Raw genomic sequence first — 60,948 nt, 5'->3', positions numbered from 1 at the left:
GAGACTGAGTGAATCACTTGAGGAACTTGGTTTTCATTTTCAAAATCATTTGAAAACTTCCGGAACAAAAGTTGAATAAAGATCGGGTGATTGGTGCTCTAATTGCTGTTCTGTCTTTCAACAGCCCAAGGCAAGGAGAAGCAGTGTCTCGTGGGAATCAGGGGTAAGGGTAAGCCATCGTGCCAAAGATTATTTAATCTGAGAGAGAGTACATATACCTTTGTTAACGACCAAATTTGGTAATTCAAGGATCGGATGTAAAGGAGGAATCGAGATGGAAATCGAGATAGAGATTGTCCCGGAAATAGAGTGAAGATCGGCTAAAGTCCCAATCGGCTATGACTAAGATCGGTAGAGTTCGAGTCGGACAGGGTTAGCCGATTGAGCCGAGTCCGACAATATGACATGGCATATGTTGTCGGGTTAGGTTGACGTGCTTCATGATGATTGCCACGCATGGATAGAGTCCTGAGAAGGCAACTGTATCTATTAATTAGGATATTTTATGTAATTTCCTTAGAGATATGTTTGGGCAAAAGTCTGCCGCAAAGACTTATGGTATCTTATAGTTTGTTAGAAATAATAGTCGTGTCCGATATGGACATATATTGTAATTCTCGGGTATAAATAGACCCGAGCCCCATGTAAACAAACTAACACATGTTCAATACAATCTCGGCGCATCGCCACCCTTTCTACTTTTGTTTTGTTTCGACGAGTTCTTGCTTTCGGGTTGAGCTGCATCGGTTTCGATCTTCAACAAGAGGTAAAACTTGTTATGGCAGCTTGTGTTCTCGGGATTAGTGCTTCCATTTTTATGACACTCTAATCTTGTTTATGTAATTCATCGAGTTATCATATATCTTACATAATCTCTGGCAATATCGCTATCTAACCCACAAGTGCCTGTGGCTCTCGTAGATCAACCTCTTCTTATTTTCTCCCGGTGGCACATGCCCCGCGACCATGAAGCTCACAATGGTTGCATACCACGGGTCAGAGTATGTTACTTTCAGCAGCATGTCATCTCGCAGATAGTCATTTATCGGTAGCTCCTGCATGTTAGTGATTTGCATACGCGACAAATGATCTGCAACAGAATTCTCTACTCCTTTTTTATCCTTAATTTCAATGTCAAATTCTTGGAGTAAAAGAATCCACCTAATTAGCCAAGATTTTGCATCTTTTTTAGTGAGCAGGTATTTTAGTGCAGCATGATCAGTGTAAACAATTACCTTAGCTCCCACTAAATAAGATCTGAATTTATCAATGGCAAACACTATGGCTAGGAGCTCTTTTTCAGTTGTGGCATAATTAAGCTGAGCTCCAGTCAACGTTTTACTAGCATATGCGATAGCATGGTGTTTCCTATCCTTAGTTTGCCCAAGAACAGCTCCCACAGCAAAATCACTTGCATCGTACATGATTTCAAACGGCAACGACCAATCAAGGGGTTGGTACTGAGATGAGTGATTCCTTAAGAATTTTAAAGGACTACATACACTCATCATCAAAGTCAAATGGAACATCCTTAGCTAGCAAAGTAGTTAGGGGTCTAGCGATTTTGGAGAAATCTTTTATGAAGCGCCTGTAGAACCCCCCATGACCCAAGAAGCCACGGACTCCCTTGAAATTGACAGGAAGTGGAAGCTGTTGAATTACTTTGATTTTTGCTCTGTCCACCTCAACTCCCCTTTCGGAGATTTGATGTCCTATGACTATTCCTTCACGAACCATGAAGTGACACTTTTCCCAATTAAGTACCAAGTCCTTTTCTTGACATCTTTGTAAGACCATGTCTAAGTTCTCCAGACATTGATCAAAAGTTTTACCATAGACTGAAAAATCGTCCATGAAGACTTCCATGATATCCTCGATCATGTCAGAGAAAATAGACATCATGCATCTTTGAAATGACGCGGGTGCATTGCACAACCCGAACGACATTCTTCGATATGCATACGTTTCGTATAGGCACGTGAACGTGGTCTTACTTTCATCGTCGGGATGGATGGGATTTGGTGATAACCAGAATACCCATCAAGGAAACAAAAGAAGGAATGGTTCGCCAACCGCTCAAGCATTTTTATCAATGAAAGGTAGTGGAAAGTGATCCTTCTTCGTAGCCTTGTTGAGTTTCCTATAGTCAACACACATCCTCCATCCCATGACGGTTCGTTGTGGGATTAACTCATTGTTCAAGTTTTCAATGACCGTCATGCCTCCCTTCTTAGGCACTACTTGGACAGGACTAACCCACTCGCTATATGTCATGGGATAGAGAGCACGGACCAATTTCCCTCCAATGAGACACGTAACGGTTGAGGAGGGGCATCGGATCTGAATTGCTTCTCATGAGAGCTCTCCTCCCCTCAACCATTTGTTACTCATGATGGTGGTCAACTTCTTCACCGTCTCTTTAAGCATAGCTTTATCGAGAGGATCATTAGAATTGACCTTGGTCGGTGGTCTCTTGTCGTAGGAATAATTCGAGGTGTTCCAACAATCATCAAAAAGATCCTCCTCGAATTGAATGGATTTTCCGGAGGATGAATTTCTTTTTCCTCCGGCTCCTGCGACTGGGATGAGGATTCAGCAGTAGAGTCGGATTCCGACTCGACGTGCAGAGGTTCCTCATGGATAATCTCGACCTCTGGGATTGCTTCGCTTCAGCCGAAAGAATCGTTCTCTAAGATCATATCTAAGAGTTCTCTTCCTTCAGTAGTTGTCTTGTGTGCGAATGATCCTCCGGCGGAAATATCGAGATTTTCAGCAGACTCCTTGTCTAATCAGTACCGAAAATGTTGTAACAACACATGGTCGGGTAAAGACAAGTCTGGGCCAGACTGAGTTAACAGTGAGAACCTGGCCCAGGCAGCACCGAGAGATTCCTTCTCATTCTATCGGAAAGAGAGGATGTCTAATCGAAGATTAATTACACGGGTTAGTGGAAAGAAAGTAAGGCAGAAATTGCTTCGCTTAAGCTCCTCCCATTCACCGTGGAATTTCTTGACAGACAGATTGTACCATTGCTTCGCTTCATCTCTAAGAGAAAAAGGAAACAATTTCCACTTAAAAGTTTCATGTGTCATGCCTACGACATGGATAGGCAAGAACACACTAGCTCAAAGTCCCGAAGATGGAGGTATGGGTTTTCACCGATACTACCAGAGAAGGTTTTCTCTCGAACCTTGCTATAAAGCCAGGACTGATTTCGTAGCCATCGGATAGGATTGGTTGTGAAGAACAGGATGGCTCAAAAAGATCAACCCGAGGAGCAGAAAGGTTTTGAATTGTGGGTTGCTCCATCATGGAAAGGAATAAAAGAAGAAGAAATAAAAAAAAAGATACAAGGATGACCTAGACTTGGATAAATTAACAACTAATGGGGTGACCCCAAAAGGATATCGAACTCAGGGAACGTGTGAAATCTATCTAAGGCTAAGACTATCCAAGGACAAAAACTAAAGGTAGGCAGGCTAGAGAGGACTTTCTATGTGTTTTAATTATCTAAGATAAGCAAAGATAATTTCCTATCTATTGCTTCAGGCACCGACCCCTGCTGGTCTGCCAGCGTGGTTCTGGCTATAGCTCTATGATGTATCCGAACGTGGAGGATTACCGGGACGGAATTCAGGCTGTCACCACCTATCGCCTACCTCTGACAAATCCGTGGGATACACAACAAACAAAGGTAGTCCCTAACCTAGACACCACGCCTAAGTTATTAATTACTACTCTAATACTTGCGTAGGAACCTCTTTCTCTATCCAGAGTCCTAGTTCTAGAGCACTTAGTACGAATACTAAACAATGAACCCGCAAATATGGAAATATATCTTACTCAGACTAAATAATTAAATAACAAAATAAAGGAACACAAATGCTTACTTAAAAGAAGAAGTTCTCCGAACCCGGCGCAGAGTGTACCGACAGCTCCGGTACTCCTCCAGAATTCCTCCTAGGAAGCTACACTCGTCGAGGTAGAAGTCGGATTAGCACCAAACTTCCGGGCACTCCTCCAGAGCTTCCCCTCACTCTCTACCTTATTCTAATGTACAAAAGATACAATAGAGCCTCTCGTAATTCAACTCAAAGTTGTGTGTGTTCGAATGTGAGTAAGCTCCTCCTTATATAGGCTCCAAAGGACGGTTAGGGGCATGGGAATTGTCCAAAACACCCTGCAACCACCTCTGGGAAGGAATCCAAGCTGTCCACATGGAAGCAGATGGCGAACAGCCGCAGAACAGGTTCGGCCAAACTGGTTGGTTCGGCCGAACCCAAAAAGTGTCCTCCCGGCCTCTCCTTTGGCCGGTAGGTTGCTTAATGGGCCCCCAATAACCTGGGCTATGTTTTGGCCCAATTCTAAATGGTTTTTATTGACTTATTGGGCCTCTAAACCGTGTAAATGCGTCCTGAATGCGCAGAGGTGCATTTTGTCACACGACGGATATATTTTCTCCTCAAATTACCTGCATACACATATTTCACCAACACTAGTGGAAATGATTAGTAATAATACCTACAACTAAGTTGGATACTATGTTTTATTTCATTATATCCCGGTATTGACGGTCAGATATTATGATTTAAGGACCATCAACAGCCCCAAATTTTCAGACTATTCTGTGTATTAAACCCCTGTCCAAGACCAGCCATGATACACAAAACGATAAGTAATACACAGTTCCAAATGTAAATAAAGCGTAAATACTTACAGAAGAGGCACTTAGTCCTCACATCGAAAAGAAAGCAGCAGCATCGGAAAAGGCGATCATAGCGGGGCTTCAGCTCCACTCCACAGGCAAAACTCAACTGGGTCTGAGCCTTGGTCCTCTAACTTCGTCTTCAGCTCAGAAGCACTACACTTTTGGAAAAGGGGGAATAATAGCAAGGCTGAGTACAACCACCGTACTCAGCAAGCCACACAAACGATGCAGACGTGCAAGGGATTCAAGAATGGCTTGTGGCTATTTGCATAAAGGCGGTTGTAAAACATTTTATTGAGTAAAACAGTAAAACAGTTGATTAATTAAGGTAACATTATATCTCCACTGAACAATGCTACACCACGCTGAACAGGCCCAACCAACCTACCTGAATTACAGTGTATTGAGTCGATTTGTTAGGGGTGAGACTAATCATGGTGATTCTGGTCGATCGCCCATAACCGCAGGCACGGCTATTCAAATAGTTTTACTCTGGCCATAGATGCACCACTGTACCCACAAGACACAATCCACCAGCATGTCATCGCACCTGGCCAAACACATCACCATGTCGAGTGATTGTGACAAGACCCTTCATATAACCCCCTCTGACCAAGCACACCACACCTCAGGTTTCACCCCCACTCCCCACGGGCAGCGGGCAGTCCACTCTCATTCCTAGGTGAATCCGGAAGCGACAAAGGCCGTCGCAGGGCCCATCCCGCTCCATCACGCCCACCCTCGCCTGGATGCGTCAGCCAGAGAAAATCTATACTTCAAGTCTGGAAGTTACCCATTCCCGCTTGTGGCAAGCGTTGTATGTCTTCCAGTGCATCCCGCGAACCGGTTCTTATTTGCCATGGGTGCGACTAGCAAAACCATGCACCCATAGCCCACCATTCAGTCACATTTTAGTTGGATAATTATGACCAATGAAACATGGTCGGATGTCTCGAGCACGCAACTCGTCGTGATACTAAAAAGGTATAATACTACAATTATCCCATCAACTGAGTTAGTGGTAATTAAGCATGGCTAAGCATATAGTTCTAGCTAGGTCATCAAAGTAACACAAGCTAGTCGATTTATTACCCAAGGTTGACAAAGGACAGATATCAAATAATATGGCACAAGCAAGCAGATAGGTAAAGCTTGTTCCCATGTAATTAGCAAAACATGCATCTTTATTAGCCCATTGGCCCGCTGCGCTCGCCGGCCACACTGACGGCCACACTCACCGGGGTCAAAACCACCGAAGGACCTCAAGCGAACGGTTTTGTAAGTTGAGCCACGCCCGGTATCTGGTTTTGCAGTTGAGTAAATCCCTTGTGTACACATGAAAACTCACCTAATCCCTTCTATACCCTCGAATTTTACACGATCCTCTGTGTACCCCTGAAATTTCGCTTTGATCCCTTCCATGCCCCTCCCGTTAAGTTTCCATTAGATACGTTGCTCAAACCGTGTATTGTGTTGTCAGAATTTTTAGAAAATACCAAAATGCCCCTGCCAACCCAAACTAAAGTTCCCCTTTTCTTCTCCCTCATCCTCTTCCATGCGAATGGCCTCTGCACGCCGCCGTCCCGCTGCCCTCCGGCCACGCCGGTCGTTGTCCAGCCGCCGTCTCGCCGCGCGGGGCGCCGTCGTCCAGCCGCCCTCCCGCTGCGCAGGCATCGCCGGCCACCGCCCTCCCGCCGCAATGGTCGCCGGCCACCGCCATCCCACCGCGCGGGCGTCGCCGGCCACCGCCCCTCCCGCCGCGCAGGCGGCCGACCACCGCGCCCCCGCCGCATGGGCCGTCGGCCGCGCGCGCTGTCGTCCAGCCACCACCCCTCCGGCCGCGCGCGCCGTCGTCCAGCCGCCGTCACGCCGCGCGTTGCGCCGCCGGCCACTGTCCTCCCACCGCGCGTGCCGCCGGCCACCGCCCCTCCGGCCGCGCGCACCGCCTTCCAGCCGCCGTCACGCCGCGCGGGACGCCGTCGTCCAGCCGCCCTCCCGCCGCGTGGGCGTCGCCGCCCACCGCCCTCCCGCCGCGCGCGCCGTCGTCCCGCTTTCCGGCCGCGCGCGCCGTCGTCCAGCCGCCGTCACGCCGCCACCGCCCCTCCCGCCGCGTGGGTGTCGCCGGCCACCGCGCCCCCGCCGCACGGGCCACCGGCCGCGCGCGCCGTCGTCCAGCCACCGCCCCTCCGGCCGCGCGCGCCGTCGTCCAGCCGCCGTCACGCCGCGCGTTGCGCCGCCGGCCACCGGCCTCCCACCGCGCGTGCCGCCGGCCACCGCCCCTCCGGCCGCGCGCACCGCCTTCCAGCCGCCGTCACGCCGCGCGGGACGCCGTCGTCCAGCCGCCCTCCCGCCGCGTGGGCGTCGCCGGCCACCGCCCTCCCGCCGCGCGCGCCGTCGTCCCGCTTTCCGGCCGCGCGCGCCGTCGTCCAGCCGCCGTCACGCCGCCACCGCCCCTCCCGCCGCGTGGGTGTCGCCGGCCACCGCGCCCCCGCCGCACGGGCCACCGGCCACCGCCCCTCCCACCGTGCGGGCCGCCGGTCGCCGCTCCTCTTGCCGCGCGGGCTTTGCCGGCCATCTCCCTCCTGATGCCACTCTAGCTGGCACTCTTCCATCTACAAGGGTGTTTTAGACATTTGGAACCACACATAACGTGAAAATGAAGGAAACCTAACGGGAGGGGCATGGAAGGGATCAAAGCAAAATTTCAGGGGTACAGAGAGGATCGTGTAAAATTCGAGGGTATAGAAGGGATTAGGTGAGTTTTCATGTGTACACAAGGGATTTACTCTTTGCAGTTGGGGGATGATTTTGTAACTTGATGACAAGTTGAGGGACCTTCGGTGTACTTTTCCAGAAAATTTTCTTCTTCCCGCCTGCTGTGGGCCTTTTTCTCTTGGGCTTTTTTTCTCCCACTCATGAGCCATGGGCTTTTTTTTTGTTGCCAAAAAAAATCAGCAATCCGACCAAACGAGGCCCCGTTTAGTTCCCAAAAATTTTTCCCAAAAACATCACATCGAATCTTTGGACATATGCATGAAGCATTAGATGTAGATAAATGAAAAAACAAATTACATAGTTAGGGAGGAAATCGCGAGACGAATCTTTTGAGTCTAATTACTCCATGATTAGCTATAAGTGCTACAGTAACCCACATGTGCTAATGACGGGTTAATTAGGCTTAAAAGATTCATCTCGCGGTTTACAGGCGAGTTATAAAATTAGTTTTTTCATTCGTGTCCGAAAACCCCTTCCGATATCCGGTCAAACATCCGATGTGACACCCAAAAATTTTCATTTCCTCAACTAAACACACCCCAAATCGACTTGCGCGCACGGTAGTTCACGTAGTGCGCGAGTAGCGGAGCAGGATGGGAGACACGTGTTTTCATCATACGGCTAAAAAAAATGACTGAAAACAACAAATTTTCAGCTGTTTGCCCCATAGACAGTCCCTAAATATAAAAAAAAACTAATTACACAGATTGGGCGTGAATTGTGAGTCGAATCTTTTAAGCCTAATTGCTCCATGATCTGATAGTGTGGTGCTACAGTAATCATTTACTAATGACGGATTAATTAGGCTTAATAAATTCGTCTCGTAATTTATAGACGGATTATGTAATTTGTTTTATTATTAGTCTACATTTAATACTTCAAATGTGTGTCTGTATATCCGATGTGACACACCAAAACTTTACACCCCTGGATCTAAACTTAGCCTAAATCTCTTTCCGTCTTTTCAATGACATATTGTTCCTTTTTACTATATGTCATCTACCAAATTTTATCTAATCTTTTCTGAAGATGTTCTTAATCTTTTATGTCAGTTATAAATTATTTGTAAATTATTTAATTAATTTGGAATAGTATTTTCCTTAATAGGTTTAAATTAATTAAATCTTGTAAAATTCGTAATTAATTCATATGAAGTCGGAATGAGGTCGTTCGAGTCTCTAAATTCATCTAAATTCATGCTCTAAATGTTTGTTTACTTTATATGTACTATTTATTTGGAGTTTCTTAGTCTTTTTACTCGTTTTTCATGTTAACTTGTCGTTTCCGTCTACATGTTTGTTTACTTTATATGTACTGTTTATTTGGAGTTTCTTAGTCTTTTTCCTCGTTTTGCCTGTTAGCTTGTTGTTTCCGTCATTGCGAAGGTTTGCGAGTGTGTTGGAAGTGTTCTAGAAGATTAATTGATGACCGATTATTGCAAGGCAAGTCACACATATCCCAAACACAATCCTTTCAGCATGCTGATCTTATATTTAAATTTTCTATTTATTTCAAATGCGCATTTATTTTCGAATGTCACCGGCTGGTGTGAACCTATTCCTTTGTTATGGCCACTTTGCATTAATTACTCTATTCTTTGATACCTTGGGTTATAATTTGTCTAGTTGGACTTATATATTAGTTTAGCTAGATATTAGATATAATTGCTTAGCCATGCTTAGAAATATTAGCACATGATTGGGATAACTAATGTTTCACTATTACTTAATGATGGATATTTAATGGTAGCTCACAATGGTCAATCATGATTGGTTAATTAATTAATTGCCAACTACTTGATAATGGTGGATTATGAGCACATGGTTTTGATGGTCGTGCTCATGACAATTAAAGACCGGTTCGCGAGCTTCGGTTGTGAAACATTAACCGTGCCAACCACAAGCCAGCGTGGGCAACGGCTTTACCTTTTGATTGTCACAGTTTATACGAATAACCGGCACCGGTTTTTCAACCACAGGCAGATCCATCAAAAGATCACACCACCATTCTACCTCAACAATAGTTGTATCTAGTGCCATCAGCTCTGCTTTCATGGTTGACCTCGTCTAAATGGTCTGTTTGCAAGAATTCCATGAAAAAGCACAACCACCTAGTGTGAAAACATATCCACTAATGGCTTTGATCTCATCTACATCAGAGATCCAATTAGAATCACTATGTCCCTCCAGTACCGCAGGATACACAGTATAGTGAACCCCAATTCCATAGTACCTTTCAGATAGCGCATCACTCGCTCAAGCGCACGCCAGTGATCATCTCTCGGATTAGAGGTAAACCGAATCAACTTGCTCACAGCAAAGGAGATGTCAGGCCTAGTTGCACTAGCTAGGTAAATAAGTGAGCCGATGATTTGGGAGTATTCCAATTGATTCCTAGCAATTCTCTTGTTCTTGCGAAGCAACAAGCTAGGATCATAAGGTGTTGGAGAAGGCTTACTATCAATGTAGCCAAAACGATTCAGGATCTTCTGATGTGGACTAGGGTTCCCGATCTTTCAAAAGGTTATGATAAACAAATCGATCCGACTTCTGAACGAATACGCTCTTTGTTGGTATTTCTTAATGACATTACTAGAAATATAATTCCCAGCAATGGCGCAAAAATACTCCTGGTATATTATGGTTATAGAGTTCATCTGCAAGCGCACAAATATACCATTGTAGCATTTCACCCGAGAGTATTCCAAGGGTATCGTATTTATTTTATCCCGTGGGAAGATCATATAGAGAGAACATGACTAATAATTTATATATTACTTGTGATAATCATATTCTAAGCAGGGGTTAAGATAATCCAAGGGTAGAGTGACACACAAGCATTAGCTACTCATTCTCATACTATATTATCTAAGCTAAGTGGAAAGAAAAGAAAGAAAAGAGAAAGATAATCTATTCCTTTACTTCTAATATACATAGTATACATACATTCTAGTTAACCGATATACTAGCTAATACCCTCTATCCGATGCCCTCCTGGTACTTCGAGAAGTCACCCCTGACTGCCGAGTTCCTTACGACAGCCCGTCATGGCCATACAACCGGGGCTAAATACGGAGGAATACCCTCCCTAGGGAATTAACTTAGAATTATATACAGGCGCGGAGGAATACCCATACTGAGCTGTTACCATCAGCGGCCCACCTCTCATCCGCAGCATATAACACCAAATAATGATATCCCGTAATCTAGACACCACGTCTAAACTACCAGATACCACTCTGATATCATTGTCAAGACATAGAGTAATTGCAGAAGCAAACATTATACCCGCACCAAAGCATGTCCCAGATAAGCTAGCCGTATATTCAGTATAACATGAACATAATGTAAAGTAGGCATTCATATACTTGGAAAGTATTTCAATACCATAAATGTATATAGAAGAGTATTCTAATAAAAGTACAAAGCTTACAAAAGATAAGAGAAAAGCTACTAGAGCCATACCCGAACTTTTCCGAAGACTTCTGGACTCCTGATTTCTACTCTATTCCTATTCCACCAGCTAGATACTACTAAACTAAACTTTGAGAGTATGAGAAAGCTTGCTTGAGGTGTGTGAGTGAAGTGAGGAGAGGAACTCCTTAAATAGGCTGCCAATGACGGTTGTGGCAGTTGGAATGGTCAAAATTGCCCTCCAACCGTCATCGGGGAGTGATCCACGCCGTCCAGCCGAAACCTGGATCCAACTGTGCTAAGGAGGGTTCGGCTGGCGGCCTTCTCTGTTGCTTCTCTTCGCAGACTTGTGAATTTTGGCCCAATTCATCGTGTCAATTCTGAGTTCTTGGCCCATTCATACATAAGTCTAATTCTCGACATTGTCCGATTAATTTATCGTCTATGTTGATGTCGATTCTCCTCCACTTTATTGTCATTCTCTGCAAAAAAGGTTAGTAAACCTAATACTAGTGGAATATTATTATTCTAATATATATATATGCATTGCAAGCATCACTAGTTCTCTATTTTGGTAATATTGACGGTCAAAATTGGTCGATAATGACCGTCAACACTCTTGAGCCCCACAATCACAACACGACGTCTCCTCTGGTTATCACCCGTGTCGAAACGTGGATGACCTCACCAAGAAGGCTAATCCCTGTTTGCGAATACAACCAAAAATGCAGATGAAAGATTAAGCCCACAAGTTGGGGTCTTACAAACCAATCTAGCAGGGAATCTGTTCTTGACAGAATAATCTAAGCAAAACTCGACTCTAAACTATTACGGCTCCTGAATAAATATGATTAGGGACGTCCTACGGCTGCCCTAGAGTGCACACTCCCTTAGGCTAAGCCCACGACAAAATTACAAGGCCCAAAACCCAAATCAGATTCGAACTGTATGAGGTACGTGGCTTGTTTTGCATATTTCCGGCAGCTCGGTAGGAATTTTGACGTAGGATCAAATCCATCTGAAAGTAGACTCTATAAGCTTTCCAACAAGTTCTCATGAGCCCCAAAATTCCTTCTAGATCAGCGGCTAGGTCCATTTGAAGTTGATGCTGTCAGGAGGCCCGAATCTGAATCCGAAACGTGTAGAACTTTATCTCTTATCTTCTATGGACCAAAAGTGACGTCGTGAGATGGAAGTGTACATGGAGAAGGTCTTGGTTTGGTCCCCAATCAACTTCTTTACTCATCTATGCATTCCTTACGCTCGGTTCTTTCGCCCAAGCAAGTACTTCTACAAACGAAAACACACGAAACTCACTGTGTAGCAACATTTGTTCAAATATATAACAAGTAAACCTAATATAGAACATATGCACATTTGGTTTATTAATACATAAGGTAGTCATGGTTATATCCGAGCTAGTTGTGTCCTCATCATCTTCTCCACATAATGGGACTGCAAGAGAGTAATCCCATTCTCACCTCTAATTAGCTTAATGTTTAGGATAATATCAGCTACTCCCAAATTCTTCATATCGAAACTTTGAGACAAGAATGATTTAATCTCATTTATCACCTCAAGATTTGTCCCAAAAATTAGTATGTCATCAACATACAAGTACAAAATAACTCCCTCACCCCACCATAGCAATGGTATACACATTTATCTGTCTCATTGACTGCGAAGCCTGCGTATATCAATGTTCTATCAAATTTCTCATGCCATTGCTTAAGAGCTTGTTTCAGACCATACAAAGATTTCAACAATTTGCACACCTTGCCTTCTTGACCTTCAACTACAAACCCATCAGGTTGATCAATATAGATCTCCTCATCCAGCTCTTCAATAAAAAAAGCTGTCTTAACGTCCATTTGATGAACAAGAAGTCCATGTGAGACTGCTAGGGAAAGTAGCACACGAATTGTGGTCAATCTAGCAACAGGTGAATGTCAAAGAAATCATCGCCTTCTTTCTGAGTATAACCCTTAGCAACAAGCCGAGCCTTATGCTTTTCAATAGTACCATCAGGCCTAAGCTTCTTGTTGAACACCCACTTGCACCCCACAAGTTTACACCCATAGAGTCGCTCTGTCACCTCTGAAGTCCCGTTAGCAATAATGGAATCCATTTCACTACGGACAGCCTTCTCACAGTAGTCTGCATCAGGAGATGCATATGCTTCTGAAATTGACTTAGGAGTGTCATACACGAGGTACACAGTGAAATCATCGCTAAAAGACTTAGCTGTTCTTTATCTCTTACTCCTCCGAGGAGCTTCATTGTCATCCTCCTCAATGACATGTTCATGCATATGTTTATTTGTTCTGATGGTGTGGTGTGATTGAACAGGGAATTATTTCAGAGGATTGGCTAGAAGTACTATGTGTATCCTTCATTGGAAAAAAAACTCTCAAAGAAGATAGCGTCACAAGACTAATTGTACCAACATGTATGTCAGGTACCACAGATTTAACTATTAAAAATCTATAAGCAATGCTATAATGAGCATATCCTAGAAAGACACAGTCCACAGTCTTATATTTAAGTTTGTGATTCTTCGTTACTGGTACATTGACTTTCGCCAAGCACCCCTTGTGCGCAAGTAAGAAAGTGATGGTTTTCTCCCAATCCATATCTTATGATTCGAGGTCAACAATGTCTCCTCGCACCATGCCTTAGATAGTCTCGCGGTGTCCAACATGACATTCTTCTTTTAAGTTCAAACATTTTTATCCCATTGTCACGCACATGCATTTTTTCTATTTAATATTAAATGACCCATGCAACGCTCAGGTTGACAGCCAGAGGAAGTACCTGCTTACTTCCTCCGTTTCACAATATATAAGTCATTCTACTATTTCTCACATTCATATTTATGTTAATGAATCTAAATAGATATATATGTCTAGATTCATTAACATCAATATAAATATAGGAAATGGTAGAATGACTTACATTGTGAAACGAAGGGAATACATCATTAGCAAAATATTAGACACACTACTTGACATTGAAGATAGCCTCTAATTTACCTCAAAAAATAGAGAAAAAGAAGGTAGTAGCTGCTAGATAAGGTGATGTACTTCCGAGGGACAGAGTCAGCACTAACATTACTTGAGAAACTACTTCTTTGCAAAATAGGAAAGCAGTGATGCTTGTCCAACCGAAGCAGGTTTCGGGCCTTTTACCTTCTTTTTCACATGAACAGGAGATCTGCCACTCTTCTCCATCACTTTATCCGCATGAACTTCATCATCCTCGTTCTTCCTCTTCAATCTTAAAGCATCTTGTTTCTGTGTTGCTTCGTCAGTAAATATAAGGTCGTCATTCTTCATGGTTTTAGCCTTCTCGACATCATGTTCCAAAGTGATAGGTTGATCATTAAATATAGAAGCATCTTGCTCCTCTTCCACTTGGTGCTGGTACGTTTTATCCAATTGGTTTTCTGCTGATTCATGCCATTCTTTGTTTGCAGCTCGAAAGGCTTTTGTTTCTGCGTGATCCTGATCTTTCTTCTCTGATTTCACTGGTTTCTTCATGAAGAATGTCGAGATTGGCTTTTCACTGGGTCTCATCTGTACCTGCATTTTGAAGTGGAACAAAACTAATCATTGCACATCCTTTTGCTTTACAGAAAACACAAAAAGAGGAAAGCTAAGAAATTACTATCCAGTGAAGTCGAATTGATAGGCACCACGCAAGGACATGGCATCATCTTATCAATGCAGCGTCAACAACAGAAAACAAGAAAAAGCTACTGCTTAATTGTATATACTTCACATATTGTACTTTTTGATAGCTCTCATTTTAGAAGTAAGAAACCTGTAGATCTTTCATTCTTATCATTTATGACATCATGAGCATTTTATATTTAACGGAGGTATTCAAGGTACATCACTGAACCACATTTACATGTTATCTGAATCACTCCATCAGGTACAAGCGTGGATCCACCATAGAATCATTGAGGTGGTCATGTGGCCCTAATGACTATTGAAAGTGCAGTTGAAAAAAAATGTAACTTTGTATATTAGCGACAGATTATAACACATCTGAGAGTATGCTACAGCTGATGATCACACGACTACCCGCCAAATACAACAATTATGGGTGTCATAGAAAGTCAAAATTTCTGTATAATTTACTCTCACCATTCAGTAAAACTCAATTTCTTGAACTTCACAAAAACAATTATTTGACAGAACAAAGCAGAGCTTTCTACCTGTTTGATGCACTCAGGACCATCAAAAGATATTTTGCCTATTGCAGCTGTGACGGGATACCAAACCTGCAGAAGAAAATGTTTAAAAAAAATCATAATTTTGATTTGATCATTACCGAGAATCTTAGCCACTGATCTTTGTTCTCTTACTCTCCTAGGTTTCAAATGGGCCAGAGGTCTTAAGAGATTTTCAATTCAGGTCAAAGTGACCATTTGAGTAGCATGCCATCCTCACATATGACTACTGATTTAACGATGCAGAAGCTCACCACATTCATCCCAAACTTGACAAAGTCTTGGTCCAGAAAATTGGACACACAACTTAGCTTCCCCCCAGGAAACTTGTTTTGTGGTTTGGCAGCGGCTCCAAATGACGCAGTGTGACCGAGTCCTCAATGGGAGGGCAAGGCTTAATCCCTTGCCACCTAAGGGCCCTTTTATGGAAATGCGAATAGAGAACAGAGGAGAATGTTAATGGAAGCTCGCTCCTTGATTAACAAATGAATCTTGCCTTCCATCCTCTTTTATAGGACTTTGTCTGAACAAACTTAATAACCTCAACTGTCTTGAACAAACCAAACCTAAACTGAGAGAAAACTGATCCTGAAGCAGCACAATTCAATCGCAGTGCAGGTGACTTGTTCGGTTGCTTCCTGCGCTCAGTGTAGGCGATTCCCCACATAAGAACTTGCAATAACTAATTGTTCCTATGGCATGTGCAACCTACTTAGGAAATAGTTTGGTATGTTTGACCTCTGGTCAAAATTTGTCTTTGCTACTTCAGCCGTAATAGTAGACGCTAACTCATGCAGGGAAGTAGATCAATCAGACTGTCATAAATACCTCGACAACTGCTATTCTAGCTTTTTACATGTCTCTTGAATGAAAGAACATTCCTCTATGCTTTGCTTCAATCTCTTCTCGGCAACTTTAGTCCAATAATGAAACCAGGAATCAGCCTCCCTCTAGTATTGGATACCATGAAAATAACAATATGCCCCCCTCCCAAAAAAAAAAAAGAAAAAGAGATTGTTTCGTACAAGCATCATGGATAAACTTGCCTACGTAGGAAGTCACACATCGTTAGGACCCACCCGGATAACTTAATGCTTCATGAGCTCGGATGCTACAAATATTTTCTACAAAGACCATGGATGAAGGCAAAGAAACAAGCAAAAGAAACTGAGAGTCCAAAGGAAAAGTACAATGAAGTTCTAATCCTCGAGCTAAGATGAAGCAAGACAATGCAAGTCTCGTGAAATTTGCTTTATGTTCATGCACATGTATAGCATGATCTAACTTTGATTCATAAAAAAATGAACATTTTGATCATTACCTAAATACAGCAAGCTAAAGAGGCTAAAGCTATCAAGGAAATGTTGGAGCAAAGCATAGAGGGATGTTCTCTGATACGACAAAAAGCAAGAGCAGTTGTCCAACAATAAGAAAGGTACTCATAAGAATATGATAGATATACTAATCAAAGTTACAAGAAATTAGCTTTTATTGGCTGAAGTGGTCAAGGAAAGTCCAGAGAATCCCTCTGTGCAATGAATTTTTTTTATTTTTTAGACTTATATTTTTATTTTTTAGACTTATTTTTTTAATTTGATTAAAAGACAATTCCAAAAAGTATTTCCAAATCTAGACCTTTTGGCCACACCAGCCCGCCTAGTGTGGCCAAATAACTTTGTCACGCCACGTGCAGTTTGCGTGGCCGCATTGTTTGGCCACGCCAGCCTCTTGCCACGCCACCATGGCTGGCGTGGCCAAACAACGCTGGCCAAAAGGTTCAGTTTTCGAAAATACTTTTTGGAATGGTCTATTAATAAAATTAAAAAATAAAAAATTTCCTGTGCAAACTCAAGTTGAAAATTAAGAGGCACAAGTGGATAAAGTTATGAAAGAAGTGACTTCAACAAATAATATCTTTAACTCCATCTAGGTAAAGTACTAATACATCCTAACAAGGTTAAGCTAGATCATCATTATGATGATTCTATTGATTTGAAGATTGCTCACAACTTCACACAGTGTTGAAACCAGAGTAAATTTTGTAGCAGAGACAAAGTTTGACATTTGGTGAATGCTACCACATGTACCAAATCACAAAACATGACACATAATTGGCTATGTTGGTAGCTAAAAAGGCCAAGTAGCATTTCGGAAAACTTCCAGATTGGGCATTTGTCGATTTTTATGGTCGGCAATGTAATTTGTAAGGTGCACAAGATCAAGGAGAGATGGTGATAGATTTATACTGGTTCAGGCCCTCGAGTGAGGTAAAACCCTAGTCCATTTAGCATAGATTGGATCTATGTTGAGGTGTGTGCAAATCAGCAATGGTGTGGCTAATGGCGCGTATCAAAGAAAGAGTGTAACCCTTTAGGGTTCCTACCGCCACCCTTTATATAGAGCTAGGGCGGCAGGCGGCGTGCATGGTACGGTATACCTCATAATCAAGGTACCTACCGTCTAATGATATGGGATAGGATAGACTTTCTTATCTCTTATCCCTTTCTATACATTGATGATACCGCTTGGGCCTAGGCCACTTGGCTTACCCTACGCAGTACGGCCCAAAGGCCTCTCGTGGGGCACCAGGGTACCGTGCCCCCCACAATATCCCCCGAGTACTTCGCTTGATGTAGAGTCTGAAGATGACGACGTCGTTCGACAGGATCAAATCCAGCTGAGTACTCACCCCAAAATTTTGGATATAGATTACTTTAGTTGGGTCCGAGTGGAATTGCGAACGGCCGATTTTTCCTTCTTGAAGGATGGAAACTGAACTTATTTTCCAAAATCAGAGTCCTTTCATGGGTCGGCCCGTCAAGAATACCTAATGGCATAAGTACGCCCGACGGGAGTGTTGTTGCTCAACTTTCCCCAAATGGCGTTGCATCCTCCTCATCTGCTACGTTCTCGAGTCAGATTGGGCGAGATTTTCCACCGCCCCACTTCTCTCGCCGAAGCTCTTTGCTTTCCGCGGCCCTGATGTCGTAGTCGATGGCAGAATCTGTGCCAATCCCGAACCAGGCCACCGCCTGGACACCGTCGATGATAGAGGAAGCAGTAGGAGTCCTCCCCCCTGCAGGAGCTCATCAACTGGAGGGAGGCTGTCGAAGAGGACTTCCAAACCCCGAACACAGACGAGATCATGGTCTTCCTCCCCTTCTTCCGGTTCGGCCTCGGTCTGCCTGCCGGCGATTTTCTCCGAGGTCTGCTTCACTTTTATGGCATTAATATTCATCACCTCAGTCCCAATTCTATCCTCCAAATAGCCATCTTCATTCATCTGTGTGAGGCATACTACGACATCCCTTCCCACTTTGCGTTTTTCCGTTATCTGTACCAACTCAAACCGCAACCCAACAAGAGGAATCCTATGGTAGTTGGGGAAGTGGCAACTAGACCCGGACCAACAGGATCTGGAATTTTTTGATCTCCCCCTCAGGTCCAGCAACAAAGGTTGGCGATCAAGATGGTTTTAATGCTCCAATCCACTGCCAAGCCTACCTCTATTTACCGATCATGCTCCCGTTGTTAAAGATTGCTAGTACTCCCTCCCCGACGGTGGCGAGATGGATCAAGTCCGAGGGTTGTTGAAGGGAATCAAATATATGATCAACAACGGCTTAACTGGGGTCGCCGTGGCCTGCAACTTTGTCACATGGTGAATCCAACCATTGAAAAGCCACGCTTACCCAACATAGGAATACATTGGTAAGACCGATGAGACCCGGGAGAGGCAACAAATCATCCGCAAGAGCGAGGTCGCTAATAGGATGATTTAAGTTCTTCGAAGCTAGGACTCCGATCACCACGGAGGGATGTCCTCATCCCCTCAAACATGGCATGGAGCGCCCAAAGGTATGCTTTGCTTTAGTTGATCTTTGGTTCACATCTTTTGCTCAAACTGGTGATAGACAATGATCCTTTGCGTTCTTCTCTTTTGCAGGGAGTTGAAGTACTCATCTCCAACCCTCCTCTGCCCAATGCCCGAAGCAAGAGGCGTGTCGACGATCCACTGCCGAGTGGTCGCCCAACTAAGCGCGCTACCACCGATGAGCCTAGGGCCAGCTCATCCAAGAAGCCATCCGGTGGTCCCAAGGTCCACGACCGCCACACGGATCCCGGAGGCCTCCAAGACCTCCGGCAAGGGGAAGGACGTTTTGGTGACCTCTGATCCAAGTTCCCGAAAGAAGAACCCGACGGGCTTAGGGGGTTCACCCGGGACTCCTCAAGCGACGACGAGGACGGCGACTACCGCCTCCAGGGCTGCTAAGGCAGAGGATGCGACTGCAAAGGTAGCCTCCCATGGCCCGACCAGGACCCCGAAGATTGGGGTCCACAAGACCCGTCAATCCACCAGGTGAGTTATGATTGTGATCCTTGTCATTTCTCTGATTGCGGTGGAGATCGATATATATTAATGCTGGTTGATGTTAGGTGAATCGTTGCAGGGTATCAACGCAGGACAACCCAGGTAAGCTTGACTCGACCCAGGGCGCAGACGACGCTTCTGACCAAGCCAAATCGAGGTCGGCTCAACCGGAGACTGGGCCAAGAGCCGAGCCCAGTGCCACTCAAACCTAGCTTGGGGCCGGTCGGGTGGCGGGAGATGCTGAGACGGCGGCGGGCAACTTAGGCTGGCCCAGCGGTGGCGTATCGACAGACGCTGCAGCTGACTCGGCCCGGCCGAGTGGCGGAGATGCAGCGGGAGAGGAGGTAGGTGGTGGTAACGAGTCGACGGGCGCCGCAGCTAACTCGATCCGGCCGAGTAAAGGAGATGTGGCAGGAGCGGAGGTAGGCGCTGGTGACGGGTCGATGAGTGCCGCAGCTGACTCAGCCCAACTGAGTGGTGGAAATGCGGCGGGAGCTGAGGGAGGCGCTGGTGACGGGGTTAGCGGCCAGGGCGATAGTGCCGCCACACCCGGCACATCGACTTTCTCCTCCGCCCAGCCCACAAACTCCACCCAATCGCCGACCTGGGAAAGAACCGACCGGCAGGGAAGGAGAGGCCACCGGGGATGAAGAGGATGCCGAGGAGATCCCGCGGTGTCCACATGCCTTGCCATGGACAAATTATGTCTCCCCCCTTCAGACCTTCTGGTTCCAGGGAGGAAGGGAGAAGGAAGCTCTGAAGGAGGGCTTCGATGATGCAGCTGATAAGGCCTATGCCACTGTTGATGTGAAAACACGGCGGCCTGGGAGATCTGCTTAACTCCAGTGCAGGTCCAAGGCTAGCCTCGAGTGTGTCAAGGGCGTGCCAGCTGATTTGATCCTGCAATCAGTAAGAAAGACAAAAGCAGAATTAGTCAGCCGATAGCCGATCGACCGAAAGGCCGATAGCGTATCGTTGGTGGTCTCAGCCGATGGAGTTAGACCAAATCGGCTATGGACTGATTATATCAAAGAATATTAAATCCTAAATATGCCTAATCGGCTGTAATAATGTCTATCATGTTTAATAAATTGATTCGGAGACAATATTATGAAAAGTAATCGATCTGACAGTATTTAGAGCAAGAAAGATAATATACTAGCTAATACTCTAGTACAAACCTATATAAACAGGTTGATCTATATAAACATGTCAAACAATGATCAAGCATGATAGTGCAAAAATCTAGCCGATACTGACTAAAACTTGATATGCTTATATAAAACAATCTGTCTATATAAGTGGCGAATACACATGAAACGAATAAAGAAGCATGCATATTAGGTAAGATCGGCTGAAACCCCAATACTATCCGTATTATATCTAATTGCAAGCTACTTTGCATGGTTCTAAGCACGACTAGAGATGATGCATCTCAAAGTATGAAAAGGAGCATACAGTCTATACAATCAAGCAATTAAACACTTTTCAAGATGGTAGATGCCTTAGCTAATCTAATCTAGCAAGACAATTTAGCCGAAATCAGCATAAACCCTAAAGCGAGCAGCAGCCGATAGAGCTAAATTGAGAAGCTAAGAATAGATTAACTAAGACATATGATAGCAATGACTCGCGATATCGAGCTTAGCATGTCAAAAGCGACATGTTAGCCCCGATAGCGCGGGCCATTGAGACGGGTTACCTCTTGCAAATAACTCGCTGAAAACGAAGAAAAATAAAAAGGGTGGCAATGCGCCGAAGTTGTATTGGATTGTCTCTCGTATTACAATGCTAGGGGGTTCATATTTATATCCCGAGTACAAACTTAGTCCATTATGGACACGACTCAAAACCTTCTAAAGACAAAACACAAACAAGACCATATACAGCGGTCTCTTGCCAAATCTCTAACAAACCAACATAACTAACCTAATTAATAGATACAATTGCCTTGTTCGAGCTCCGTCTCTAATTGGCAATGACGGTTATTTCAATTTAGGTCCATGTCAAGCCCAAGTTACACCATATCGGCTAAGTCAATCTTCTGTCCGGTTTACAGCCGATACGATACTCAGCCGATGTGTAGTCCGACTTGGAGATCAACTCGATTCCACACCAAATCCGCTTCGACCTTCTCCAAATCTGATGCAAAATTCTGTTGTTAACAGCCACAATCATGTACAAGTCCGGGCTGCTCCTCCTTCAAAAGATGAAGGTTAGGAGCTATGTCCCTTAGCCCCCGACTTCAGGACAGGTGAGTTGTCAGTCATCATGACCTAAATTGTGCATCAGCATGGGTAGCCCCCCGCCAGCATGGTGTGATGTTGATAAATGGCGTGTCGTGCTGGCAATGTCCTTGTGTTTGTTTTGAAGCCGGCTAGCCCCCGACTCCATGCTGGGAAGACTATAGGCGTCGTAGGGGTGGAGTTGACTCGTGTTCTTGATGTGTGATGCAATACATTGTTGAACACTCGGAGGCCAAGAGCGACGGCGAAGTTAGCAAGGCCGAAAGGCAACGGAGAAGTCGTGGCCAGTGATGAAGCACGATGAGTCGCGGTCGGAGGATGTCGACCTTGTTGGCGGTGAAGTCCAGATCTCCAAAGCGGAACTCAGTTCCAGAAGCGAAACTGATCGCTTGGACAAATCCAACGATACTAGGGCTGAACTGTTGAAGTTGGCCGGAGTCATCGGCAATGAAGTCGAAGGCGCTGAAGGAGAAAAGGGTGGCGGTGGGGAAAGCGGTGAGATTCGCAAAGGTGACTCCATAAGATGCCATCTCCTCCTTTAAGAAAAACGATCTAGCGCACCCCTACCTAGCGCGCCAACTCTCGATTTTTATGATCGGCAATGTAATTTATAGTGTGCGCAAGATCAAGGAGATGGTGACACATATTTATACTGGTTCAGGCCCTTGAATAAGGTAAAACCCTAGTCCAGTTAGCATAGATTGGATTTATGTCAAGGTGTGCGCAAATCAGCAATGGTGTGGCTGATGGCGCGTATCAAAGAAAGAGTGTGTAACCCTTTAGGGTTCCTGCTGCCACCCTTTATATAGAGCTAGGGTGGCAAGCGGCGTGCATGGTACAGTATCCCTCATAATCCGGGTACCAACCGCCTAATCATGTGGGATAGGATAGACTTTCTTATCTCTATCCTTTTCTATACATTGAAGATAGCCGCAAGGGCATGGGCCACTCGGCTTACCCTATGCACCCGGTACCATGCACCCCACAACATTCACCTTATATTATTGAATTTTTAACATAAACATAACTGTGCTATTAGCATAACCAAAAGTAGATTATAGTACATCATTAGATTGGAATTTTGACAGAAAAATATTGTTTAAATTTTAACATAACCATAAATGAGACACTACAGATAGATATTATTATAAGGTAAAGAAATAAAATCACAGTACACCATCAGGTAAGAATTTGGTAAAAGAATATCGTTTTTTTAAAGAGATTGCTAAAAAAGGATAGCATATTCAGTACTAATAGTAATAGCAAACTATATGGGTCTGTTCAATCAACTTGAAATCTCTACCAAATTTAAGGTGTTGGACGTCCGTCATTTATTAATCAAGTTTTAACACAAACATAGTGTGCCAGTAGCACGACAAAAATGGGAACAAATGTTTCGGAATGTAAATTACACCAGGTAAAAGATTTAGTAAAAGTACATATCTGTACTATTATAAAAACTGAACATGTTTCCACTGGAATTTTGATACGTCACCTGTGTTTGAGTTGGTTGTACGTTGTCGTATCCAATTCAACGTGACTCTACAATAACTATTATACACCCTCTTCCAACCCAACCCCTCCCAGCCCAACCAAACCAACTCACACCAATCCACCACCCTGTCCCGCGTCCCCCTCTCCTGATCAGCGTCTTTTTCTCTCCATTTTCTTGTTTGTCCTTTCCTTTTCTTCCAATCATCCCGATCCTCTCCCTCTCGTTCTAATCACCTCTCTTTTCTCCTCTTTTCTGTTTTTCTCCTTTTTTTCCTCTTCCAAATTTCGCTCCTCATAAATATTTTTTTCCTTTTGAAATTATCATTGTTTAAGGTATGTATACAGTAAGTTTGTTACTTTGTAAATGCTTTTCATCTACAGTAAAACAAAAAGACTTTCACTAATTGAATAATCAAAATTGAATCTTTTTTTTTCGAACACGCATGAGATGTGCATATCATTTCATTAAGCAAAGAATAAATGTTCGGACTTACAAAAACAAAAACACAAAGAAACACACCCACATTCGCCCCCCTCCTAGGGCACAAGAGCTATTGCCTTGGCTAACAGCTCTTGGAGCCTAGAAGCTCCCGCCATACACCATAGTGTGCCCTCATTAGTGATGGACAGAATCACATCCGCCATGCTAGGAGTAACACCATTGGAAACACAAGCATTTCTGTGTTTCCAGATTGCCCACGTGACCAAGATAATAAGAGAGTTAAGCCCTTTCTTCTCGCTCATTCGCAACCCTTTTACTGCCTTTGACAACCAACACGAAAACTTGCGTGTCATGGTTCGGAAGAGTGGAGAAATAGCCCAGACTTCAAAGAACTAGTGACCACACTTGTCTGTTGAAAACACAAGAAACCAAAGTGTGTTGCATTGTCTCATCCGCTTGATCACAAAAGGGGCAAGCGGCTAGATGAGGCAAGTCACGCTTGGCAAGACAATAAGTCATCCAACAATGGTTGTGTATCCGTCAGCCACAGAAAAAAAACCTACATTTAAGAGGTGCCCAATTCTTCCATATCATTTTCCAAGGAGCAAACCTGACCGTCTGGGATAAAGAAGGTCCCATGTGCGGATTTGGAAGTGTAAACCCCTGACTTTGAGAACTTCCAATAGTGCTGGTCTGAAACGCCTATTTCAATCTTTGGTTGATGAGGTATAGCAAAATACCCATACATCAACTTACGGCATAGCCACCCGATCGATTTGTAAGGCTATGGAATGGTGTATATAAAGGATTCTTCATGTGATGATGCATGAAGCGAGCGCGACCAGATTCAATGCCATTGTTACGTTTGTTTTTTTTTATTTGCTGTTAAATTGGTATAGTTTTTAAAATTGTCTTCACATGTTGCATCGCACATGCATTTTTGCTAGTCATTAAAAAAAGTTAAAGACAATGTTCAGTTAGCAAATAATAACATCCAAAAAGGATATCAGCCATATCACGGAAATCCCAATAAAATGATGAAAGCATGAACTTACAAGATCTGCTCCTTCATAGGGTACTGTAATTTCTTCGAGTTTCACAGATGCACCGTTCAACCAAGTACTAATGGAGTCTTTGTCACCCAAGATTACTGGCATTCTATCTGTTAAGTCACATGCAGACTCAGAAGGTGCCAAATCAAATCAAAAGGTAGCAAGTCATAAAAACATTGTGTGCAACAGTATAATAAGTACTCGTATATCAAGACCTGATAGACTTGGCAAAAACATTTTTCATACATCCATTACCAGAAAAAGGTATAATCTGTTTTCTCAATTAAATTGAACTACAAGGACAACTTATCATATAAAGTAAAATACAGATGCATCAGTACTGTTAAAGGCAATATTGTACTATCATCAATGATATATACTATCTTTTAATTGAAAATCAACTGGCTTTCTCCTTGCCTGCCTCTAAATAAGATATTGTAAAGTGAAAATTAATAGGAACAGTGCATTAACAAGCTAAACATTACAAACTTCCAGTAATGTCACTAGCTACGAAGACCAGAGTAGGTGTGTACAAATAAATGTCAGCTTGATATAGTGTAAAATAACAGGGTTTTGTTATTAACCCTACTAACCATGAAGCCAATTCAAAAGCAGCCTTATCACACATGTATCGAAATAGTAAATATATGAATAATCTGAGATCATGGGGGGTAGAGAGTATCTAGCTAACCATGAAGCCATTTTAGAGAAATCGAGGCCCGAGTAGTCAAAATAGTAAAAGTATGGATGGTTTCTCCTGGGGAAATAGCAGATAATATTAATACTCAAACAAGTAAATTATCATTTTACCGATTGGAGCAACAAAAGTCTAAAGTGGCATAATCAATTAATCCGAACATGTGATAAACTGACGTATGTGAACAGCAGAAAGTGTTTTGAAATATGCATCAATAATTCAGCTCAATAAAAAATGCATTAATAAAATGGTTCCTTAAAATGTAGACAAAAGGATAGCAGATAAGAGTTGGTAGTGTGAGTGCATGCTAGACAATTTATATACTAAATCTGTCAATATTTGTAGAGCAAAACGTCGTATTATTTTTACAATCAAAAAGCCAAACACCAAACATGTAGTTCTGGGACATTGTACAGTGGAACTCGTATCTGAAAGCTTTTCCCTATCATAATGATATGCATATTGTACTATTCAGAATGCAGTTCTTCTATGTAATTAATAATGTTAGGCATTTAATGCGCAGCGCAGCGCAGCGCATGGCATAAATTAGATTTAAAAAATGTGAAACACTTGATGACAGCACTACTTCAAGTTCAGTACATGCCTGCAAATGTTCATTATCACAGTTCATCCATATTTGCAATTTTGATCACAAGACAACATGAACTTGTCGCACCGCTTATGATAAGACATGATCTAGATATAAAGCAGGATGTGGATATAATATGTTTACAACTATGTGCAGACAGAGCAGGCACAAAGCAAAACTGAGCAACCATGTTAGATCTTTACAAACATGGCGTTAAACCAGTACAAAAATATATCATACTACAACTTGTTTCATTTACAATGTCATATATGCAGATAAAACCTTTTAGGAAGCTAAATAAGACCAATTAGTAATTACAACCACAGATGTTGGAATAAATAAGCTGCAGCATTAACAGGACAACATATCTTTTGCAGCAACTCCCAAGACTACTTTAAGAAAATGTGATTACACTGAAACACATTCTTAGTACCATAATCATGGCTTCCAAAGACTAGAAAGTTAATTGACAAATGTGCATGCTAACCTTCCGAGTTTGTCCAAGTGTCAAAGAGGGCAGCAAAGACAAGAGGCCTCTGATCTTGGAAATGAATGTAATACGGCATCTTCTTTGGCCCATCCTTTTTCCATTCGTAGAAACTGAGCTCATATAAAATATTAATGCATGATTAATACAAAAATATGGTCAGCTTATTGTCTCTCTAAATGGACTTTTCAACAAAGACATTATGCTACAAATAAGAACCTAAATATTTTTTATCTACCAAATTGTGCTGCACAAGGATAAAACAACTTGAATGTGATACACTAACAACTAATTGAGTCCTAGATTGAATTTTGTCTATTTTAACCAGTTCAACTCAGATTGGTCAGGGCAAAATCAAGCCCCAGTGTCACATGTGAGGATTAAGAAGGGTAGCTGGAGTTTTTCCTCGGAAACGCAGGACTGTACTTCATTTCATTAAGAAAATAAACCAAATACAAAAGGAGGGATCAAAACTGATCCACCACTAAGAACACACCTCACATACTCATCACTTAAAGGTGATGCATAACCACAAACGAAAAAGGAAGGACTAGCCATCCGGGGTAAACAACCTACAAAGAAACACATGTAGGCACAGGCTACTACTATCATTTTCCGCTGTCTTTAAAAGCACCAAAACGTTTGTTGTGGCACCACTGAAAACACAGTCGTTGCCGTGCTTCCAAATCACCCAAGCTGCTAGGATAATCCCGATAACTTTGCCACCACCATCCTGGAAAATGGGCTGCCGACAGTTCAGGTGCAGGACCAGCCAGCCCCAACTTTAGAGAGTAGTAAAGTCCAAACATGGCCAGAGAAAACACGAGATACAAGGATATGGTGAACAGTTTCGCCGCTTTGATCATATAAAGGGCAGGCAGCAGGATGTGGTAGACCCTGATTAAAAGCAAGTTGATCTGAAGTCCAACATCTGCTGTTAATAGCCAACCAAATGAAAATTTTGCAGCATAAAGGAACCCAACTAGTCCATATTCGCTTCCATGGAGCAAACTTGATGGATCCCAGGAAATAAGCATTGTAGGTTGACTTGCTAGTGTAGGAGCAGGACCCTGTAAGCTTCCAAATGTGTTAGTCCTGAACCCCCTGCTGCAAGACCGCCCCCTCAACCAAGTCCCAAATCAACAGAGAACTTGAACAGTGAAGCCACCTTTTATATTTCTCACCCACCTTTTGTTCTCCAATGCCTGCACCACAGTGCGCTGCTTACTTGACCTTTGAGTGATTAATTCAAAAAGATTGGGGGCCAGTTCAGCTATTGTTCTTCCTGGCAGCCATCTATCATGCCAGAGCATGGTGTTCCCCCTTTTACCAATTATAGTTTTCACAGCCACTCCAAACAAAGAGTGAACATTGTGAGGTACTTGTATAGGAAAACCAAAACAAGCCCAAGGTCTAGAAGAGTCAGGTGTTTGAAGCCACAACCACCTCATGAGTAAGGCCCATCCCATCTTTTCCAGATTATGAATGCAAGTCCCCATAAGGGAGAGGTCAGCAAACGCAATCCCAAGAAACAAGGAAATTAGCACCATTAGCCCTCTCCTGACCCTTCCAAAGAAAACCTCTGTACCTTTTGTCAGTAGCCTTGATCACCCATTTGGGTAGCTGGGTTAGGGATTGAAGAAATAGTAGATTAGATGTGAACAGCAAGAATACAGAAGAGGGCTTTGGAGGGAGAATAGGAGACAACATGAAGGAGAGAGGTAATTTTTTAACTCTTTGCTTAATCCCCAATGATGATGCCAATGCCCTACTGATCTAACCAACTAATGAGTAATGATATGATACAAAAGCTAACTAGGAATAATAATCAACTAAACTAACAAATGATATCAGATAATCCAACGCCTTGCTGCTCCAGTGTTTCATTGGGCCAAAGGACCTACTAGCAGCCCGCATGTCGTATGGCCATGACACCTAGGACTGTAGGTGCTTTTCACATAACCAGTAATCCAAGTAGAACAGCTTATTTAGCAGTGTTATACGTCTTTGATATGATTCTAGCTGTATACATATAAGACCAACAAATGTACTCAGAGCAAAGGCTTTTGGAGCCAATCTATGATGATAATTTTGGGAGTCTTGATATATTCGCGAGTTGTCTCATGCTCTCAGTGAAGGTGTATAATTGAGTACTTGGTGATTCACCTTTGGCCAAAGGTTTTACTAGAATAGATCACAAGCAACAATTAGTGGTTTCCCTATAGATTTGCTCAATCAAAATAACTAGTTATCTCAATTCCTGAGATGAAAAACAGGTAACCCCCAGATTCGGTACAATGTATTTAACATGTCATGCAATCTATGCCCCCATGATTTATATTCAATAAATATAATTAAGATACCTCATAGTTTGGAATGAGGAAAATCAAGCACATCTAAACCTACAGTCCTATGTCAAATCCTACAATTGGCATGTCACTCATCGATTAGCACCACTATATGACAGAAGGATGGAGCGAGACACGGAAAGCAAGAAGAGCAGGACAGAAGTTATATCAAACTACTATAAATCCAGATGTCAAATTTTACATCCAGGTGCAAATCATTCTGTAGCCTTTTAGCCTCTATCAATGCAAGCAAATATTGAGCAAGTACATGCATACTGTACCAACTTCAAGGGGTAAATCAGAGCATGCTCATGCAAAACTTTAACAAAGCATATGATAGTTGGAAGTTCCAAATAAAAGGAGACAACTATTTTGTGCATACCCTTCTACTGCCACAAGACACCTATTATTTGGGATAAGTCGCCGAAAGGAAGCCTTTTCCTTTATAGACTCTGACCGTGCATTGAACTGCACAATAAAATATTTCAGTGATTAAATCAATTTAAAGAAGCACAGTAATGGGACATAATAAAATGTAAATCAAGCTCTATAGCAGGCAGTCCAATGCATAAGCAATGTGGAGTAAGACATCAGTTTTAGAGGAGTCAAATAAAGAAATGAATAATTTTAGCTATAAAATGAAGCAGCTAAGCTAGCGTACATAGGAACAGATTCCCATTCTGATGTCCATAGAACATATTTTTAAGAGAACATTCCAAATAAATGCTAGAATTTGAAAGATGATAGACAAATAAGCACACAGAAAAATCAAGAATATAAAATATATACTAGGATGACAGCACAAATATTTCATGTTTTGGAAAAAAATTGCAAAGCATTACACTGTGTTCAATACTCCCTCCGTCCCAAAATATAGTCGCTTCTAGCGTTTAAATGTGGTCCCATCATATAGCTACTTCTCTACCTACTCCATTTCAACCAATCCCAGCCATCTCCCATTTAATTTCTCCACCTACTCCCTCATCTCAACCAATCACAACCATCCCCTGTTTAATTTCACCTCTCTCCTTAATCTCTGTGAAAAACTCTAGAAGTGCTTATATTTTGGGATAGATGGAGTAGCTTTGAGTGTACTAACAACCTGTCCTTTCAAATGGGGCATTATTACCATAAATGTGACACTGAAAACCAACATCACAATTGCAGAAGCCGTCCAAATTGCCTAATTGGAGTAAACGTAGTAATCAAACAGGAATCAACTAACTTGGATGGTTAAAATTTGCAGCTCCCCCCTGCCACTCATCGCCGGCCCGCCACGGTGGCAGGGGGACGGCGCCAGAGATGTTGGCGCCGTCCCGTTGGACCACGGAGCTAGCGACTCTGGCGTCCCAAAAAAGACCATTTCTGGGATAAGTTTTCCAGGGGTCTATTTGCAAAATAAGTTTTTCAAAAGGACCAAGTTGTGAAAAATCCAGAGGGCGAGAAGGGGCCACCTGCAAAATTAACACGGCATACCCCTCGCCCACCCTATGCCACATCACATAGCCCACCCTACCATAGGGCGATTTATATGCCCCGCCCTACGTTGCGGTGTGGAGGAGTATATTTTTGCAAAAATTTGAAATAGTAGTTTGTTTATGTAAATCATTAAAGAAATAAATATAAAAAAAATTTCCACGTCCACGCGCCTGTTCATATTCTATTTTCTTCCCTTGTTGCTCCTGTTACTTTCCTTATGCAATGGTCCTGACGCCATCTAACAAGACAACTATAACCCATTGTTAGATGTAGATCAGTGCTAAGATCTACAGGATGTTCCCGAGGTCGCTTTCCTTGCTGGCCACGTCGTACTATCCTCCAGGTTCCAGCCTCTTCTCCCTATGGCCTTTATCCACAACTGGGGAAACAATAGCTAGGCAAGGCTTTGGCATCCAATTTCCTGTATTCTCCCTAATTATTTTGACAAATAATTTATTACAAGGACATTCCTGCATTTGAAAAATATTCTCATGTGCGGGATTCTGTTCCACAGGCATTGTGATGGAGCCGAACGGCGGGGCATGAACACAGGACAGAGCGCGTGCAACAATGGACAGAGCACGTGCAGCAACGTCTAGAACACGGAAGACTCAGCATTGTTTAAAGATGAAGTTTAAATGTGTTACCTTTATCCTCATTCTTAGAGATAAGTTGTTAGGAAGAGTTTGTTACAAGATTTGTTAGATTGGGTCTTATTTAAGCTTGTAATTCGTTCATTGTGATCAATGAAGAAGAATTAATCTAAACCCTCTCCCTCTGTCGTTTCTTCTGTCCCACGGTGTGCCCTTCTGCCTGTGCACTTCTTTCTTACTTTGTTCAATCTTAATGTCGCCGTGCCTCGCTGCCATGGGGACTGCGGCCTAGGGCGCCAGTCAACCACAACTACAACCTCCGATCACTGTCAGGGCATGCAGATATGTTCTGAATTGTTTTATTGTAGTTGATATATGACTAGATTTTATTGTTAGGGTTTAGAGTAAATTTATATACATATATTCTACCATTTTGATGCTAAATACTGCACAATACCTATATTTTTTTTTAGTTTGACTACATGGCTGTAAATAATAGGTGAATTTAATTATGGAGAAAATTCTTAAAAAAAAAGCAGCAGATAGCACCAACAAGATTGGGGTTTATCGTTCTACGAATATGAAGGAGCATAAATATGAAAAAGTAATGTACTCCTTCCATTCCATTTTAAGCGTAGCCATGAATTTCTGTGTCCAAATTTAATAATCCGTCTTATTTAAAAATATTTTTAAAAAAATAAAAATATAAGTCACTCATAAAGTACAATTCATGTTTTATCATCTAATACAATAAAAATACTAATCATAAAAAAATTCAAATAAGACGGACAATCAAAGTTGGACACGGAAACTCATGGTTGCGCTTAAAATGGGACAGATGGGACAGATGGAGTATGTATTTACACATAAGTACATGTATACCAGAAAGGAAATGGCATTCTTTATGTGGAGTGGCTTTTCCTAGAGGCTTATCTTCTTCGAAACTCAAACTTTTGGTTTTTGAAAAGAAACAAGAAAAATAAATGAGAAGCTGATAAAAAAATATGGATCAAAGAAAAGCTAATGCCTCCATCTACCAAAGCTTAATTGGAAGCCTCCATCCATTGCCATTGATGCGGTCCTGCTGGCAAGGCAGGAGATGCCAACAAGGAGTGAGCCAAAGCTCAGTTCAGGCAACAATCCAAAGGGAGCAGGAAGCACACGCTCAGCCGACAGCGGACAAGGACGTAGCTGTCTCTGGCAGGGCAGCCCTAAAGGCGGCAGATCCAGCAGCAGCTTGGTCGACTTCAAATCAAAACATTGCATGAATAACAACGTGCCTTGGATAGTGCAAACAACTTGACAAGACTGTTGGACTTTTAAGACGTCCACGCCGCTCCAACTAGTTAACCTTAGTTGCCAAATACCTAATTGTCTAAGCTTGAGTTCATCTCACTTTCTTATAAGAAAATGACTTTTAAGAAAGATATTGACAATTTGGAATTGTAGTTGTACAAATCAAACATCTCATCCCACGTTAAAGAAATAGAGATGGTGTTAAATGATAAACACCCAACCAATTAGTCAAAACATAGTCATCAAATGTGGATCAATCGGTCTGTTGTTTGTGGTTTATCTAGCTGTTACATAGGCAATCAACCCACTACAATAAACTGTAATCAGCAATCATAACTTCTCAAGACTCAAAAAAAGCTATTCAAGGGATAAGAACAAGATTGTATAGAAAGAACAACCAGTCCATACCATCCTGAAATGATCGGGCTTCTCGTTCTTGCCGGTGAAGCTGGGCACAAGCCCCCACTTCATGCACTGGATTACCGACACCTCCCCGTCCATGTCCCCTCCACCATCATACCCCGCCGGCCGCGCCCGAACGGTGCCCACCGGCAGGTATGTCCCTGGCGACACATTGTATGATGGCCGATACCTGCATCTCACAACCAGAATCTCATGATTGGCAAAATACAGCTGAGCAGGATGACCCCATACCTCAAAACTCCCTTCCTACCGGTCCATCCGGAGCAACGGCACAGCGGGTGCGTCACCTCCTCCGCAGCCGCCCCCAGTCCCACCGCCCGCGACAGAGGTCGTGGTCGGGAAGCCGAAAGCCCTAGCGGCCTGGGACGGGCTAAGGGTGCAGCGAGCCCTGCCGCACATCTCGTACTCTGCCCGGGCACATGTTAATTAAGATTAGCTTTGCATTTGAAATGTAATGGTTGAAGGAATGGAATCGAACGATGATTACCCTGGGCAAACCTGAGAAGAACAGTGTAAAATGGTCAGAGCATCGCATCATCCTGAACATAATGCCATTTTCTTCCCATCCCTATATACATCAAGAGCAAGCAAATTGTTCTCAATTCTAACAAGAACACTCCAAGTGAGATAATTATTCAGTCCGGAAAGATTAATTCAGATGAACAACTATAACCCAGAAGAACTATTGATTCTCTATACAATTTTCAGAGAACCAATATGAGATCATTCTTTTTTTTTTGGCAACTTGGAAGTGTAAAGCATAAACATGTACGCGGGCAGTCAGATAGTGTGACCAGTGACCTAACCAAAGCTGCTACTATCTTTTTTCATAAATCATTGTTATATAGAAAATAGTACTGATTGGTAAAGCTCCCACTGTAATTCACCAACACAGAGAAAACCGGATGTTTTATGGCTTAATCAACACTATGTCATGTTGGCAAGCCATAATAATGAATAAAATGTTAGCACGTGCATGTTACTAACGTTACGCAGATGACTGTATCTCAATTTCCCCTCTGAAATTAACATCACACGAGATCAATCAATCCATCAATCCGGGGAGGGGTCTCCTAAACCTGATTTCAATCTAGAGTATAATCTATCGGCTAATTTACTATTGAACATCTCCAAGAATCAGTATCTCACGGTTCTTAGAAAAGATGGAAAATTTATAATCAGAACATGATTTCTTGCAGGTCAGTAACAAGGGAGAGAAAAGTGTTCTTTTTTTCGAATCAAGATCCAAACTTCCGCTGTGGAATAGAAAGCTTACCTCTTTTCTCTCATCAGGATGTGAAGGAGCAACCGGGCGCACGGAGGGGAGGCCACGACGGGCGGCGGCGGCGGCGGCGACGGCAATGGTGGTGCTTGCGAAGGGCGTGACGGAGATTAGGGCGCGGGGTGGAGCGAGCGCGCAGGTAGTGAGAGAGAGAGAGGAGGGAGGCGGCGGCGTCGGGGTGAGTGCGAGAGAGGATGGAGGGAATAGCGAGCAAGAGAGAGAGAGAGGAGGGCGGCAGAGGCGTTTGCGTCTGCGTGAAGGTATGGGTGCGGCCGTGCGGGGAGGCGAGTCTGAGGGAAACGTGGACCGATCTGAGCCATTGGATCGGATGATTCTGGACCATCAGATTTGATGAATGAGGTTCGTAGGAGTGTAAGGTCCCGTTCTTTTCTCCAATATAAGAGTTGGATAAAAATAAAAATTAAGATTTTCATGTTACGCTTTTCAAACTGCTAAATGGTGTGTTTCGTGGGAAAAAGTCGCTCTAAAATATCATATTAATCTATTTTTTAAGCTTGTAATAATTAAAACTCAATCAATCATACGTTAATACCACCTCGTTTTGCGTAAAAAATTTAATCTTCATCTTTATCTTCAGGAGAAAAGAACACCACCTAATTGGTGAATTATAGGGTAGAAGATAGAAGAATAATAATATGTACAAATAAGATGTAATTTGATTATGAAAACTAAAATAATTTGATATAATTTTGAGCCTAAAAATAATTAAGATTGCATATTTTTAAGAGAGAAGAAAGAAGAGACAATTTGTGATGTGACCATGTCTACTACAGATACAACCATTTCTCACATCATGGATGAACAAGAAGATATCAAGATCAAGTCCTCCAAGTGCTGAAATCCGATTCGGCCACCTACTACACTGCTGACTTCAAACGGCCGCCGAATCTGCATACGACCTCCGTTTTCAGCCCATGAGTACTTGATGGAAGGCTCTCGGAACCCTCTTTCCAACAGATCTAGCCTCGCCGCCAAATTCCATGTCGTTTGGCCGCAATCACATAAACAAGATGTTGCATCACCTGGCTTGGGACCCCGGCCCAAGTGGGTCCCATGTGGGGTGCACCCTAACCAGGTGGAGAACGACCCTTGGCACCCCTTGGTCATCCTCCCTGTAGGATCGAATCACAAGAACTAAGCCAACCAAACGGGGGTGAATGGTTGGTATGCCCAAAAACCGAAACTTTTAGCGGAAATAAAAGTTACCCTCAAATTCGACGGAGATCGGTCTGATCGAAGTTGTCCTGCCGGTCTGACCACGCCTGTGCCGTCGGTCTGACCGGTGTAGATCGATCGGTCTGACCGCCCTGAGATCGCCTGCCGCACCTATCAATGTTGCCGGTCTAACCGCCTTGCGCCCGCCAGTCTGACCGCCGCGATGCTGCCGGTCTGACCGCCGGTGAGTCACCGGTTAGACCGTCGAAACCCGGTGAAACACAAATCAAAGAACTCTAAAAGTGAATGACGACTTTATTGATTCTCTCTGTGTTTACAAAATGCACCAACAGCACTCCTTACAAAAATCTCGACTAAACTCGAAACCCTAACTCAACTATCAACTCAATTGCTCTCAAAAGCAATACCGGGAAGCCTAACGCTCCCCCTCTATTTATACCCGAGGTAGGCAGGCTAAAGCCACGAACCAAACACATACTAGAAGTCCTAAACACCTTAGGAAACTCTCTAGTACAAGAAACAAACTTTACATAACCACTCATACCAAATTTGGACTCATTCCAAATTCGACTCCGCATCCCATACGCACACAATACCTCCATCGTATACCACGTGCATCAACTCTAGCCTAAGTATCCCGCATGATCTCTGACCACCACGGACGTCGTCTTATCCCCAAGCCGACTCACGGTCCATCACCGCAAATACTCTCCCGAGGCATCGAGTCACCTACACATGAAATAAACAAAGAAACCATATTCCGAGACCAAGCTATCTCCAACTTGACTCATTGTTAGTAAACAATAGTATTACATACGTATAGTATCCATCTAGAAGCCATAATCATGAAACAATCACGGATATCCAAACAAACAACCTAAAACCGAAACCAACACAAAGTCGGCCGGTTAGACCGCGGGCTACGCTAGTCTGACCACGCATATACCACCGGTCTGACCGACAGCACCGGCCCGGTCTGACCGGTCCAGACAAAAACAGCAGTACCTGAAACACCTGCAAATCCAATCATCTCCAAAACCACTTCGTAAATAAATTCCAAATATCAAAACCAATAATCTCCAATGCCAATTGTTCATCACATAATAATAATAATCAAAAACACCTTTGATTTTACATTCCCACCCCTATAATTAGTTAGGTACCCCCTCAGGGTTTCTTGGGTTGTTTAGATGAAAGTTTAGCCATTGCTACTTCCTTGCAGCTCGCGTGTCGGCTAGACCGTCCGTCTGCTTGTATTCGAAACCCTAACTTATCGTGTGTATTCATTCCTATTTGTAATTCAGATTTATTTTATCTTGTTCTTACTTGTTTCTTCGATTTGCTTGCCGGAATAAGGTTGATCTGCACCGGCAAGATCAACAACCCACGAAGAGTTGCGTCGATCGCAAAGGCGCAACACAACGTCTTGTACGGTTGTAGTTGGGTCGTCAACATTTCTCCCAAATCGTAGTTATCATTAACTCACCAAAAGATCAGGCCAAACAACTGCCTTGAGTGTCGATTGGAACCCAGGGTTCATCAATTTGGACAATAGATCTATCATCCGAAGGTTAGAAATAATTGGAGTGATGTGGTTTAATGAGAGAAGAAAGAAATAGCATTAACTACAATTAGTGGGGATGAGCTATATGTGAGGGGAGATTACCGATAAGGAAGAAATACAGATATGGAAAGCGTCCACACAAATCAATTATATCCTAATATAACTCTTCTGGAGATTATAGGTACCACGTACTCACGCTGTTGGGCTATCCGATTGGTTAAAGGGGTAACTCATATAGATAGAATATGTATAGGATAAGATTCAGGTGTTATATTACTTGTGTATTAAGCAATATCACGTAGTCTTAGTCGGCTACAATTGTAAAGTAGTTATAGAGCTTTAAACCATAAGGGATAAAGTCTCTACATTGTAATCATGCTTTCTTTGACTATATAAGGAGGGTAGGGGACCCCTTGTGGGCAGAATCACACCCAAGATCGTCATATCAATAACACAATCGGCGGAATATTTCTCCGGACATAAGTAGGGTATTACTTCTCATTGAGAAGGCCTGAACCTGTATAAATCCTTCGTCTTATAACCCATCCACTTTCCTAGCTTGTTCGCTACCCACTTTTAGTATTGCCAAAATCTAGTTTTGACAGTTGGCGTGCCAGGTAGGGAAGCGTCAAGTTTCTCGCCAACTAGTGCGATGGGATCTACATCAGGCATCGACGACTTCGTCTTCCCTCCAGGGCAGACGTTCCGTTTCGGCAGCCTCGACTTCATCACCGACATCCTCGGCAAGATTTCTCTTCACGACTCGGGATCGAATCAGTTGGGAAGAGATGGCATCTACCCCGTTCGACTTACCGAACTTGGCCAAGATCTACCCCAAGACTTTTCTCCGTGGGACGGCTTCAAACCACTCAGGAGAGACCACCAAGATCTCATCTCCTTCGTCAAGTTCTGCTCAAGATAAGCCGACGTATCCACCAATCACCATGTGGCTTCTGGACGACCTCCCCACTGTATTCGGATAAAGGTAGCCTTCCCCCTAGGTCGACCCAATTTGGCTTTCGGCCAAGATCGTATCTAGCTTCAGGGAGGTCGGCGTTATCCTTCAACCACTCGGATCTTGCTCATCCATAGAAATTGCTAGCTATTTCAGCTCTTCCACCAACAGCTCCCATGCGACACTAAGATCATCGACTACGACGACTTCAACGACGACTACGACTTCGATAATTTTGCCGGCTTTGATGATTATTATAACGACTTCGATGATGACTATGCTCTACTCTACTTCGGCGTCTTTATGGCCGAAACGAGACGGATGGACAGAGGGTTGGACAACTCGTGGACGAGGAACGAGCAAGATTGGAGCAGGAGCGCCGGGAGCAAGAATGACTCAGATTGGAGCGAGAACACCAGGAGCAAGACCGACTAAGATCGGCATGTGAACGGCAAGAGCAAGAACGCTGCATGAAGGAAGACGGAGGGCCCTGGCCGAATCCAGACGCCGTGCCCGACAGCTGATTGGCCAGACAGTCATTGATGACACCAACGTGTTCCTTACCCAGCAGCAGAAATGTAGTTGGAGCAATTACTCTTCTTGATACCATCATCCCCAATACCCTAGATCATGTGACACCAACGCTCGACAGGATGAAGACCATGATCGCCGCCACAATTCCGTACAACTTGGGAGACAGTCGACAGCCCACCGCTTCGACGTATACACCTTCGGGAAGCCGACTACCATCTCTCAGGTAAAGGGATTATCGTGAGCCCGAACGCAGCAGGACCAATTCTCGCATGCCTCATGCGGGCAGGGAACACCGGGAGCAGTTGGTTCACTCACCAGCTGTCGGACACAGAGGTCATCGTGCAGATGCGGAGTACCAGAACTCCTCTCGAGCACTTGTCGATCTTAGGGAGACCTTGAACGCACGCCGCGGAGAGAGAAATGATCGAAGACACCAACACTCTCATGCTTTTACAAACGACCTATGTCGAGTGAATTGGCCGGCTGGTTTCAAGCTGACTGGTATCGAGAAGTATGACAGTAAGACTGACCCCGAATCATGGCTCACCATCTACACACTCGCAAATCGCGTAGTAGGAGGAGACAGCAAAGCTATTGTGAATTATCTGACCATAGCGTTAGCTGACTTGGCCAGGAACTAGCTCACCGAGTTACCGTGAGGCACAATTGGTTCTTGGAGCGAGCTCCGCGACCACTTCATTGCTAATTTTCAGGGGACCTTCGAACAACTAGGAACCCACTTCGAGCTTTACAGCGTGATTCAAAAACCTGATGAACCCTTAAGGGATTGCAGTCGGCATTTTTCTGAAAAGCGTAACAAGATTTCTGATATAAACGATGACAACATCGTTGCTGCATTCACCAAAGGAGTTCGCAATGAGCTACTCATTGGCAAGTTTGGACGCAAGCCTCCTAGAACGCTCAATAATTGATACCGACTAGAGAGCACCAATAATTAAGTTTTTGAAGCAACAAGAGTTAGTGTCAAGCCCAGAAATTTAGTCCAAATTTCCATACTATTTTGTGTATTAAGTCCCTGTCCAGGAATCAGCTAGGGTACACAAAACGATAAGTAAATATATAGATCCAAGCATAAATAAAGCGTAAATACTTACAGAAGAGACACTTAGTCCTCACACTGAAAAGACAACAGCAACAGCGGAAAAAGTGATCCTAGCGGGGCTTCAGCTCCACTCCACAGGCAAAACTCAACTGAGGTATGAGCCATGGTCCTCTAACTTCGTCTTCAGCTCAGAAGCACTTCACTTCTGAAAAGAGGGAATAATAGCAAAACTGAGTACAACCAACGTACTCAGCAAAACACACCAATGAAACATTCATGCAAGGGGAGACAAGGAGAGGTTTGTGGCTATTTGCTTAAAGGCAGTTGTAAACATTTTATAGTTGAAAACAGTAAAACAGTTGATTAATTAAGGCAAGATTAAATATGCACTGAACAACGCCACACCACATTGAACATGCCCGACCAAACCACCTGAACTATACCAGTTCATTAAGTCAAGTTATTAATAAAGTGGGACTAATCACGGTAAAGCTGGTCGATCGCCCATAACCGCGGGCATGACTATTCGAATAGTTTTACTCTAGCCAGAGGTGCACAACTGTACCCACAAGATACAACCCACCGGCATGTTACCGTGTCCGACCGAACACGTCACCATGTCAAGTGATTATGACAAGACCCTTCGCATAACTCCCCTAACCAATCGCACCACACCTCAGGTTTCGCCCCCACCCATAGAACGGTAGTGGGCAGCCCCCTCTCATGACACGGTGAATCCGGCAGCCAATCAACCGGACACCCCGGCCGGCCAAACTCCATCACGCCCACCCTAGCCTGGGTACGTCAGCTAGAGGAAAGTTATACTACAAGCCTAGCAGTTGCCCATACTTGCTTGTGGTAAGCGCGGTAAGTCTTCCAGGGGTTTCCCGCGAACCGGTCCTTAATTACCATGGGTGCGACTAGCAAAAACCATGCACTCACAGCCCACCATTAAGCCATATTTTAGTTGGATTATTACGACCAAAGAAACATGGCTGAATGTCTCGAGCATGCAGCTCATCAAGATACTAGAGTAAATAATGTGATTATCCCATTAGGTAACCTAGTGGTAATTAAGCATGGCTAAGCATATCATAATTCTAGCAAGATCAACATAAGTGACACAAGCTAGGCAAATTATCACCCAAGATTGACAAATGATAGATATCAAGTAAACATGGCACAAGTAAGTGGATAGTTAAACCCTATTCCCATGTGTCAGGGTTATGGATACCACATACCTAATAGTAGTTGACTAAATCTCGGCAGGACCCACCACATACCATATCTTATACGGAAACAACCTTCGGATATAGGAGGAGTTCCGGATAAGAAAAGACAACTAGAGTTCTACATGGAAACGACAAGGACTACTCGGATTGTATCCATATTGGTTTCCCTAGTTCTACTTGGACAAGGGGGCACCTATGGGTATAAATACAAGGCCCCCTAGGAGGAGAGGGAACACGGAACAATAGATCAAGACACAAGATCAACGTACAAGCCAACATACGCCAAGACAAGACGCCGCCAGATATCGACATTAGAGATATGCCTGGACTGACCCTATCCGGTACCTACAGAGGCTGGCTGTAGGGATCTAGCGCTGTCTCTGATCTCGTCGGGCACGGATTTGAGGAGGAAGACTACCCTGTTGTCGACTATGTGATGATACTTCAGTCCGCTATGTCGACAACAGTTAGATAGACTACCCCAAATATTGTACTGGTGTGATTATGGTGAATAAGAGCAACGACCGGCTTCGGCCAACAGGAGTAGGGTTATTATGTGACAATTCATGGGCCTGAACCTGTATAAAAATCCTCGTTCCCATCTCTTTTACTACAATCTCGCATATATCTTAGTACCAACGATCCCATAGTATGTAAATACCGGAATCGCGACATCAAACGCCGACAGTGGCGCGCTAGTTAGGGGGAGTTTGGTGCTTCAGGATTTCGATGATATGGGTTCAAGAGATGGATTCTTCAACGACTTCGTATGTTGGGTGATATGCCCCGAACGAAGTGCGTTCTCCGACGGATCAGGATCTTCGTCAAGCTTTGCCAAGTCATCGTCACTATGGATTTTTTGACGAGGGATACTTCAACTACTTTGGATCTGGGAAGTCTAATCTGGCCAGAGTATGCGCCCCGACAAGGTCGGAACCATCGTCATCAACAATTCGATCTCTTGAGATCGACCAAGCCTCAAGATAAGCGGCGTATCGAAAGATGTCAGACCGTATGATGTCGAACGAGTACGCAACAAGGTAATTGGTAGATTGGTTTTTTAAATTAATCTACTAATTTCGTAAATACATCCGGCATGTATATACAAAGGTACGCAATATTTTATATGCAATTTATCGTACCTATTCAGATCATACAACATTGTCAGATCTATAATTTATTATGTTTACCTAGAGCATGTTTTTTATACAATATCTATTGTGCGAGTGCTTCCGATGTTAGGCCAACTACGGTCTAATGCTGGGGACTCGCTCTGTTCTCTTCTGTATGAATCATGCTTGTCTACGATATACATAATGCCTGGTATTTAATTTGCTCGTTATATCCTGATAATACTATAAGATTCATGCAGCTTTTTGAGTACATACTCGATATTATCTGCTATATATCTTGTCTTCCAGACGATATTTTTCAGGAACAATTGAGCACGTGAGTAGGTTGTGGTCGAGTACACCCCATTATCGAGAACATTCTCGACAAATGCGGAGTTGTCGCACCCAACCTACCAACGAAGACCGACGACCTATCTCATAGCGCCAACCATGGCTGCGCTATTCGAGAAAAGGTTGTTAACGGATAAATTCTCGTGAACGTTGTCAGCTTGATCACCCGACATGATTGCGAGCGGACATCTGGATATGCTATAAGTTGGGTATGTGAGTCATGCTGGCCACATGAGATGCAGATGTAACAAACCAACTTTAGCACCCCTATAGGTGATTGAGAGGCTCCTACTCCTGGTTCTCGAACCAGTAGGACGTAGCGATCTCTCGCGCCTTAACTTCTGATGGTCGAGGTACGACTACGGCAATAGCGTAGCGGTCCTCGCACCACGACTTCAGATGACTTCAGATGGTTGAGGAACAGCTACGACTAGTCTTCGACCGGCAGCGTAGCGGTCCTCATACCACGACTCCAAATGGTCGAGAGACACCTACTCACTGGTTCTCAACCAGTCAATCGTAGCGATCTCTCGTACATTTACTTCTAGTGGTCGAGTTACGACTACTATCTGGTCCTCGACCACCGGTGTAGCGATTCGCCCACTACTTCCACCGGGAATGCTATTAGGCGAGCGATCGCCCTCGCTCGCCCAGGGCGATCAGTTTTGCGCACCCCCCCTTCCCTCCCTCCACCTCTCCACCTTGTTTCCTTTTTTGGCACCGCATTACTTTCCTATTTTAGTAAATTTATACACCTAAAGTTTACACATCTAAAGTTTAGAGACCAAAAATTTATAAGTCAAAAGTTTATATATCCGATTCAAATTTGAATTTGAATTCAAATATTTATATATATATATATAGTATTTCTATACATCTAAAGTTTATACACCTAAAGTTTATAGACCTAAAGTTTATAAGTCAAAAGTTTATATACCTATTTCAAATTTGAATTTGAATTCAAATATCCGATTCAAATTTGAATTTGAATTCAAATATTTTTCATATATAGTATTTCTATACATCTAAAGTTTATACACCTAAAGTTTATAGGCCTAAAGTTTATAGACCTAAAGTTTATATACCCGATTCAAATTTGAATTTGAATTATATCTTATTCAAATTTGAATTTAAATTCAAATATTTTCTATATATAGTATTTCTATACATCTAAAGTTTATACACCTAAAGTTTATAGACCCAAAGTTTATAAGTCAAAAGCTTACATACCCGATTCAAATTTGAATTTGAATTCAAATTTTTTATATATAGTATTTCTATACATAAATTTTTCTAACTTTTATTTTTCAAAAAAAATTGTGTAGTCTACTGTAGTAGAAAGAGGAGAAGGGGAGGAGGAATAGGGGAGAGGAGGGAGGAGTATAGGGGGAGGGGGGCCGGATCCGATCGCCTGGGCGATCGCCTGGCGATTGATCGCCCATTAGGGCCCCCCTTACTTCAAGTGGTCGAGTTGGGTGAAGTGGTCGAGTTGGGGCTACAATTGGTTTTCGACCAGAGGTGTAGCGATCCTCCCATTATCTCTACTCCAACAAAGTTCATATCAGGTACACAATATTGCCAAGTGTTTTACCCCGAGATCCCTTACCACGACGACACCTAGAGTTGAAACCAATCCTACTGTCCCTTTACGCCGTCCTGACAAGGCCTCTGAGGAACCTAAGGGAACTTTGGCTAGGGACGCCCAGAGCGGATAAGGCCTTGTCGGATCATGTAGAGACAAATGACCATGTAAGACCTGGTCATGTAAGAGTTCTCGCCGTGCGTATTAACCAAGCCATGTAATCGGAAATTGAGTTTTCCAACTTCACAGCAGGGGGCTAGGGTATGTGCTTTTTCAATCAACGCAGGTCAAGGGTCCAAGAGCCTTATCCTCCGAGAACGATTCTCCAACGACAAGGCTGGGGGCTAGGGAGAGTGTATGACTCAACAAACTGACTGATCGAAGTCGGTAAAAGAGAAGACGCTCGTACATAAAACATTGGTCTGTAAATTTAATTCATTTTCAGTTTTCCATACATATTATAACATGTCACCCTTTGAGCGTTCGCTCGGGGGCTATTTCTATTTAATATTCTTTTCTAAGTATTGATTTCAGGAAATTCTATTGGATATTGTCGAAGGCTCCATGTCTCTATGGTTCTATACCAAGATCGACTAAGGCGAGTACGACGAATGTTGACAAGGCTCAGTCGCAGACTCTGCGCCTTCTCGATCACTCGAGAACGGTTGGTGGATCTCGACAAGGAATACGGAATGAAGAGATGGTGTACCCGCCGAGATAAAATTTCTTGACTTCAATCCAAATTCTCAATTACAGCAAGACGAGAGACTTAGTTGTATGCTCTGTACTTTCTTGGTTGACGTCGGAGATTAACTCAGACAAACCCTATAGGTGCCTGCACGAGGCTGATAAGGGAAGTCTAACGTTATCTCTGAACTCACCGAGAACAGTCACGTGAGCTCGATAACAGTTATTCCAAGGTCTGCGGATTGAGAATATGAACTCGTTCATTTGCATTGAAGTCGGGGGCTACTGTCAGGGTTATGGATACCACATACCTAATAGTAGTTGGCTAAATCTCGGCAGGACCCACCACATACCATGTCTTATACGGAAACAACCTTCGGATATAGGAGGAGTTCCGGATAAGGAAAGACAACTAGAGTTCTACATGGAAACGACAAGGACTACTCGGATTGTATCCATATTGGTTTTCCTAGTTCTACTTGGACAAGGGGACACATATGAGTATAAATACAAGGCCCCTAGGAGGAGAGGGGACACGGAACAATAGATCAAGACACAAGATCAACATACAAGCCAACATACGCCAAGACAAGACGCCACCGGATATCGACATCAGAGATATGCTTGGACTGACCCTATCCAGTACCTACAGAGGACGACTGTAGGGATCTAGCGCTGTCTTTGATCTCCTCGGGCACGGGTTCGAGGAGGAAGACTACCCTGTTGTCGACTACGTGATGATACTTCACTCCGCTATGTCAACAATAGTTAGATAGGCTACCCTAAATATTGTACTGGTGTGATTATGGTGAATAAGAGCAACGACCGGCTTCGGCCAACAGGAGTACAGTTATTACCTGACAATTCAGGGGCCCGAACCTGTATAAAAATCCTTGTCCCCATCTCTTTTACTACAATCTCGCATATATCCTAGTACCAACGATCCCCATACTATGTAAATACCGGAATCGCGATATCAAACGTCGACACCATGTAATTAGCAAAACATGCAATTTTATTTGTAAAAAATTATAAAGTGGGTTCAATATGCTCAAGGGGAATGTGTGACTTGCTCGAATCTTCAAACAATCCTCCGAACACTCATCCTCGCGAACGCGATCTTCCGAAACGGTGGATTCTAGACGCTGGCACGCAAAACGAGGAAAAGCTCTAATAAAAACCAAATAAGTAGTATGTGAAAGTAAACAATCATGCAAATCTCAATTTTAGATGAATTTTGCAAGATGAATGGCCCAATTTGGAGTTCGTATGAATTAGTTGAGAATTTTAGAAGTTTTGAGCCATTTAAATGAATTTCTAGAATTAAACTTGATTTTTTGTGCTATTATTAATTATTTTTCTTAAAGGAAGTCAATGGTTATTGCATCAGCAGTGGGGCGGGTGTGGACCGAGTCCACCAAAGGTGGGCCCCACTCGTCAGCGGTACAAGGGGCAGCAGGCCACCGTGGACCAAGTCCACGGCGTCGATCGGACGGTCGAGGGTGGCCGGGCGGCATAGCCAGCGAGGAAGGCAACCGTGCAAGCAAGGCGGCTGCCCGACAAGCAGCGGAGAGGAGAGCGGGGAGTAGAGAAGGGTGCTCTCCGAGCACCAACGACGAAAAAGGCGGTGCGCGGAAGCTCAGCTGTGAGAGACCGAGGCGGCGCTCCACGAGGAAAACGGGGAGCGAAGCTCCGACGACGACCGGTGGTCGTGGAGGAGCGTCCGAGCACCTCCAAGACCTGCTAAAGGTGGAGAAGGGGTTAGGGGAGGAATGAGAGGCGTGAAGCGGCGTGAATCACCAGCCAGAGGAGGAATAAATGGAGAAGCTCACCGGCAAACGCGTAGGGTAGGTTTTTAGCGGTGGAAGACGACGACCGAGCGATCGCCTAGGCGCGGCGGCGCTGCGGAGCCGAAAGTGGAGGCGAAGTCCCCCGGCGTGGTCCCAACCGCCAGCAACGAGCGGCTGGAGATGGCAATGGCGAAGGTGGCTCGGGGTCGTGGTTTAAGCGGCGCTCGGGTGGTGGAATGGAGCATCGGTGTGGTGGTCGGGTGTTGGTATTTTTTAATGATGTTACTAGAAATATAATTCCCAGCAATGGTGCCAAAAATACTCATGGTATATTATGGTTACAGAATTCATCCGTAAGCGCATGGATATACCATTGTGGCATTTTACCTGAGAGTATTCTAAGGGTATCGTATTTATTTAATCCCGTGGGAAGATCATGGTAGAGAGAACCTGACTAATAATTTATATGTTACTCGTAATAATCATAGTCTAAGCAGGGGTTAATATAATCCAAGGGTAGAGTGACACACAAGTAGGGAGCTACTCATTCTCATAAAATATCTAAGCTAAGTGGAAAGAAAAGAAAAAGAGAATCTATTCCTATACTTCTAGTATACATACATCCTAGTTATCCGATATACTAGCTAATACCCTCTATCCGATGCCCTCTTGGTACTTCGAGAAGCCACCCCTGACTGCCGAGTTCCTTAGGACAACACTTCATGACCATACAACCAAGGCTAAATAAGGAGGAATACCCTCCCCAGGAAATTAACTTAGGACTATATATACGCACGGAGGAATACCCGTACTGAGCTGTCACCATCAGCGGCCCACCTCTCATCCGCAGCATATAACCCCAAATAATGATATCCCGTAGTCTAGACACCATGCCTAAACTACCAGATACTACTCTAATATCAGCGTCATGACATAGAGTAATTGCATAAGCAAACACTATACACGTACCAAAGTATCTCCCAGATAAGCTAGCAGTATAATTAGCATAAGATGAACATATTGTAAAGTTGGCATTCATATAGTCGGGAAGTATTCCAATACCATAAATGTATAAAGAAGAATATTCTAAATAAAGTACAAAGCTTACAAAAGAGGAAAGGAAAGCTCCTAGAGCCATACCCGAACTCTTCCAAAGGCTTCCAGACTGCGATTTCTACTCTATTCCTATTCCACTAGCTTAAGACTACTAAACTAACTTGAGAAAATATGAGAGAGTTCTTGCTTGAGATGCGTGAGTGAAGTGTGGATGAGAGCTCCTTTTATAGCCTCCCAATGACGGTTGTGGCAGTTGGAAAGGTCGGTAATACCCACCAACCGTCATTGGGGAGCCATCTTAGCCGTCCAAGAGAAACCTGGATCGAACGGCGCTGCGGGGGTTCGGCCGAACCATGTGTCGGGCCGGCCTGGCCCAAAATCGGCAGGTGGCCTCCTCCGTTGCTCTCCTATGCAGACTTGTGAACTTTGGCCCAATTGGTCATGTGAATTCTGAGTTCTTTGCCCATTCATACATAAGTCTGATTCTCGACATCGTCCAATTGATTTATTGTCTGATTTGATGTCGATTCTCCTTCACTTTATGGTTATTCTCTACAAAAGGTTAGTGAACCAAATACTAGTGGAATTTTATTATTCTAACATGGATATGCATTGCAAGCATGACTAGTTCTCCTCTATTTTGGTAATATTGACGGGCAAAACTGATCGCTAATGACCGTCGACAAAACCCACCAAGCTTGAACCTTTGCTCGTCCCGAGTAAAGGATGAATGGAACAAAGACTTGGTTGTTGATTAGGAGTTTCTACTATGTTGTATATCTCAAAGGTACAAGTGCAAGGTATATATACTCTGTCTCTGATTAAATAATCTTTGGCACGGTGGCTTACCCTTACCCCTGATTCCCACGAGACACTGCTTCTCCTTTCCTTGGGCGGTTGAAAGATAGAACAGCAACTAGAGCACAAATCACCCAATCTTTATTCAACTTTTATTCCAGAAGTTTTCAAATGATTTTGCAAAAGAAAGCCAAGTTCCTCATATGATTAACTCAGTCTCTCCAAGTGTATCAATATGAATTCCTCACCATTTTTGCCTTTTTGATTCCTACTCTAAGGTTTGATATGTGGAGCTCGGTAGGGATCAAACATGGCATACTTGCATTCACATTTATTACCAAATCAAAAACTCAGACTAAAGAAAATGATTAAACATACTCAAGATCAAGATCGTGCAAAGTGTGTGTGTGATATACCCTGTTTCCACAACAAAAGTGAAAATAACCAAGGTTAGCCTACAAAGGGCAGTGATTATACAGTGGTAAATATAAAGTATTAGTTCTAGTAATCTCTATTATGAATCTTCCTCGGCAACGGCTCCAGAAATGCTTGTTGGTATTTCTTAACGACATTACTAGAAATATAATTCCCAGCAATGGCGCCAGAAACACTCATGGTATATTATGGTTACAGAGTTCATCCGCAAGCACATGGATATACCATTGTAGCATTTCACCCGAGAGTATTCCAAGGGTATCATATTTATTTAATCCCGTGGAAAGATCATGGTAGAGAGAACCTAACTAATAATTTATATGTTACTTGTAATAATCATAGTCTAAGTAGGGGTTAATATAATCCAAGGGTGGAGAGACACACAAGCAGGGAGCTACTCATTCTCATAAAATATCTAAGCTAAGTGGAAAGAAAAGAGAAAGAGAATCTATTCCTATACTTCTAGTATACATACATCCTAGTTATCCGATGTACTAGCTAATACCCTCTATCCGATGCCCTCCTGGTATTTCGAGAAGCCACCCCTGACTGCCGAGTTCCTTACGACAGCCCGTCATGACCATACAACCGGGGCTAAATACGGAGGAGTACCCTCCCTAGGAAATTAACTTAGGACTATATACACGCGCGGAATAATACCCATACTGAGCTGTCACCATCAGCGGCCCACCTCTCATCCGCAGCATATAACCCCAAATAATGGTATCCGTAGTCTAGACACCACGCCTAAACTACCAGAAACTACTCTAATATCATCGTCATGACATAGAGTAATTGCATAAGCAAACACTATACCCGTACCAAAGCATCTCCTACATAAGCTAGCAGTATAATTAGTATAACATGAACATAATGTAAAGTTAGCATTCATATACTCGGGAAGTATTCCAATACCATAAATGTATAAAGAAGAGTATTCTAAATAAAGTGCAAAGCTTACAAAAAAGGAAAGGAAAGCTACTAGAGCCATACCCAAACTCTTCCGAAGGCTTCCGGACTGTGATTTCTACTCTATTCCTATTCCACTACCTTAAGACTACTAAACTAACTTGAGAGAATATGAGAGAGTTCTTGCTGAGTGAAGTGAGGTTGAGAGCTCCTTTTATATCCTCCCAATTGTTGGTATTTCTTAGCAACACTACTGGAAATATAATTCCCAACAATGGCACTGGAAATAATCCTGGTATATTATGATTACAGATATGATCCGCAAGCGCATGGATATACCATTGTAGCATTTCATCTGGGAGTATTCGAAGTTATCGTATTTATTTTATCCCAAGAGAAGATATGATAAGAGAGAACTATACTAACAATTCATATATTACTTATATATGTCAAAGTCTATGCAGGGGTCAGTTCAAAGGGTAGGGTGACACACAGAAGAAAGAACTAAGAACCACTCTCACTAAAATATAGTCTAAGAAAAGTATCATTCATGTACTTCTAGTATACACACATCTTTAGTCTATACTTGCTAGTATACAGTCATGCAACCAATACCTCGTACCCAGTGTCCTCCTGGTGTTTCGAGAAGCCACCCCTGACTGCCGAGTTCTTTACAATAGACCGTCATAACCAAAAAACCGAGGCTAAATACGGAGGAGTACCCTCCCCAAGAAATTAACTTAGGACTATATACACGCGCGGAGGAATACCCGTACTGAGTTGTCACCATTAGCGGCCCACCTCTCATCCGTAGCTTATAACCCCAATTAATGGTATCTAATAATCGAAGCACCACGCTTACATTACTAAATACTACTCTACATCCTTGCAACCGACAGAGAGCAACAGAATAATCGGATACTAAACTCACACCAATACACCTATCTGGAAAGCTAGTTACACAACTATATTGATTCAAGTATAAAGTAAAGTCGGCACTCAAATAATATGAATGGAATAAACTACCGAAGATGTATAAAGAAGAATATTCTATTAATTCAGTAAGTCTTACAAAATAAGAAAGGAAAGCTTTTAAAGCCATACCCGGAATCTCCTGAAGACTCGAGGACTATGAAGACTATTCTATTTCCTACTCCACTAGCACTAGGACTACTAAACAATACTTGATAGAACTCTTGATCTTCTTCTTGAGGTGTGTGAGGGAATGAATGAGAGGAGGGGTATTTATAGCCCATGAGATGCCCTGGGAGTGTGGAGATGCTCCAAGCATCCTAGGAGCATCTTTGCTCTCCTCATGACAAATGGCATGATGAAGCATCCTAAGAGCATCTTTCTCCCTCCTTGTGACAAGTGTCCCCGGCGGTTATTTCAGGTAGAACCGATCACAACCGCCATGGTATGTGGATAACTTCCAGCTGATGAAGAACTGGGCTGATCGGGCTGGCTACTGGTTCGGCCGAACCAACCCTGGCCGAGCCCAATCAGCCAACCATTTGGCATGTGTGTCTCCCAGTGGCTCCTCAGCTTAGTGGTATGAATTATGGGCTTGTTTGCTCATGTTAATCCTGTATTACCAGCCCAACTATCCAAAAGTCTGCTTCTCGATAGCGTATGATTGATCGTTCATCTATTTTTTGTCGATTCTCCTCCATTTATATGTGCTTCTCCTGTATACATGTTAGTAGCATAGTATATAGTGGAAGTAGATGTGTTATTTGGAATTTATGCATTGCAAGCATAGCTAGTCTTCATATATTGGGTAACATTGACGGTCGAAACAGGCCGATAACGACCATCAATACCAATGACGGTTGTGACGGTTGGACAGGTCGGTAATACCCACCAACCGTCATTGGGGAGCCATCTCAGCCGTCCAGAAGAAACCTTGATCGAACGGCGCTGCGAGGGGTTCGGCCAAACCATGGGTCGGGCCGGCCTGGCCCAAAATCGGTAAGTGGCCTCCTCCGTTGCTCTCCTACGCAGACTTGTGAATTTTGGCCTAATTGGTCATGTCAATTCTGAGTTCTTGGCTTATTCATGTATAAGTCTGATTCTCGACATCGTCCGATTGATTTATCGTCTGATTTGATGTCGATTCTCCTCCACTTTATGGTTATTCTCTACAAAAGGTTAGTGAACCAAATAATAGTGGAATTTTATTATTCTAATATGGATATGCATTGCAAGCATGACTAGTTCTCCTCTATTTTGGTAATATTAACAGACGAAACTGATCGCTAACGACCGTCAACACTGGGCTTGCCAGCGTGGCGGTGACGCTAGTGGTGGTGGCGGCGCGGCACAGCGGCGGCTATGGCGGCGGTGGTGCGCGGCCGGAGGACACCAGTGAGCGGCGGCGATGCGTGCGGTGTAGAAAGGACGGGAGAGCTAGCAAGGACCCAAAACAAGGTATTTTGCAAGTAGATGATGGTGCTAGTGTTGCCACTTGGAAGTTTGATCCTGAATTGCTTAAGACTGCCTTTTGTATAATGGTCATAGAAGATGAGCTTCCTTTTATGGCTGTTGAGAAGTCTGGTTTTAGGAAGTTTATGGCTGTTGCTTGCCCACAGTTCAACTTACCATCTAGAAGAACATGAACTAGGGAGGTTGTCAAAATATATTATGAGCAGAAAGCAAAATTGAAAATATTTCTCAAACATAATTGCCAAAGAGTTAGCCTCACAACTGATTGCTGGACATCACAGCAGCAAGAAAGTTACATGATTGTCACAGCCCATTTCATTGATAATGATTGGAACTTACATAAGAAGATAATTGCCGTTTTCAAGGTCAAAAGTCATAAGGGGGAAGAAATTGGGAAACACTTGCAAAAGGTGTTGTTGGATTGGGAGTTAGACAAAGTAATGACAGTCACTGTTGACAATGCTAGTGCAAATGATGTTGCTGTTAGTTATTTGAGAAAACAAATGAACAATTTGAATACTAGCATTGCACAAGGAAAGTACCTACACATGAGATGTGCTGCACATATTGTGAATTTGATTGTTTCTGATGGTTTGAAAGTGGTGGACATTTCTATCAAGCGTGTTCGTGCTGCTGTTAAATTCATAAAAAATGGTACGGCAAGGTTGGTGAAATTCAAGGAGTGCAGAATTGGAGAAGGTGGACAGCAAGGCTTTCTTGAACCTTGATGTGTGCACTACGTGGAACTCCACATATGATATGTTGAAAGCTGCCTGCACATATGAGAAGGTTTTTATAAGGTATGCAGAAGAAGATTTGGCCTTCCAAATAGAATTGCTTGGTGACAAAGGTCCCGGCGTTCCTGGTGAGGGTGATTGGAGGCTGCAAGGAAGACGGCTGACTTTCTAGGCCATTTTGCTGATATAACTCTCCATGTTTCAGCATCACTAAACGCGACTGCTCACAACTTTTTCCACGAGATTGCAGATATCAATATTTTCTTGCTTGGGCGAAAGAAAAGAGATCGAGCGTAAGGAATACATAAGGTAGTCATGGTTATATTCGAGCTAGTTGTGTACTCAATGTCAATGGCAATTATAAATTTAAATTAAATTACAGGGCCCTGCAATGTTATGTTGTTCGAGTCAATGAAAAGTGCATATATAAGGGACAGTCATCTACAAATGGATCAGCACTGAAGAGTGCAACGGATTAAACAATCCATGCAATTTACTCTCATAATGAGCTTATCTAATGTATACATATCCATTCATTAAAGCTATTCACATGGGATGACTATAAAACATCTCTCTCACCTGCTTTCTTCTCGATTGGTTTATTTCCTTCTAATGGAGCAAAGTTACATCTCTTTCACCTCCTTTCTTCTCGATTGGTTTGTTTCCTTCTAATGGAGCAAAGTTTCTGTTTGCTATAAGAAGCACTTGAGCTATCAATTGCCGTTATTCTGCACATGTGAAAAACACATTTGTTGAGTCATCTCATAAATTCAGGCAGCAAACAAGAGTCATTCTGACCTGACATATGCAGACTGACACATACAAGAGATAACAATTTATAATTGTTGCCATGTTTATCTTTACGATCTGAATATGAAATAATAGAAGATTCAGATGCATTCCTTTTTTGAATTTTCAGAAAGTTTAAAAGAATAACTCTGTTCTTTTTTTTGAATAAACTGCAAGTTTGTTTGATAAGTTTCCTTGCTATATACAAATAATCTCCAATATGAGATCTTTCATGATATCCAAACCTAAACAATTAAAAATCAGCAGCCTCTCAATTAGCTCCTAGAAACCACAGTCCAGAATAGTACACTGAAACAACATGGAAAACGTTGCTCTGTTTTTCCTAAAGTAATTATTTAGTAAAAGCTTGTACTGCTTCTTCTTTAAACAGTCCACAATAATTGGATTGTCACATGCTACAGCTAACAAATTCAGGGGAGAAGCTTCGCGACAGTCCCTGAAAGAGAATTTTATGGCAGAAAAGGAAAAAGAAAATCATAATTTACCCTGAAAGCAAATGCAGAAAAGTTATTCTTTTAACAAGCCTGCTTTTCGGCAGTTAGTCAGTTACTGGCCAGGTTTTAGTTGGTGGAAGTGCACATAAAGCTTCCAAATGCATACATAGGAGGTGTATTAATCAATGACCAACTACTATAGCTACAGCCTAATATATCCCAGAAAGAACACACCCAATCAGCCAATCTCATTTCAAAATGACTGTAAGAATTCAAGCATGAAGATAAATGCCGGCAGTGATATGATATAAAAGTCTTTCCCCTTCAATTTGACTACACAGCAAATCTATTTCATCAGAAATTAGAAAGAAAACCCATTAGATTTAACTGAGAACAAGTACTATGCCACAAATATGCGGCGGTGTGGGAGTGGACGACCGGCGAAGGTCAATGGCGAAGAACCGGATCTGACAGCAATGTGGTGACTGGCGGTGGCGGTGAATCGTGTACGGCTGATGGAGGGAAGCTAGTCGGCAACACGAGTATTGGAAAAAGGGATGAGCGGAACGAACATATTCGAGAATCAACCTCGAGGTCGACGATCGGCGGGCGGCAATGGGCGATCGGCGGGCGGCGTGGTCGTGGTCGACGGGGATCGACCGGCCAGGCAGCGATGGCGCGGCCGCGGAAGACGGGCAGCGACTCGTGGCAGTGTCGAATCGGGCTATGCAGCGCGACCGTGAGGGCGGCGAGGCGACAGTGATCTAGCGAGAGATGGAACGCGATGCGAGGGGACGTGTTGCGGGCTTGCGGCCTTGCGGGGGATTTGGCGGAGATTGCGTCATTGGAGGGGATGGGGAGGAAATCGCGGCAATACTGGCGGCACGGATGCGGAGTGGGAGAGAGGAAGGTGTGGGACAGGCGGATCTGGGAGGGAGGAGAGGATGACTTTAGATCGTTGGATGTGTGATATGATGAATGATGAATGAGTAAAACTATTTGTTGAACTATAAGGTAGACTACGGAGAGGGCTCTGGGTCCACATGTCATTGGGTTAGTGTTTTAGTCTCTCATCTGAGCACTTGGGTTTCTAGAAATTATGCATAGGTTCTGAACATATTTTTCCATGAGTGATACTTCTACAGTTTGGACCCTATGTTTCTTGCTATTTATGTGCCACCGTCCTTCTTCTTCCTCCAGAACTAACGATAGACAGGGAGAGGGATGGCAGTTCGTGATGGTTGCGGCCATGGCGCTACAGAGGGCGGCGTCTCTATTAGGAGTAAGGAGATGGTCTAGGGACTACTTCAAAGCTTACCCTGTGGTGTGGAGATTATGGGTACCCCATACCTACACGGCATGGTTATCCGACTGGTTATAGGGGATAACTTATATCTATGGAATATGTAACAGATCATGACTTGAGTATTACGTTTCCCTTTATATTATGGAATGGCCTAAAGTCCTGGTTTGATAAGATTGTAAAGTAGATTTAGGAAACCAATACCGTATTGGTTAAGGTTTCTATCTTGTAATCATGCCCCCCCTCCTATATAAGATGGGCAGGAGGCCCTCTAGGGGGCATATGAGCACATATGATCGTTAGATCTATACTACACCCGGCGGATTCAAATCCCCAAAGAGGAGTAGGGTATTAACTCTCATTAAGAGGGTCTGAACCTGTCTAAATCCTTGTCTCCGCATCCATTCACTTTTAGGTCTCGTGCGCTACCCCCTTTTATTATTGCCGAATTCATGTTTCGACATGTGGCTAGTTGGGGATGAGGCGACGTGGAGAGGTCCGGCGATGAGGCTCTCGATCTGGCAGTGAGCGGCGTCGACGACAGCAGTGCTCGGGTGGATTTTTCCTGCAACTGATTGAGGGTGTCGTCTTAGGGAGGTCCTGGGAGTGTGATGGCACGAGGGACTGAGCTTTAGCTCACCGAGGCAGCGGATCGATGGTGAGGGCGGCGGCAGCGTTGTTCTAGCCGACGCGAAGGACGTCGGAGAGGCGTCGTTGCCCCTGCGGCGTTTTGTCTGAGGACAAGGGTAAAATGGGTTTAGTGAGGGATGCTAAGAAAGATGACATGAACGGTTTCTCGTGAGGCTCACCAGAGGGAAATCAATGGCCACATGGGCTTTCCGGCACTGACATGGGCGCTCGCGTTCCAGCCATCCCAAGGGACTTACTTCCCTGGGTTTGCTTGGAACGTGAATAGGCGAGCTAGGAGAGAGTGTTGGAGTAAGGGTAGGCTTCAAGGTGGACTTTGGACGCGGTGCTCGTGAGCTCGGTCTATGGCCTTGTCTCTGGCTCTCCGTTCTCGAGCAGCGCGGCGATGGAACAGGACAGCTGGGTGTGTCTGGAGCTTTGCTTCCTATCCAGAAAGAGTAATGGAGGAGGAGATTTGGTTGGGGCGCGGAGATTTGGCCGGAACAACTTCGTCTACTCTCAATGGAGCCGTAATCATGTGACGATTGGGGAGAATGGCGCGAGGTGGACGATGGGTATGGAGACACGGTGTCTAGGCCCACCTGCAGCAACTTACTACAACAAATCTGGGCTACTATGACGATTACCTGATGACAGAACACATATCTGTCATAAACAGAGGCTGTTTATGACGACTGTTCACAGGATGACAACTGTTTATGACCAAACCATGTATCTGTCATAATCAGCGTCACAGTATACTCTGCATGGGCTCTATGACGATAGCACGATGACAATAGTGGATCGTCATAAAATATAGAACTATTATATTTTTAGAAACAAACAAAATATTGTTATACTACATTGCTACCAGACCACAAATTGTTTGTCCTAGGTGGACTCTTCTTGTCTACAGCAATTCTAGTCTCTTATTTTAGGATTTAGGATTGAAGTCATCTCTACTCTCATTTTATGAATGAAAAAAAAATCAAAATTATGGCGTTTCATTTTATGATTGATTGAAAAAACTTAAACAACAGACTAAAATGGCTATAAATTGGTCTAAATAATTCTTTGAAATTTTTCATGAATTTTCGGAGTACAATAACTAATTTTAATACCACAAAGTTCATTTAACTTATTAAAATAAATAGAAAACAAATTAAAATTCCTCTCTATGTCTTTGGGCCTTTTTTGGCCCAAGTATTTACTCTCTCCCTCCCTCAGCCCGCAGCCTCCCTCTCCCTTCTCCTCCCTTTTCGGGCCGCCGGCCCAGCCCTTTTCCTCCTCCTTTACCGACAAGTCTATTTTACCTCCCTCCTCTCAATTCAAATAACTTTTCGCGTAGTAAATGATTTCAAATGAAAAACTTGTCAACAACAAAGTTGTATAACTTATCAATATCTACAACTTTTGTTTTGGTCATTTTTCTATATAACTTTTTTTCAATAATTTGAATTCGAATTCCAAATTATGACAACTTCAAATACTATTTTCAAATAGTAAATAATTTCAAATGAAAAAGTCATTAACAACAAAGTTGTATAAGTATTAAATATCTATAACTTTTACTTTTTTCATTTTGCTATGTGACTTTGTTTCAATAATTTGAATTTGAATTTCAAATTATAACAACTTCAAACAACGTTTTCAAATACTGAATGATTTCAACTGAAAAAGTCATCAACAACAAAATTGTATAACTCATCAATATCTATAACTTTTATTTTGGTCATTTTTTTATCCAACAAAGTGATAGTAACATTGTTCACAGAAATTAGATATCTCTCTTACAGTTTATAAAACCATATAAGAGATATGTAAATTTTATGAACAATGTTACTATCACTTTGTCGGATGAAGAAATGACAAAAATAAAAGTTATATATATTGATGAGTTATACAACTTTGTTGTTGATGACTTTTTCAGTTGAAGTCGTTCAATAATAAAAAGTTCTATTTGAAGTTATCAAACTTTGAATTTCAAATTTCAAAATGTACAAATAAAGTCAGATGGAGAAATGACCAAAATAAAAAAAATTGCATCTCAATGATCTGTACAACTTTGGTTTTGGTGACTTTTCCATTCGAAATCATTTATTAACCCCAATTTTTGTTCGAAGTTGTCAAATTTTGAAAATTCAAAATTCGAATTGTTCAAATGAACTTATTTGTAAAAGGGACCAATACAACAGTTGTAGATCTCGATGAGTTCTACAATTTTTCTGTTTATGACTTTTGCATTTGAAACATAAAAATCAACCTAAAATCAAATTTAAAGTTCTCATAAGTTTAAGGTGAAATGTCCATTTTGTCCATGAAATTTCGTAACTACCCTCACACCAGGGACAGTTTGGTAATTCGCATAGGATTGCTTCTTATCCATATACTCTGTTCTCAAAACCCTAGCCAAACTCCATCCATCCACTCACCCGCCGCTACCATCTACTCACTCTCCTCCTCCATCCACTGCGCCGCCTGCATCTCCGCCCCCAGCCACCTCTTCGCCCTTCCCCGCCTCACTCCCCCACCCAGGGAAGGACAGTGGCGCGCGGATCCGCCGCCTCCCCTCCTCGGGAGCGACGGCGGCGCATGAATCCAGCGGCCTCCGTCCTCGGGAGCGGCCTGGCGTGAGCGGGAGCGCCGGCAGCACGCGGATCCGCCCGCCTCCGCCCTCCGGAGCAGCGGCGGAGGGCTTAGGAAGGCGGGAGCGAGCGGCTACGGTGGCGGCGGCTGCGGCAACGATGGCGATGGTGGCTGCAACAATGACGACGACGGCGACAGCTGCGACGGTAGCTGCGACGACGACGAGCGTCGGCGCCTCGGCACAGGAGCTGTACGCCGTCACGGCGGCCAGCGAGTCGGCGACTAGGAGCACTGGACCAGCAATGGTTGCGCCGGAATGCCAACCAAAGGTCCAGCTCCAAGCGTCGTTCACTCATCTGTCTATGTGCACGGCTGACGGCTGGTATATTCAGTGAGTATTTCTAGGATCTCTCTCTGGTTTGGTTTTTCTCTTAGCAGAGAGTGAGATTAATTAAAAAGTTGAAACCTAGAATGAGTAAACTCAGTTCAGTTCAAGGCATATTTTTGTGATTTGTATGCAGAGAATTGAGATCCTGTGTCTTTACTTCCTGGGTCAATTAGCAATGAGTAAAAATGAAGCGCTGCAATTAGGAATGATTAATTATATTATTGTGAACAAGTTTTTTATTTGACTCAACTATACTATGACATGTGGGCACACCCATGACAAAAATCTGACCCTTGTTTTCTGCTAAATTCAAATGCGCTGTTAAGTTTAAGTACACTGGGTTTGTTTGCTTAGCTTGTTCTTCTGATCGTATAGTCACTAGAACAGGTGCTTTACTGGTACAGGTGGACCTAATTACTTTTATCATAATTCATGAGTGAATTGGAGGCATTGCACAACTCAAATTGACTTGAGGATCATAACTCAAATTGACTTGAGGTTCATAGCTTGGACAAGTGAGCAATCCATCCAAGGAAATTAACTAACTGAACCAAAGGGTGGAATTTGATGGCACCGCTTCTTTTGGGCTTTCTGTTTTGCAATGGGCTTCCTGATAAGTTCTTTCAAGAAAAATGCATGGTTAACTAATTATAGTTATGAAGATGTTTGTGCCTGCCCAACCGATCAGAGCTGTTGTTTACTCCTTTGATCTCTACTATGTACCAAACTTACCTCATGCATTCTTCTTGAAAAACAAACACCTTTTTTTTGTTAATGTTAGGTGTGGTAGCATTAATCTGAGCTCAGTTTAATCCAAGTATATAGATCATGATATCTCCAAGGAAGAAATTTTTTCTAGAAGAAGTAGGAAGGGAAGCTACTGCTGCATCTCCACCTCAGTCTGTCGTTCATAAAGTATAAAATGTCACTGGTAAAAGGGAAGCATCACCTCCTGAGAAGAAAGGCCATGGCTAGCATCTCTCTGACTCCTTTTGTAATCCAATATAATGTCTGTCACAGAAATATCCCTTTAAGAATGTAAATAAGATGTGAGATTTTTACTAAATTGGCTATAAACTTGCTCAAAGAGTACATGTTCTTTAAAATCATGTTCCTTAGAACCCTACTCAACTGACAGATTTGCCTAGCAAAACCGGTTACTAGTCAGAAGCTTCTGTAACTCTAATGCAATGTTGTGATCCTTTCTTCTGATCCTTTCTTCATCTGTGTTGCAGAATGTGACTACAGGAATGAGGGCCTCGGGACTGCAAGATCAGGTGGCGCTGGTGAGCATCGGCGGGTGGACCCCTAACCAGGGCGTGCTGCAGCCGGCCATCATCGTCAACCCTTCCTTCTCGCGCCACAGACGGGGCCTTTGCCCTGGGCGGCCATATTGGGCGGCGTCAATGCAATTGAGCAACCGCACTTTAAGTACAGAACTGAAGCCAATGGAATTGAGCACTACTGAACAAGGCAAGTAACTTGGATTCTTGTTCTTTTGTCCTTATATGTGCTATGCTTCATTCATATCAAGTGAAGGATCTTTTTATTGACACATGTAAATGTTTTATGTTAGGCACCCTCACTGGCAGTAGACAAGTGCAGCTAAGGGGGAAGAGCATGGGCACTGCAATTGACAGTGAGCCCACTGCAATTGATCTCTTTAAGGAGTTGCATTGCAGCAAAACTAAAGGTTTTAGTGAACCTGTGAAGAAAGCTATAGTAAGTATTAAACTATTACTTCTTCTTTCCTTCTTTTATTAAGTACCTTATGCAATGAACCTTTATTTATATAATAATGCAAAACTGAAACCTTGCTTTGATTGCTAGGAGGATATGCATGCACAGGAAATCCTCACTTCACCATCAGTAGAAGATGGGCAGCAAGCTAAGACTTCTATTGAAGATGTTTCCAAAGTGCTGCGGAAGTCGAACACATTTTTGCGCAACGTCGGAATTTAGCAGCTCGCTGCCAAGACAACCAATGTGATGAAAGAGATACAAGTTGAACTAGATGCAAAGAAGTTAGAGTCTGCAGTACTTCAGGAGGAGCTTGAAAGATTGAAGGCACAAGCACTGGTACTTGTGTAGTTGGATGGTGGATGGATCATTTTGTATTCATGTTTTGTGCTTTTGTATGGAACATTTTGGAAACTGTATTCTGGAACTTGCTTTTGTATGGGCTGGAAAATTAATTATGGCTGGAATGTGATTATAGGCTGTGATTTATATTCTGTGATTGCTTTTTAATTGGGCTGCCCATAATATGGGCTAGAATTGTATTGTTGGGCTATAATGAAAAAAAAACATAAAAACAAATTTGTAGCTGGGTCAAAAAAATATTTGGGCCAATTGTAATTGAAAATAAAAAAAGCCCATGCTATATGGGCCGAATGTGAATTGCCACGTCATTTGCCACA

At 43.2% G+C, this 60,948-nt stretch overlaps 1 protein-coding gene across 4 annotated transcripts; it reads right to left on the bottom strand.

The window, feature by feature from the left end:
* Positions 1–13,887: 13,887 nt before the first annotated feature.
* Positions 13,888–34,166, bottom strand: LOC4341015 (uncharacterized). 4 transcript variants are annotated; one of them, XM_015788194.3, is made up of 10 exons: positions 33,928–34,166; positions 33,139–33,219; positions 32,883–33,058; positions 32,637–32,820; positions 29,243–29,328; positions 26,513–26,625; positions 25,431–25,496; positions 24,743–24,849; positions 15,119–15,184; positions 13,888–14,477 (listed from the first exon to the last, which is right to left on the bottom strand). In XM_015788194.3, the coding sequence occupies exons 2-10, from the start codon at positions 33,196–33,198 to the stop codon at positions 14,019–14,021; spliced, it is 1,317 nt and encodes a 438-aa protein (XP_015643680.1). In that variant the 5' UTR covers positions 33,199–33,219; positions 33,928–34,166; the 3' UTR covers positions 13,888–14,018. The 4 variants fall into 4 exon arrangements, with proteins under 4 accessions (XP_015643680.1, XP_015643682.1, XP_015643681.1 ...); XM_015788196.3 differs by having other exon boundaries at positions 32,902–33,058; XM_015788195.3 differs by having other exon boundaries at positions 32,902–33,058; positions 33,150–33,219.
* Positions 34,167–60,948: the final 26,782 nt, after the last annotated feature.

The sequence above is a fragment of the Oryza sativa genome, chromosome 6 (assembly GCF_034140825.1).
Source record: "Oryza sativa Japonica Group chromosome 6, ASM3414082v1".
NCBI classification, from domain to species: Eukaryota; Viridiplantae; Streptophyta; class Magnoliopsida; order Poales; family Poaceae; genus Oryza; species Oryza sativa.
The sequence above is the reverse complement of the archived record's forward strand: the minus strand, read 5'-3'. Positions and strand labels throughout refer to the sequence as shown.

Coding starts and splice junctions, on each gene's coding strand:
- LOC4341015 (XM_015788194.3), bottom strand. CDS start 33,198: ATGTTCAGGATGATGCGATGCTCTGACCATTTTACACTGTTCTTCTCA. Junction 26,626..29,242: donor TGTCTTGTGGCAGTAGAAGG/GTATGCACAAAA, acceptor ATATGAGCTCAG/TTTCTACGAATGGAAAAAGG. Junction 25,497..26,512: donor CACTTGGACAAACTCGGAAG/GTTAGCATGCAC, acceptor CTATTTCCCCAG/GAGAAACCATCCATACTTTT.